The following is a 65335-nucleotide window of genomic DNA, read 5'->3' on the forward strand; positions in this document are numbered from 1 at the left end:
GTGCTCACCACTACTTGTTGAGTAAACGAAAGACCTTAGGCAAGCTCCTTCACTTTTTCTGAGAGTCGGTTTCCTCATCAATAAAATGGGGATAATAAAGTCCCTGCCTCAAAGAGGTTGGGAAGATTAAACAGGATGCTGAATGGGCCTAATCCAGCCTGCGTGTACCACATGCTCAAGCAATGTTAGTGAGAATAGTCACAATAATATGCCATAGCAAAGCATGTGTCGTACTAATGAGTGATTAATGTTATTAATAAATAATACTAGCAATCCTCCAAAGGCAGCCCACCCCACTCAGAATAAAAGCCACAGTCCTCACTGTGTCTGGCTCGTTCACGTGCCCCCTGGCCACTCTCCAGCCTCAGCCCCTGCTCTCTGCCCAGCTGCACGTGCTCCCGCACTGTTCCTCAGACGCCCATGTGTGTTTCCATCTCAGGGCCCTTGGCTTTGCTTCCCCTAGTGCCTGGAAGGTTCTTCCTTCAGATACCTGCATCTTTCACTCCCTCACTTTATGTAGTTCTTTGCTGTAGGGGCACAGCACAGAAGGCCTTCCCTGAATGCCCTGCTTCAGCGAGCATTCACATGACTCCCTGTTTCATTTCTCTATGTGTAGCACTTTCTGATGGACCTGGTATACTTGTTTCTTCTCTATCAGCCAGAATGTGTGCTCCATAAAAAGCCTTTGCCTCGTTCATGGCCACATGCTCAGCGCTGGGGTAGTCCCAGCATGTAGTTGGAACTCCATAAATATTTCTGAGATGAATGGTCCCGTAGAGCAACCCCACACCTGTCGAACACGGTTTTTCATGACCTGTCTGGCTTCCTGCGATGGCCCTAGGAGGGGGCCAAACCAAGGATTATTTCACAGATAAGGCAGATGAATCCCAGAGAGGTGAAGCAATTGGCCTAAGCTCATGGGACTAATTACTTGGGAAGCTGGGATTCCCAGGTAATTAGTAATTAGAGTCACAGACCAGACCAGGCTCTGAGTCCCATGCAGGCATGAGCAGCCCTTGAGGATTCACTGCTTCTCGGTCACACTATTGCGTCGTCTGCAGTGGACAGGGGCACCAACCCAGAGCCAGTTCTAACTCTCCCCTACCCCCTTGATGAGCATGTCCAGTAGGTTTTGGGCCTCTTTTCTCTTGGGATGTTCAAGACAAGTACCCTTGTATCCTCCTCCCGAGAGGAGGAGGGGTGGGGTGTCTTCTCCTGGGAGCCCTGCAGAGGGCGCGATGGAGACAGGAAGCCCGATTGTGATTCTGACCCCTCCTGTGGGACTAACCCCAGCCGAGGTGGGGGTGGGAGGACAGTCTAGGGGTCTGGGCAGCCTGTATGGCTTCAGGGTCCTCTTTCTGCTCCTCCCTGCCCTGTGCTCAGACATCTCCTTGACCAGAGCCCGGGGTTTCCTTGGAGGACACCCCTGGAAGGCTGTCTCTAAATCTAGTGAGGTGAGGGAGCTTTGGGAGTCTCCGTCTTCCTGGCCCCATCACAGAGCTGGTACCCGAAGCTGCCGTGCTCTGCCACCTCCAGCCGATGTCCCCTCAGAAGTGTCGGTGGGCTCTGCAGAGAAGGGAGATGGGGGCTCTGCGGAGCCAGAAGGAAGGTGATGCCGGGTTCCCTGCCTCTGCCTGGAGAGCCCTCCCGCAAACGCTCGTCAGGAGTGACTCTTCCTTGAAGTCCCAGCTTTTCCAGCGAGTGTCCTCCTCTGGGCTCGGGCGGCCCATCACCTGCCCATGGCAGCATGCTCCACTCCTGGCCATCTCCCCCGCTGGCCCGTGGGCGCTTGTGGGGAGGAGCGATGGTGTCTTACTCCTGCTGGGTCCCGGCGGAGCACAAGGCCCGCGGTGATCAGGTGCTCACTTCCGAACGTCTGAATGAATACATGTGGGGAGCTGTGCTTTGTAATCGGATTGGAAGCAGGTCTGGTACAGAACGGGACAAGAATTATTGTGCTTAGGGTATCACCTACAGTCACTTCTTCCTAGAGTTGCCCTGTAGTCAATGAGGTTAAGTCCGAAACCGGCCTCTTACACAGGGATCTATCTGGACCCTGACCCCAAGTTTATAGTTTGTATTCTTTGAGTTGCACCTTTTTAATTTTTTTAACTGTCCTCAATTGTTTATTAGGTAATAACTCTACAAACATTACTTACATCAGCAGTAACGCTGGAGCTGGAGAGTATCGCGTCTTCTCCAGGCCGCTCAGCGAGAACCAGTAGTGCGGTGGAACTTGGCTCTTGCAGCCTGCAGGACCCCCCCCCCCCCCCCCCCGCATCTCCCTGTGCTTGTGGACTGGTTTGGTGATCCACTGAGTGTCAGGATTTCTTCTGAGAGCTTTATGGAATGGATCAATAGGATAACCTCAAAGAATTTGTATGTGGACTCTTCACCAACCCAGTAAGGATTCAAGACTCTGTGAGCCGCATAGTGGTGTCCAGCTCACTCCTCTGCAACAGACCGAAGGCTTCAGGCAAACTTCAGCTGGTTAGCACCACAGTGGACAGGCTTGCCTTCTAATTGGACCTTCTTCCTCATGCCCCAATTATAGAAAATTCAGGTTCCACAAAACCCGAATTCATTGTTGCATTCCATACCTATTTATTGGTACTTGTGTCCAGCACTGTGTTAAGCCCTGGGAACAGGAATGAACGAGACACTCCCTCCCCACCCCCCACCCCCGCCCCCAGGAGCGCTTCTCAGCACAGTGTGGAAAGTCAGGCAGTAAGCAGGTGGTCACAAGGCAGCGTGGTAAGTGCTAGATTGGGAGCTGGAGTAGAGAGGCCTCACAGCAGACAACTGTTTTGGCTGTCTACCCAAGTTCCCTTCCAGAGTTCTTCCTTCCCTCCTACAAGGTCGGTCTTTGTGGGGTCAGCGCCTGCCTGACACAGCAGGGGCTGCAAAGGCCGACTGGTGCTCTACTAAAGCAAAGGCAGCAACAGGTGAGCACAGAGATCCAAGCCCAGGCCGCTGGGGGCTTCTGCCTGAGGCTCTGCACCTGGACCTGGTGTCCCAGCACAGAAGGCTCGGGGGTTCGATGGGGATGCTCACAGCACTGCCCTAGCCAGGCAAGTTCTGTGGTTCAAGCTACCCAGTGTCCCTTCTTCCCCCTTCATTTCTAAGCCTGCTTCTCTGGGCTTCCTTTGCATCCCTTAAACGGGATGCCAATAAATTTATAGTTTGTCCGCAGTATGTTTCTCTTTGCAACCAAGAGCTCTTGATTGGTCCAAACTCCTCAATCTTGGCAGAAGGCAAGTTTTCCAAACGTGGGGCATTTATGCTAATACCTGAAGGGATGAGTAAGAATAAGCTAGATGGACGGAGAGGTGTAAAGAGTTAAGGAGAGCCATGTTCCAGGAAGAGGAAAACAGCCTATGAGAGGCCCACAGACAGGAGACGGAAGGGGGGAAAATGTAAAGGGGCCAACAGCAGCTAACTCCACTATTAAATTAAGGAATTTGAATTTTCTTCGGAGGAAAACTTGGGGCCACTGAAGGGCAGAGGAAGGACCAGAGCTTTAGAACCACTGATGTGAAGAAGGGACTGGAAGGAGAGCAACATGAACTGGAGGATGACCCTTAAGTCATTGCAATAGCTCTGGCATGAGACAGTGGGGCCTGGACTAGGGTGGTACAATGGGGATGGGGTTGAAGTCAAGGGCTTCAGATAGTAATCATGGAAGATGGACAGAATGTGTGGACCAGTTGGGAAGGAGGGCTGGGGGGTGGGGAGCAGGAAACAGTAACATGCATGAGGCAGGCTAGAGCCAAGCCTTAAGAAGCCTGAAGGTAAGAAATAACCAGCTGTTGAATGCTTTTGATAGGTTGGTGAAGACTGAGAAAGGCCCCTTGGATTTATCTGATTGGCAGCTCAGGATGGAAGCAGCTCTTCCTGAGTTGGAAAAGCTACTGAGAAGGTAGAGCAAGAATTCACATGTATCAAAGGCCTTCTTACCTACGAGGCTCTCTTGCTAGGGACATTTATATTGCCTTTAGTGATCATGGCCTTAGCCCCATTTTCAAAAGAAATCAACTCAGAGGAATGAGGCAGAGTATCTTGCCTAGCTCACACTGCTCAGTAGTAGTAGTAGGGATGAATGCTCTCTTAACTCTTGGATTCCTTCCGCTACTTCCTTCTATGGCCAGATCCTGCCATGTAGGATAAATTTGTGATTTGGTTCAATAAATATGCTTACTGTGTGTAAGTCCTGTTCTAAAAGGTGCTGGGTAAACAGCAGTGAACAGAACACTTCAATCTCACATGCTGGAGGGAGTCAGATATAAACATGCAGTAAGTCTCACCGGCGGATGTGGCAGTGTGTAAAAGGGTAAGAGGCAGAGCAAGGATGTGTTGTTAAGTTTTTCAAGAGGGCAGACAGACGGTGGGGCCCTTACTAATTAACCTGACTTTTCAACCCAGACTCGGGGAGGGGGGCAGTCCTCTAGCTATGGGGGGTGAGGGAGGAATGCATGGCATGTCCCGGGAGGCAGGAGCAGAATGAGCAAAGGCAAAAGTTGCAGGAAATTTCATCAGATTAACAGGGTGTTGGATAAGGCCAGGAGCGCCGACTAGATCAGCTGTAGGGCAGTGTAGACCAAGGCTGGTGTTTTGACTTAGAAATCTACCTAGGCAAATGTAAAGTTTGTTGCTACGCATCTAAATTCATGAGACCTCTGAATCTTCAAAATCTAAGAGAGTAATTCTTCATAAATTTGTGGCTGCTACGTAAAAGTCACACACAACTCTATCAAGTATCACAATGTTTATTGATAGATACAAGTATATAAAATCAGGGCATGAACATGACTTGATAAATTAAGTAGACTTAATTTCAATACTATAATAAGAGGGACCAATTCAAATTCTCACCATTTGTTTCACACCCACAAAACCACTTCAAGGGCATTAACGATCTCTCAAAACTGATCAGTTTTGTGCAAGTAAACCATGTTTCTTTTAAAAAGACTTGTGCACTTGCCCAGGCTCAAGGATATTAAAATCTAGCACATAAAGCCCATTACTAGAGGTAGAAATACAGGCAATATACTATTACGGCAACAACCATCAATTACAGTTAAGAATTTTTCTGTAACAACCAAATGGATAATCAAATATTGCAACAACTCAAGTATTACTGAGCAAAGTGCATTTCTACAGTATTCAGTGTTGCTATTCAGTTTTCTAACTTAAAACAGCCTATGATAACTGGCAGCAAAGAAGGTCCTTGCAATAGACTGCCTCTGCTTGAGAACTTAGGATGTAATTATTGCATGCTGCTAATATACTATCTAAACATTAAAGATACTCCTAAAATATTTGATGGTAGACTATGATTAAGACATTACACTACAAAAAAAACCTTATGCAGAAGGAAATCCTAACTGACGTGCTTCTGCTTTAAATATTGTGAAAACATTACAGCGGAATGAATTTTCGCAGTGGTTAGGTCAGATGCAGTTACGTCATAGCAACAGTATGTTTTGCACAATTTAAGGCTTTGGCTGGTTCTTTAGTCAGCTTCTTCCTCGGACTCTTCTTCTTCAGCAGTTTCTAGCCAGGTTAGCCACTGATTCACCTGTGAATGTCATTCCACAGAATTAAGCCGCACTTACAGAAGATACAAAAACTCTACCCAATAGTCTTGATTTAGGATTGAGCTGGCAAACCCACCGAAGGAGACAAGTTTTAGGTAGCAGATCCCTTTCATGACTGCAGCAGCCTTCAGACCATACTGCTGATACTGTCGGCTACAAGTTATTGTAAAAGGTGTGGGCAGTTGGATTTGGGAAGCAGTTTTACAGCCAGGGAGCCCGGGCGTCGGTCCGTGACACTACTCCGTTACCGCTCAGGCTCATTTCTGAGCGGGACGGGCTCCTCCCGAACCTAAGACAGGTTTAGCAGGAATGGGGAAAGAGGGGAGAATGGTTCCTAATGTAGACTTGCAGCCCTGCTCCGAAACTGCCCAAGCAGATTCCCCAAGGACAGGGCTAATGGTAAATGCTTCATGGATGTTCCTCACAAAAAGACACTAGAGACCAGTATTTCTCAAACCCTGGTCCCCTGGGAAACCACAGACCCACTAAATCGAACTCTGAAACCTGCTTTTAAACCACTGTGTGTGATATATGTACTGTGGTTTTAAAATCCCCAGAAGTATGAAGTTCTTCCCCTAGGGCTAGAAGTCCACTCTGTAAGATCTAAAATTAAGGTGTGAAAAATCAGAAGCAATCTCTCCTTTTTTAAAAAAAAAGCTTAAATCCAATCTTACGCCATCATTCAACCTTTGTAAGCAGCTTTCTACAAAATGCTAGCCATCAATAACCCCTTACCTATCACTAGACTGAAGCCTTTCATCACTTCACGGCTTTACGTCCCTGTGCTAACTGCCTACTTTACCGCAGCTTCTAACAGTGCAGGAGGAGAGGTACAGATAACACCAAGCATCTAAGGAAGAACCTTTAAAACAAATACAGGACACAAAATACCAAGTAAATTGAAAAAAGCAGACTAAAATTCCTCTAACTAAAGATTTACCTGGAACAAAGCCTTGCCTTTCCCAGGAAACTCTTGGGTTATATCTTCTTTCCAAGCCAAGAAAGCTTCTTCTTCAATAATTTCCATGTCATAAAAGTGAACAAAAAAGCGGAGTAACATGCCTACAAGACAACATGCAATCCCATGATCCAGTGCGCTGCTGGCAGATGCCGCGCCCGCTCACCCGCCCTCCTCCCGCTCACCTTTGGGGAAGTTGCTGTTGTAGCAGTGCACCTGAAGAGCATACAGGGCACTGACTTGCAGGTCAACGTGGTCATGAAGGAACTTCTGCATTACCGGCTTGAAAGAAAGCAGCAGTTGTTTCTCCTGCTCTAACTGTTCTTTGGAAGGAGCAGAGGAAGAATCTGTCTCATCACTGGGTGGGTTTACTTCACTAGAAATATACTGTAAGAAGCTGCAAAGAAAGATCTTGTTAGAATCCAAAAGCAACATTTTCCAGCTCAAGAAAGATAATTCTTAGTCCTTGCTTTAGACCTTTTTCTAATATAAAGCATGAACTCTGGACTTTATCTTACCTAGTCATTAAGATGTTCACAAATCCTTTATCTACATGAAGTTTGGGGGAGATGTTATCTTTAATCCATTTATATATCGTTTGAGGGGATGGATCCAACTTTATCTGCTTCAACAGTTCCTTCTCCAATTTGAGAAGTGGGAATAAGAAACTCAGTCCCTTTCCTTCCAAAATCTCCAACATGCGGTCCTTATTCTGATCAATTTCTGAAGAGACAAAAACCATCTCCATCATCAGGCTGTTCATTTTAGCCAGTTGGCCTGTCTAGAGAACAGCTTCACAAATTATTTCCCAAATGTATGAGACTAATGTAGAAGAATAAAGAACCCAGCAAAGGATCAAATGAAGTTAGTAAATCAATCACTTGTTATAAAAGGTGATGCTTATCACTATCTGGACAGGATCATCACACAGTGTGATGATTTACATAAATCCACTCAAGGTACTAAGCCTCTCTAGACTTACTATTCAAAACAAAATAACAAAGTCCCCAGCATTCTCTTACCTGGGAGCATTTTCTGCATATTGACCTTGCTTTGTTGAAAAAGTTCTGTTAACCATTCTCGATCTTGTAATTTAGCTAACTGCTGAAGACAAAGTAAGAAGAGAGGAAAATGGGTGCCACTTTCCAGTGGTTGAGCTAGTTCTGAAATGCTCACCAGCTCTGAAATGATGGCACGAGCTGCAAACTGTGCTAAATATGATTTCACCAAGGGGATGTCAACCTCCAGTTTGGGGCACTGGTCCAATACATTCAGGAAAGCCTTTGAAGGAATAGGTAACAGTTTATTAGCTCTCAAAATAGGAATGCAAAAAAAAAAAACAAAAAAACCCCTCACAGAATCAGACAAGTGTTGTACCTGCATGAAGTTGTCACTTGTGGCTATCCCTTCCTGTTTGAGCAAACTGATCAGAGAACTTGCTTTTTCTTTATCTTCATCACTTCTATCTAGTGACAGGATAATTACTTTGCTTAACATTTCAGGAAGAAAGTGTTTAGGAGCCCTCATTTCTCTTACGCCACTGACAGCTTCATTTGCATTCCCACTATTTAGATACTCAGTCACAACAGTTTCCTGAAAAGAACACAATCCAAGTATCTTTAGTGTTTTCCCATCTCAGATAGACTCCGTGAATTAGACTGTGATTATTTGAAACTTACAGTTAGTTTAAGTAGTTCTTCCTTTGATGGTGGTGGCTTTTTACTGGTCTTAGCAGGCTTTTCCTGGATAAGTGGTGGATTAGTTTTGAGACCAAGCTGAGGTGTCTAAAAAAAACCAAAAACACAAAAACCAGGTACGAATGTTTAACTAAAAAACAAAACAAAAAACAACTCATCAAGTTAAAAGACAGACACTAAAAAAATCTTCCAAAGTACTCTAACAAGAGAAAATGTTGTCATACTACAGTCATACCTGTCCCAGAGGCGGTGTTTGAGTGCGTGGTGGTTGTGCACTAGGAGGAATCATAGTTATCTGGGGCTGAAGCTTTGGCACTTGATTTTTATTCATTAGGAACGACTGAGCAGGCCTCAGGCTAATCTAGGATTGAAAACAAATCAAAACAAAATCGACACCATGCAGTTGGCAAACATTAGATCCAACATCCTACAATTACTAAATCAGCATACAAACATCCTAGAACCTAAGGCAGAAATTTGAGAACTGATGGCTGAAAAAGTTGCTCCATGTTAACATAACTTCAGGCAAGAAAACTAAAGATCTGACCCACACAAAAATAAGATACTGTTACAAATTTTGTATTTGTACTAGAATTCTCCTAGGAGATGCATCACTGAAATGTTAAAAACCAGAAAATCAGTTTATTTACAGGAAAATCACAATCAAAATCTTGACAACCATTTTCTTTGCTCTAACTGAAGACTTTAAGAGACTTGCCCTCATATCTCATAATCTTCGCTCACAGGACGCTGGACATCCAAAGAAAGAAAAAGGAAGTACAGAAAAGAAAGAAGAAGGTGAAGAGCTCCAGCATTAAGTCCTCTTAATAACGCGTCTTATTTATAATCATCGGGCAGTAGATTTCTAAATTGACAAACTTTGGCATAGAAGTAACATAGGCGAATGTACCTCATCTGCATTAAGCTGTCCTTTCTTAGAAAACCGAGGTGGCATATCCTTCGACTGTCCTTGCAGCTGGGATAAGAGTCCCTGACTCTGGTTATGGTAGAGCTGGCTTAGCCCCTATTTTAGAAAGGGAGAAAGAAAGTCTAGATAAAAAGGGGTCCACAAATTATGGTAATCAAGTACCAAAGGGATGAGCCAAGCCACAAGGAAAGTTTAAACTGAATTTGCCCAGAGGAAGTAAAAGATGAAACAAGGGAAGAATAAAAATCTAGACTAACTGTCAAATAAAGTGCTGTGATTTTATTAATATTAAGGATAAGCATCTTACCCAGTTTTAAGTTAACTGTCAGATATAAATTTGGTTTAGAAAAACACACATGACCCTAAAATATTTGTTTTAAAAAAGCAAAAAGTAATTCACATTCCTGCATTTGATACTTGTTACTTAAGAATTCTCAATGTTTTCATACCTGGCTTTTCATGAACTTGCCTCCCATCTCTCCAAACTGCGACTGTGTGGGAGGCATGATGTGTCCCCCATGGCCATTGAACAGTTGATTCGAGCGATGACGCCCCATGGTGGGTGAAAATCTATCCTGGATAACTCCTGGACCAGTACCAATTCCGCTACCTTAAAATACACACACGAACAAAGAATTCTTTACAACTCTGCTACTATTAAAATGTTGAATTTTTTTTAAATTGGTAACAGTTTCAGTCAAATCACCTGGCATTTGTCCAAACATATCAGCAAGTCCTCCAAGTGGGTCCCTATCCATTTTCATCCTAGGTGGCATGAACGGTCCCTCCAGAAAGAAGTCACTTCTCATCCCTTGAGCCATAGGAGCAGGAATAAACACTCCTAGATCCTTTAAAAATAAAGTGTATAAACATCTGATTCTAGATACTACCTTACATAAAACTAAAATCGTCATACTGAGAAAAACTACTTCTAGGCTACTAGAGTGCTAATTATGTAATTTCTACATATAATTTCTTTCCATGTTATACAAGAAACTAAAAACATTAAGCTCCACCAGTAAGAGGAGTCTCAAATGTTAACAAGATCTTCGCAGTTTGATAAACTTAAAAAACACTCGATTAAAAAACAAAAAAACCACCAGCATCTTACTTTTACTGCATCTTGACGGATTTGATTGATCGTCTTTGGTCCATTGTCAAGAAAAGCCTTGCGAGGAACCCAATGGTGTTCTCGCAACTCTACGGTATCCTGTAATTTAAAAACAGTTTTAGTAACTTTTAATATTCCCAAAGAGAAGAAATCAGCTTATCAGCATATTTAAATCAGTTTCACCTGCAGCAGGAAACGAATCCTCGCTGGCAATTCCTTACTTAACATCAAGGAGCACATTCGGGCAAAGTACTGATCCATTAAGGACTAGTAAAATAAAAAAATACCTAATTAGAAACAATTGCTATGGCAAATATATACAGTTATTTAAATCTTTTAAGACTTCCTGGTTTATAATCAAGAATAGGACAATCACCTAAAACAAGTCATTTAAATAAAATTAAGACAAGCTACTCATACCATTTTTGTCAGCAATACACATACCTTGGCTCGTTCGTGGTCTAATCTAGGTCCCACTGTCCTCATTATCTGACAGAGGCACTCCAAATCCTCTCCCATATCTTTGAGTTGGACTCTCTTCTTCTTTTCCAAAAGCTACCAAAGAAGTAAATGCTACAGGTTGACAAAATCTTACTTGGTTTATAGTTCTAACACTTGTCCTTATGTTTGCAGTGATGGAGAGCACCCTCATATACAGCACTAAGTACAGTACTATTCGGTGTGTATAGAAGAAATCCTTCCAAATTACGCAATTTTAACAGAGACAGGTAATTCTACCCACACTTTACAAAATGCACTGTGTACTTTAAGTACCTATTTATAACATTTAAGTAAGTTTTGCTAGCCCTTTGAATTATTTAATGAGCCTACCAACATTTTCTGATGGCATGAAGCAATTATAATGGAACTTTCCCCCAAATAAAGATGTACCCAGTGACTGATCTAAACCTAATTCCCATACTTACTGTTTTGATGCACTTATGAAGGATAGATTCATGAATAAGATCAAGCTTTCCAAGTTCTCCAATGAATTTGATGTTCCCCAACATCTTGATCTTAGCAATGGCTCTCTGTTCCTCCTCCTCGGGGAGGAGGGGATTTTCACGCTTATCATAGACTGAAAATACACAGCAGAAAAAAGTCAACGTTCAAAATAAAGTTGAAAATACACAGACTACGTAAGTATCAAATATAAACTCTCACCATCAACATTTCTGGTTCGATTTTCAAATTCATCTTGTAATTTGGAAATTAGGAGGCGTCTGAATGTCTACAGGAAACAAAGACATTTGGCAGATTTTGTTAATGAAATCTTTCAAATCAATTTTAAAGTAAGTAAGCAAACACCAGTACTTACTGTGCTTTGCTTCTGCCCTGGCTGACCCTCTGCTGCTGGGCCATCAAAGTTTGGTGCATCTTCTGCCAATCGCAGACATAGCTGAGCATACAGGGAGCTATACTTTGGCTCTTCTAGGGCTTTGTCCACAATCTGCAGAAAATGGCATTTTTTTAAACTGAATATGACAACTTTTTGAAAGAACCCTTGCTTTAACTTAATACTTCCTTGCAAGTCTTAAGGATCTTAAATCTTTTGATAACCTTCTGACAAAATCTTGGCCTTATATACATGTAAAATGATTAGCACACAGCCTGGGAGAATACAAGCGCTTAAATATTAGCTTGAAGATAGTACAGATCTCATACGAGTCATCCCCCACCACCAAGGGCTGAAAGTATCTTGGATATTGAAACTATAAACGGACACTGGAATCTCACTATCAACTAGTCTATGATTCATTTCCAACACCAAAATAGGCTTTCCACAGAAAGAACAACATAAAACCCCAAAACCTGACTAGCCTGTGCTAGGCCCCTAACTCTGCAAGCGTAGTATGAACATGTATTTTTTTTAGTATGAACAATTTAAAATGCACCTTTTATGACAGAGGACAACCATACTTGCGGTAAGCACTGTGTAATGTGTCCAATTATCAAATCACTATATTATACACCTGAAACTAATGTAACATTGTATGTCAAACTATACTTCAATATAAAAATAAACACCCACCTCCAAAGTCTGATGCTGCTGAAAGTTAGTGGTTCTTTTTAAAAATCACCATCACAATTCAAAGATACACGTATCTAGCTCACACCTGAGTTTTAAGCATCAATACAAGTGTGCGGAAAAAACCTTGGGTTTAACTACTTTACTCTTTCAGTTAAGCTAACTTTTAACTTACCAGCAGTATGACCCCTTTAAGGATGAGTTTAGACTCTACACCCACATTGAGGAGCTCAAGGCATAGCTTGTCAAACTTTTCAGGAGTAAGCTTATTTAGTATGCTGGGGAGAAAGGAATCACACTAAGTGTCAGGCAACACACAAAGAATCAGAGTTGAAAAACTACTTTTAAATTATGTAAGATTTTTTCTTCCATCACTGAGTATCTAAGACCTATCCTCCTACCCATCTAGCCAAGAATATGTTAAAATAAACCTCTCACTATTATTTAGATCCTGTCTGTACCTGCTTAGGAATCCCCAGCTGTTTGACTATCTCTCTCACTACCTCAAAACCCAGAGAACAAGAATCTCCTTACTAAAATCCAGGAACTAAGACCATTATGTTCCATGCTTCAGTGGGTTACACACCAGGCATGGGAAACATCAGGACAAAAGGCTTGTGGATTTTAATCCCATGACTACAAGCAACTCTTAAGCCTCAAAATACCTATATGTTTCCATCTTCAATTTAAGATAAAACTGCCAACACTGGTATTTATTAAAATATACACTTTGGACATGAACATTGCCTTCTAGATAATATAGCACATACACAAGAAAAACATAGACAACCCATTCTTCCCCGCCTCCTTTTAGTAAAAGGGCAAAACCGATCTGTAAACTTACCCTCTTACTTTCCTGAAGATTGCATCATGTCGTTCTTTTTCATTTGCGGAGTTGTTTGCTGCGGAGTTGTCATCTCGTCTAGTGCTTCGTGCAGGAATCCATTTCTGAGCGTTTTGCCCTGGGGTTTTCCCCAGGAACTCGCTAGTGAAAATGGAAGATTTATAATTAATACAATTTAAAACCTAGCACTGACACATATCAAATGTCATACTGATCAGACATCTTTCTGAACAGGAAGTTTACATTTTTTTCAACTTCCCTTACAACTAAGCAACCCACAATCAGTGCTTCTCAAACTGCAACAGAACCACCTGAAGGGCTTGTTTCAACAGACTGCTGGGTCCACCCCCAGTTTCTGTTTTAGTGGAGCTGGGGAAGGGCCAGATAATTTGCATTTTTAATAATCTCTCAGATGATGCCAATGCTGCTGCTCCAAGAGCCACACCTTAAGAACATCTTCTAATGTCCTATGACTATGTCACATGCATACTGCTTTACTACCAATAAGTATGGATAACTGCTGATAATAATTGCTGATTTCAGAAATAGCAATAATGAAAATAATCCAAAGAGTTAAGAGGATAAAATAGCAGTCTGAGAGCCCTAATTCAGATGATTTAGCAAACGAACAATCAAGAGCTGATATTCTCAATTAAGGCTATGTAGCAGAAACCATGCCCAGTATGATTAGGAATCCTGGTATCTATTGCTGTACTCTTAAGCATGAGAACGACTGTTAATCTAAATCTGCTTTCTAAAGCTCACTGTTACTACACACTTACTATACCTGTTGCCAGCAGTCTTGGGATAGTGCTGAGGTGCACCCCTACTTCCTCCTCCGCCCGAAGAAGCACTATTTAAAAGAAAAACTTTTTAAAAAAACTGTATGCCAATTATCTAAGAGGGCTAACGGGTTTCTAATTATTCTGTATTTCAGAAATTACACCACAGATGAAGACCGAACTTGAGCCTAATGGAAAGGACATTTACCCTCCATATGGCAAACAGAAAATAATGAAAATTTAAGAACTTAAAAAAAAAAAAAGTAAATGGCCTATTATATGTTAAACTTGCAACACATTAAATCAGAATTACTTGGTGTGGTAATTTTTTTAATCTTATGATTAGCCTCTTCCTAACAACGGCCAAAAATAAATCCGCACATACCTGAAACGAGAAGCACCCCCTTCTGCGATCGCACTCTCCACTTTGGCGGCTTGACAACGAAGAATCTTCAAAAGAATAATATTAATGGATGGGGTGGGGAGGGAAGAGGATGGGAGAAATGAAAAACCTAGAATGAGAAAGAGTACCAAAATTAGACACTACTAACATAGGAATCTATAAACCTTCCTTCAATTATAATTTATTTTAGATCCTGCCACTGCAGTTGATTGAACTTTCACTGCATTGCAGATCTCCTTAGACTAAAATAGAATGTACTCAAACACAAATGGACAGTAAAATTTTGTTTAGCCACCTGGAAATTCCCTTTATGTTCAAAGATGCAAAGAGCCTTCAAAGAAGCAGGATAACATCCCGACTGCTAATCAATCTTTTGTAAGAGCCACATTCTACTTTGAGAACTGAGCACTGAGATCAGTAACAGAAAATCTTAACTCCATCAACACGAGCACATGATGTGGAAAACGTCCTAAGCTCTCGCTGCCTCGACGAAGAGCCCAGCGGACTAGATAAGGAATAACTAAAGACTGTCGAGCAGTTTTCTTCACTGTCCATTCTTTCAACTCCCCTGCACGGAGAGCATCCGGGAAGATGCGAGAGGGACACGGGTGTACAGTGGCTGGCACTCGGCAGGAGGAAGACACGGGCAACAACATGGCAGCAGGAACCTCCGCCCCGTTTTCCCCCTTCCTGGGAACAAAAGAGCAGTGGATTCCTCCCACCCAGGCTGGAGCTAGGAAGTGCTTCCGACAGCCTCGCCGCGAAGCCGCTGGGGGAAGCCTCGGTGGGGACGAGCGGAGGCCGCCCCCGCCGGCCCAGCGCCCGGCTCTTTGTTCTCCAGGCAGGAAGGCGTCCTCCTTCCCACCCGCCGCCTCCGAGCGGACCCCCCTCCCTCCCCATAAATCCCCGAGGGACTGACAGCCGCCTCTCCGTCCCCTTCCCAGCTGACCAAAGAACGCAAATTCTTGTTTTCTCTCCCCTTTCCCGTCCCAGGCGGGGACCGCTCCCCGCCGGCACCGGGGCCTCAACATACCACCTCCCCGCCGGGAGGCCGGGCTCCGGGACTCCTGCGCCTTGGCTGGTCCCGCGCCAACGGCCGGGCCCTCCCCGCCGGCCGGCACGTCGCTCCCCGCGGCGGCGCGCGGCCCGGCCACGCTCTCTCCCAATCCGACCACACCAGCGCCTCGGTCCGCCCGGACCCCGGCCACCGACAGCCACGATGACGGCCGGGGGCCGCCACGGCTGCCGGTTTCCTTCCACTCCCTCAGCAACGGGGAAGGAGAACAAACGTGAAGAATTTCTAGGTGCCCGTAGAGCGCAAAAAACCTAACAAGGGTCGCCCCGCCCGTCCCCGCCTGCGGCCGCCATTTTGTACCGCTCGAGAAGAAGCGGCCAGGGGACGGCGGCCATTTTAGAGCGCTCTTACTCGGCGGCGGCGGCGGCGGCAGCTCCACTCACCTTCACCGAGAACTCAGCAGCTGCCGCCGCAGCTGCCTCCTCAGGATCCGGCCGTCGGGGACAGGGAAGGGAGGGGAAAGGGGAACGGAAAACAAAAAAGGGGGAGGGAAGGGGGAGGAAGGAATCGGGAACGGCTTGGAAACGCTCAGCTCAGAGGAGTCGCTGCTGCAGCCACCACCCGGTACTCGCCGCCACCTCCATAGAGCTCCGACTCGCTGCTGGCGCTGAGGCGTGTCTGAAGCCGAACTTATCACTCTGGGGCAGCCGAACCCACCAGAGCCGCCCCGAATGGTTCCTTCGCCGCCCAATCAGAAGCCCGACTGCTGTCTGCCACCAATCCGCGCAGAGCGGCGGGGAGGAGCCACAGGGCCAAGCTCGGTTGCGCCGCAGCCTCGCCGCAGTGCGCAAAGCCATATTCGCGAAGGCTCTGAAGCCAAGTTAGTGGCGTAAGGGCAGCTGAGCGCGGTCGAGATGCGGGACACTTGCGTAAAGTCGGAGAGCCTTTCTGAGTCTGCGTTGGTGTGGCTGTCTCATCTTCCTCCTGTCTCTTTGTTCCCTGACTCTACCCCATGCTGGAGTTGTACAGCCCCCTTTCCCTCTACCTCGTTTTCTCAGCGGGAATGGGGGGGGGGGGGGCGGGAGTGCTGGGGACTCGCCTTTCCCGTACTCTACCGGATTCCTGTCCGTGGCGTGTCGGAGCATTGATCTTCCTGGCGCCCCCGAAGCGCCGTGATTGCCCCTCGCAGGCCGGGCCTCCCCGGGACGGGCCTGTAGGGTTGAGGCCTGGCGCCCCCGGGGCGCAGTGCCTGGAATAACTATCGGTCTCCAGGTGTTCAGCGTCGGCGGCTTTAGGTGGGGGAGCCGGGAGGATAGTGTTCAGGAAACAAGACGGTGCACCCAGATGCGTACAGAAGGCGTCATTCAGCTCCCTATTTATTCCACCCCCTGCAAAGTGAATGAGAAAGGGATAAAAGGAAGGGGTTTATTGTCTTTGTACCTCACACGAGAAGCTGCTTTTCCCGAAGGAATGTCCGGCCAGCGGTCACGGAGGAATACCCAGACCATACCAGACTTCTTTGGAAGAAGTGTTTGCGGAGCGCGGGCGTTTGGAGGATTTTTAATTGCTAGCTCCTGGTTTTTGTTTTTTGGGTTTTGTTGATTTGTTTTTAAGCATGTTGAAGACTGAGCTGTGTATTTCCATTTTATGTAAGGTCTACCATAACAAATAGGATTAGGGTTTTCAAAGCCAGCAGGATGAACTATTTCTACTTCTCAGGTAATATATTAAAGGAGGGCTACCGTAAAATGAAGTGTTCCATCGTTTGCGACATTTTAGCTACATAAAAATGGAGTCCTGGCTATACAAAAATGGAGTCATGTTTCCATACACTTGGCAGAAATTTCCCCATCTTTATTTTGAACATGCAGTTCTTGATACAATGTGTATCAAAAGCAAGAAACTGTTTTAACATGCGGATCTTTTAAAGAGTGTCCAATAAAGGGCAGGGTTTTCAAAGACCAGACTTAGGTTTGACATGTCAAAACAGCTCTTGGTGTTGAAAGCACCTAGTCGGTAATACAGTCTTCATGAAAGTTGCAGTTTGTCCTAGGACGTTTAAACATGATAATAGAGTGGTGGGGTGCGGCTCTGAAGATTTCTAACACAATTCCAGCATCTTTAGATCTTTGCCATGTATGAGGCTGATCATTACCCCTCATTATATTACTACAGTTACTGCTATTAAGTCAAATTCACTTGAACTTAAACAAGTGGAAATATCTCATTCTTGGAGTTAGTTACATGTGGAAAATAAAAGACATTTTGGGGAAACATTTTGAAAATTGTGTTTCAAATATAAGAGGTTTCACTTTGTAATTTCAGGACCTTTGTCACTTCAAGATAACACCAGAACAATATTTCTTTATAATATTATTACAGGGCTTTACAGTTTGCAAAAATGCTTTCATATATATGATACTTTATTTTTAAATAACTGGTTAACATTCTTCATAACTGATAATACATTAATCTGATGGAATAATGTTCAAAAACAGTAGTCCCGATTTCAAAGAGAATATTTACCGAGCCATAAAACCCGGGATGGTCTTTTGAGGAGACTGGAACTCAATAATTAAAAAAAAAAAAAAAAAAAAAAGTTTTACTTAATCTTTACTAATTGTGAACCCCTCTGCTATGGACTTTCACAATTAGTAAAGATTAAGTAAAACTTTTTTTTTTTAATTATTGAGTTCCAGTCTCCTCAAAAGACCATCCCGGGTTTTATGTGTGTGTGTAAGAAACTGGGGCTGGGAGAAAGTAACCCAATGTAAAAAGGTGAAAATACGGATGAAACATAATCTTTCAATTATCTTTCAATCAGTAGGAGAGATATTCACAGTTTTGAAATGTTTCCATCACATCATGGATGTATGAAAATTCAAGTCATTATCTGGAATTTAGCTTTTAGTTTATAGAAAATTGAATTTTAAATACACCCACTTCAATCTGCTAGTTTTAACATTTCCATTTTATGTCAGTTTTCTATAAGATTGCAAAACTCTTCGAGTCCTGACTGACTTAACTCATATATTGTTGCATTCTTTTAACTAATCATGTCAAATGCTGGTTATTATTCTAACATACAACTCCTGAAACGTCTGCTACCCTCTCTGTGCTTAAGGATTCCCCCTAATCATACATCTGCAGCTCACATCTCTAAGTTCAGTTCTGAATTTCTAACAGCCTATTATTAATCTGAGATGCAAACTTGCAGCCATATTTTGTTTGGGCCACACAGTAATTTTAAACATTTGAATTAGTTGACACTTAAATTTTAGGAGATTTTACACAGAAATCTAGATTTACATCTTTTCATGAAAAATCTTAAAATATGGCAATACTGGGCCTGAAGTTCCAACAGGGCCACATTTAAGTATAGTTGAGTAGCGACTGCCTCATTTAAATGTTTTCTCTTCATTTCACCACAGTTAAATCTGACTTGATCCACTCATTTATGTTCCTGTCTGGCCTCTACAGCCATATTGCTTATTTGTTCAAACTCAAACAATTCAGTATGTAACTGATAATCTTCCTATCATGAAGAAAAGGAGTCAGACTGGTTAGTTCAACTACATTCTCTACCTCTTACTGTGTAATGTTGGGCAAATTATTTAACTGCTCTCTCCTTAGTTTCTAAATCTGTAAAATGGGAATAACAGTATTTATAGAGTTGTACAGATTAAATGAGATAATGTACGTAAAGCACAATAGCATAGTCCCATAATAATTAATGTGTTACCATATCATCAGTAATATTGATTAACCAACTGTTTGACAACTGCTTTAGTTTTGCTAAGGATTCCACTATTATTCTCTATTAGAAACTTGACTCTACATTCTCTCTTTCCTTTTGATCAGGAACATAAATTTCACCCTTCCTCAAAATTGCTTTTATTTTCTACATGTAGCTAATGAATATTCAATTAATTACTAAGTCCTTGTGTTACTTCCCTCTAAATCATCTTTTCCCTACATTCTTCTTCCCTACAATGTCATTGCATGCATGCTAATCTAGGCCTTAGTATATTTTTCTCCTAAATTATTGAAAAATTCCAGTTGGTCTCCTATAATCTTTTCCCTTTACTCTGTATACGCATATTAGTCCTCCTTAAGACACTTTTTTTCACAACATATTAACCATGCTCAAGAATTTTGGTGCTTCACTATTTTCTACATCAGTCGACCTCAACCTTGGCTGCACAGTAGAATGACCTGAGGGCTTTTTTTTTAATTTTTATTTTTATTTATTTTTTAAAAGATTTTAAAGTGATCTCTACAACCAATGTGGGGTATTGAACTCACGACACGGAGAGCAAGTCACACACTCTACTGACTGAGCCGGCCAGGCACCCTCCTGAGGACCTTTTAAAATGTCCAGGGTGCATAAATCTGAATCTCTCAGAGTGGGACCCAGGCATCAACCACTTTTAAAGCTTCTCCATGTGATTCCAATGTACAGTTAGGGTTTGAGAACTACAGTAGCAGGTCAGAGTTTTATAGGAAATGACAACTTTTACAGCTGAAGAAAACCCCAGAGAAAAGGAAACTGGGTTCCAGAAAAGATAAAGGACTTTCCCCAAGTAGGGAAACAGGCATTAGAACCCAGGGATCCCAGTTCATAATGCTTTTGCCCAGCTTTCAAGCCCTTCTTTTTCTGGCCCTACCCTACCTCTTCCGTTGGCCTTATTTTTTACCACTCCCAGACACCCATCTTCTCTTACACGGCAAGTTAAGCTGGTATTGCTGCCTCAAAAAATTCACTCTACTGATTCTCCATTGTTTCCAATTTTGAGGCCATCCTCATATATCCCCTCTACCAATTCATTTCTGAAGCACAGATATGAGTATATAATTGCCGTGCTCAGAAATCTCAGGTTTCTCATAACAGAGTAACATCCGAACTCCTTAGTTTGGTATAAAAGGCCCTTTGCAAACTGTTTTTTTTTTTTATAATAATTTTTTATTATGTTATGTTAGTCACCATACAGTATATCCTTAGTTTTTTTTGGTTTTTTTTTTTAAAGATTTTATTTATTTATTTGACAGAGATAGAGACAGCCAGCGAGAGAGGGAACACAAGCAGGGGGAGTGGGAGAGGAAGAAGCAGGCCCCTAGTGGAGGATCCTGATGTGGGGCTCAATCCTGCGACGCTGGGATCACGCCCCGAGCTGAAGGCAGACGCTTAACGACTGCGCCACCCAGGCGCCCCCTGCACCACCCAGGCGCCCCCATCCTTAGTTTTTGATGTAATGTTCCATGATTCATTATTTGCGTATAACACTCAGCGCACAATGCAATATGTGCCCTCCTTAATACCCATCACCGGCCTATCCCAATCCCTCCCCTCTGAAGCCCTCAGTTTGTTTGCCAGAGTCCACAGGCTCCCATGGTTCATTCCCCCTTCTGTAAACTAGTTTTAGACTACTTCCCTGTTCCCTCCTCCATTCCTAGTTACCCATAATCTAGTTCTATGATACTCAAATTTTGCTTCATTATTACACCTGTGTTCTATACCATATGACTAAAATTTGGAGGTCTGTTGGGGTGCCTGGGTGGCTCAGTCGGTTAAGCGTGTGCCTTTGGCTCAGGTCATGATCTCAGGGACCTGGGATTGAGCCCTGCATAGGGCTCCCTGCTCGGTGGGGAGTCTGCTTCTCCCTGTCCTCCCCACTCAAGTGCTCTCTCTCACTATCTCTTTCTCAAATAAATAAAATCTTTAAAATAAAATAAAATTTGGAGGTCTTTGTCTACTTGGCAGAAAAAAATAAAGCTAATAAGTTAGCATACTAGACATGGAGTTTGGGCTTAATCTGTCTTTAAGGAGCTCACAATCCAGACAAAACATACACCAATTACATACGAGGACAGGGAAAGACAGAATCAGTGCTAAACTGAGCCTCCAAGAAAAAGTGCTATAAAGTTTCATGAGGCTGTGGCCATCCTTCCTTTAGTGCCAGAATGATGATTTGGGACTGTCTTATGGGCAAAGAAAGTTCCTGAGCTGATCAGAACTCTGATGAATTTTAGTTTAAAGCTAATCCGTTTTAATGGGAGTGCTGTTTTAGGGAAATCAACCTTGTGCCTGGAGTAGAATGGATTGAAAGGCAAACCTGGAGATAGGGAAATCAGAAGGCTATGTACTGTATTATTTTTATGGGGCTTATTTTTATCTCCATTTCAAAATCAAAAGGTCCTTGAGATCAGGAACATTTCTTTTGCATTGCCAGTAGAGTTCTTTGCACACAGCAGGAGCTGAGAAAATATTCATGCATAGTATCCTGTTGACATTTATTCATTTTTCTCTTGGCTTTGGTGACTTTACATTTTCCAGGATTTCCTCCTACCTCAATGTCTCCTTCACCAATTCAGCTGTCTTTTCTGGCTTTTCCTCCTCTGCTTGACCTCTGAATATTAAAGTACCCAAGGATTTATTCTGGACCTTCTTCTCTTCCCTCTGAATACTCCCCCCCCATCCTATGACTTTAAATACCATTTACATGATGACGATTTCCACATTCATAATTCCATCTCTGATTCATCCCTCCCCCCATGCAAACTATAGATATATATTGAATTGCCTACTGAAATTTCCCCTTGGGTCTCTAAAAGGCATTTCAAATTTAACATGTTCAGAATAGTTTTGCCTCCATTGTTCACCATCTGCCGGTTGCTAAGGCCAAAGCCCGATGCATTATTCTTAATTCCGGTCTCTCTTCTCCCATATCCAATGCATCAAAGTTCTACTGGCACTCTCTCCAAAATATATCTTAAATTGGTCCACTTCTCTTGTCTCCATTGCTGTCACTTTAACCTAACCCCATTATCTCCAGCTTGGATTACGGCAGCAGCCCCCTAACTGCTCTCTCCACTCCATCTCTTGCTCTCTAATATAGTCTCGACCCAGAAGCCAGTCAGCTTTTAAAAATGAAAATCAGATAACACCGCTTCCATGTTTAAAACCCTCTGATCATGGATCTACATTATATTCACAGAGAAATCCACACTTCTCATTGGGGCTTACATAGCTTTACATGACCCAGCCCTCGAATACCGTTCTGGCTTCATCTCCTGCTATGCTCCTCCTTGTCCTCTCTACTTCAGTCACACTGGTCTTTTTTTCTATTCTTCACACACTTCAAGTTCCTGCAAAGCTTTCTTTTCCTCAAACATGCAAAGGCTACAGCTACTTCTTTTTCAAGTGCCACTGTCCAAAAAGCTCTTATTCCAGTTTTCCCCATGGCTGGCTCTTTTTCATAATTTAGGACTCAGCTTTATCATCTTGTGGTCACCTCTTTAGAAAAGCCTTCCCTCCTGATTTCCTATATAATATTTCCTTTTCCAGCCACTTTATCATCATTATGTCACTTATTTTTTCATAGTCCTAATCACTGTATGAAATGATTTTACATTCTTTCTCGTATATTGTCTGCTTACTGCATTAGTATGTAACCTGAATGACAGCAGGAACCCTGTCATTTTCACTGTTATATCCCTTAGATACAGTGCTTTTAGAACAGTTTCTGGCATATAGTAAACATCAGTGAATATTTACTGAATGTAAGAATATATACTCTCTCATTCGAGTTTCAGCACAAACCATGTGGGTAGGTAGGACACTGTCACTTCCCCCATTTTAAAGATAGGGACATAGAAAGCTAGGTGACTTGTCCAGTGTAGCTCAGTGAGATTGTGGCAGGGTCTCATACTTTACCAAGTGCACCAAGCTTTCTCTTTTCTATAGCAACATTACTAACTACAATGGGGATATTCCTTTTTTTTCTTGGTTACTTATTTATTTAAAGATTTTATTTATTTATTTATTAGAGAGAGGGAGAGGTAGAGAGAGAGCACAAGCAGGGGGAGTGGCAGGCAGAGGGAGAAGCAGGCTCTCCACTGAGCAAGGAGCCTGACGCAGGACTCAAACCCAGGACCCTGGGATCATGACCTGAGCCAAAGACAGATGCTTAACTGACTGAGCCACCCAGACGTCCCTTTTTTGGTCGCTTTTTCCATGCAACGTGTAAGATGCTTGCATTAGTTTCCTGTGGCTGCTATAACAACTATCCCAAAGTGGGTGGTTGAAAACAACATAAATTAACTTCCTCACACTTCTGGAGGCCTGAAGTCCAAAATCAAGGTGTTGGCAAGACTGTACTCCCTACAGAGGTTCTAGAGAATCCATTTTTTGCCTTTTCCAGCTTCTGGTGGTTGATGACATTCCTTGGCTTATGGCTACATCTCCCTCTGCTCTGTCTTCACATTGCCTTCTCTGTGTGTCACAAAACTTTCTCTGACTTTCTCTTGTGATACATGTGACTGTACTCAGATAATTGAGAATAAATTCTTCTCAAGATCCTTAACTTAGGGGCGCCTGGGTGGCTCAGCCAGTTAAACGTCTGCCTTTGGCTCAGGTCATGATCCCAGGGTCCTGGGATCGAGTTCTGCATTGGGCTCCTTGCTTGGTGGGGAGCGTTCTTCTCCCTCTGCCTGCTGCTCCCCCTGCTTGTGCTCTCTCTCACTCTTCAAATAAATAAATAAAATCTTAAAAAGAAGTTCCCTAACTTAATTTCATTTTTTGCCACATAAGGTAATATTCACAGGTTTCAGGGATTAGGACCTGGACATATCTTCTGGGGGGTGGTCACTTTAGCCCACTAAATTGTTCATAGCATTTTAGTGCTGAACTAAATTCTTGGAACTCTAACGATAATAGTTAATTTTAAGTGTCCACTTGCCAAAGCCATGGTGCCCAGATACTTGGTCAAACATTCTGGATATTTCTGTGAAGGTGTTTTTTGGATGAAATTAACATTTCAATTCGTAGACTTTGAGTAAAGCAGATTACCTGCCATAATGCAGGTGGGCCTCATCCAATCAGTTGAAAGCCTTAGTAGAAAAAGGAGTGACCTCTCCCAAACAAGGAATTCTGCCAAAAGACTGTCTTTGGACTCAAACTGCAACTCCTCCCAGGGTCTCCAGCTTGCCCCATTAGATTTTGGACTCATCAAGGCTCAACAATCACCTGAGCCAATTCCTTAAAATAAATCTCTCTCTATATATAAATACAAATCCTACTGGTTCTGTTTTTCTGGAGAACCCTGACTGATACAGCAGCTATTTGGAAAACTACTGCGACCAGGTAGAGTTGTCTTCTTAGAGAAGCCGAAATTAATCTCATTTTCTTACTTTCTCTGGAAGGTTGATGGTTAACTTAAAAAGCTGGTCATTTAAAAATAACACCTGGTCTTAAGTAATTTTTGAAGTGGAACTACAGATTTGCAAGACATTTAAACACACAATTACTAGAGTGTGAGTTTTAAATGCCAGAGGATGGGTTATTCATGTTGTTGCTCTGAGAACTGGTATGTATATTTATATGCACTGGAGTGGAATACATCTACTAACTTGTTTGAAAAGTTAAGTAAGTTACTTAAGAGTACTGAGAATTACAGAATTTTCTTAGAGATATGCTATATGAATACATGTTTCTCTTTATAAATCTGAGTTTCTCTGATGAAAGCAGCACCAATCATGATAAGTACCAGGTACAAGGATGATGACAATAAGCATAAGGATAATAATAATAGCTGTGCTATTATATTTCATAGCTGTGCAGCACTTAGAATTTCTGAGTAGTCCAAAGCACTTTCTCATGTCAGAATCTTTGAGCGGAGATGGTAAGGGATGGGTAGTAGTATTACGATTCTACAGATGATGCAACCAAGGCGCTCCAGGATCTATACTTAGGGTCTTGCCCCTGAAGTTGCCCAAGGCAGGGTCTAGAAACCAGGATATCCAGTTCCCTGGCCAAGTGCTCTTCCTTCTTTTAAAGTTGTTTGCCTCATATGTCTCCTGGGTTGGGAATTCAGGGTCCCTGATCCTCCTCCAGATTCGGGCAGTAAACCAGAGCTCTACTTGCTGTATGTTTAAGTAGCCTATATTTCTAGTAATTTTGCCACAGACTGTAGTATAACCCTGAAGGACCACTTCAATGATGGAGTGAAAATTTCAAAGATTTATGAATATTGTTGAGAATTCCAGCACATCTGGACCTGGAGTACTCTAGTACTCATCGTGGCCTCTAATTTTAGACTAAAAATATTAGTGAAAACGGGAAAGATCTGAGAAAATGAGAAATGGGAAAGTTTTGTGATGCCAGGTGAAGGAGTTTTTATAGTTTAACCAGCTGTGTGCTTTGTGTGTGTGTGTGTGTGTGTGTGTGTGTGTGTGTATGTGCGCACGTGTGCACACGTATGTTTTGAAATTTAAAATTTGGCAATGAAATTGAAATGTAAAAGAGTGTTCATTTTTACCCATCAAATTATAAATTCATTAAATGTGATCGCTCTGGTTCACATAAAAACTGCTCAAAGTATAGTAGCCATTCTATCAATACTTTTGGTAGGAGAGTTTTTGTGCTCCTAAAGATAATATTAATGACTTACTAAAAATAACTTATACTTTCAGTGATTGAATAATGATTTGCTCTATAGAAAAAGAATAGAGAGCCCATTATAAAAGGGAAATAAATTTGAAGATAGTGCAGCAGACCTATGCATAACAAAGTGAATCTTGGTTGCTACTGCACCAAATACTTACCCTTCGTTGGCTATAAATACACTGTTCTCTGGTTGATAGTTATATTTTATTGTGGCTGATTAGATAAAGGGTGGAGAGAGAGAACATTTGTGAACCAAGGAACTCAAAACAGAAAGCGAAGTATCATGGTGAACCGATGCTGATCCAGTTACATCATGCTGTCTCAGAGACTACTCTGTCCCGCAGCACTGCACATCTTCGTTTTTACATCCCTGCGGCTGAACTCAGCCTGTGCATGACTCCTCCCCTCCCTTAAAAGAGAGAGTAACTTTTGGAGTCCACAAATCAACAAAAATCTCGGTTTTGGATGCAGAATAATAAACCAGAAAAAAAGGATTGTCCTTATTTTTAGGTAATCCACTATAGCCTTTTTTAGATCCTTTTCTCCCCCTTCAACCACCATTTAAATTAGAACTTGGCATTTTGTTTTAGAAAGGATTCTTACTCTCTTCTAGACAGAACATTTTAAAAGTTTGTCTGCTTTCTGCATTCATTCACTGTGATTGCAAGGCAGAGATAAAATCCAGCGGATCTGGGAAACTGGTAAGAAAGAGACTTAAATAAATACATTTATTCAATGGTCAATTCACTCATACCTCTCTGATTCAGCTTACCTTTCCACATCTCACTAGAGCCAAAGGGCAAACACATATATACAGACACATCACCAAATCAAAACCAGAGGGGTAAAAAAAGGACCAGAGTCATTTCAAGGTCCAAAGTAATGATTTTTGAGAGCTTGGAGAACTGATGATTTGGGAAAGAGAAAGTATTGTTTATTTTTAATTATAGGAAAATAGGAAAAGATGTAATTTTGACAATCCCTGGTAAATTTAAGAGAGAAACAAGGGAGATCATGATATATGATTACAAAATGCACTTCTAAGCTCTCAAAGGAAACAAAATATAAGATAATATTAGAAGTCAAAGGGTAAACATTGTTTCTTACATTTAAGAGTCAGTGGAGAAAACCTTGAGGGCCTATTTAAATAAACACCTACCTCTTTGCCATCACGATCATCTGTAGGACCAAATGCAGCTCACCCAGAAGCAAATGCAGCATTAATTTCTGCTTCATCTCTGTGTTCCGCCTAGCAGTGTCTGGCACATGGCTGTCATTCAATAAACATTTGCTGAATTGTTAGTGTGGCCGAAGTACCACAGATCTCTTCCCAACACCACCATAGGTCAACTCATAATAATAATTAACCATACTGTGCTTATTAAGTTACAAAGTTATGTTCTAAATATTTTGCATGTGTACACTAATCCTAGGAGGTAGTGGATACTATTCTCTCTTTCACAGAGAAGGAAACTGAGGCACAGAGAAATGAATATGTGGCAGAATGAGAATTTGAGATTAGGTAGCATGGGTTCTAGATCCCAAAAGCTATTCCACCACGTACACTGCCTCTGGTCAATCAGGAGCGCCCCAGGGTAACTCCATGCTAAATTAAAGCAAAGTTGGATACTTGCCTGACCCAAGAACCAAGAGGAAGAAGTGTGCCACTATGGGGAATTACCATAGATAGGAGCTGGCTGATAGTAAGTGTGGGAATGGGAAAGGCCTCTGCTGGCTGATGGGGAGGGACAGACAAACTCACTCATACCACAGCTTGGTTAGTGGATAGTGAAATAGATTTCAGATCTTCATAAGGTCTTTCAGACCACTTGTCTGGCCACCTTTATGTTGTACAGAAATTGGAAAAGGAGAGAGGGTGGGGGGGGCGGCGGAGAGGGAAAGAGAAAGAGGGATTAGAAGCCAAGAACAAAATCTGGCATGAGGGAAAGGGGAGATTGAGCCGGAAGGTTAAAACTCAGAAGTTGATAAATTCATTGTAGTGGTAGAATGCTCAAATAAGGGAGTTTCAAAGCTTCCTCTTACCTCCACCCCTCAAATTCTGCTTCTAAAAACCCCTGTTCCTTTTGATCAGAGAAACAATATAAATACTAACAAGTAATAATGAACATGGTTTTTAAAAAATCAATCTCTCTCAAACCAATCTTATGACAGGAAGACTAGACGGAGAAGGAATATATGAAATTAAGCTTGACTCGGAGTTTTTAATTTTATGCGGCATAACAATCTAAGGGATACACTTAGTTAGAAATGGTCCTGGGTAGACAAGAGCAGTACATGATTTTTTTTTTCTTCACTGACTAAAGGGGCTTGCAACAATCCTTGGTCAGATTGCTGCATGTAAATCCACAGGATCTACAAGTAGAAGCGCAGATCAACCAGGGCAGTCTGAACAGGTGAAGAGTAGTAATGGCAACAGTTACTTCAAAAATGGCCTGGTAACCCATTCATATGCAGTTTTCCCCAGGGCTTACAAGTCTGAGACCTCAAGGAAGAAAGGGGACGAAGGAGGTGAGTGGCACTCACAAGTAGGCTATGGAACAGATACCATGAATCTGGTCATCAATTAACCTGTGTTAGAACACAAGGTTATACTTTCTAAGTCGGAATTTTCCTTTTTGTAGTTTCTTTGCTGAACTTCCTTTTGGAATCTATTATGTTTTAATAAAACTCATTTTGGAAAAAAAACAAACCTCAAGGGCACTAACAAGGAAATTACCTACTATGTGCCCGGCATGGTGCTAAGAGTGCTGGGGTATGATAATGAAGACGGAAGCGGTCTCTGCCGTCATGTAGCTAAAAGTCTTTTGGGGAAGAAAGACACTGAAAAAGAAATTCAAATGTGATGTGTTATGAAAGAGGAAGTACGACTTGCTAGGAGCATTAGTGGAGAGAGCAATTAGACATAAGCAGAAGAGAAATTCTCAATGGAAAGGAATCGAAAGCCAAAATAAAAACAAAGAACTCTCAAGAACAAGTGGGAATAGATGGAGATCCATGAAGTTAAGATTTTATTCTTTTGACATCAAGTGGATTGAATATTTTAATTAGGTAAGGACCCTATTTTTTTTTTTTTTCCTTTTTGGGCCTTTGTCCAGAGAGAGTGGGAGCACTCTGAAAGATTTGGTCTGAATCCAGGCTCTTTCATTATTTTTATGGATTAATTAAAATTGTTATACACAACGGGGTTACAGAATGTGGGAGACAGGGCTATTGTCCAGAAGAGCTCATAGCCTAGAGAGACAATGTATAAAAATGAAAGAAATACAAGCAGTTTGTCAGGAGACTATAATGAGTAAACCTTATAGAAGGTGGAGGAAGAAATTGCTATGGGCAGGAACGCTAACGGATAACGTCATGATGGAGATGTCCTATTTCAGAACTTACTGGTGAGTTATGACACTCCAAGACAGGGCTTAGTGGACTAGCCTGGGGCTTAAAATTAGACCAAAATTTATCAACTTTAACACTACTGACATTTTGGGTCAGATAATTCTTTGTTATAGGAGGCTGTCCTGTGTATTGTAGGATTTTTAACAGCAATCCTGGCCTCTACCAATCACATCCAGCAGCAACATTCCCCAGTTTTGAGAATCAAAAATGTCTGGTAGCATTATCAAACCTCCCCAGGAGGCGAGTCAGCCTCCAGTTGAGAAGCGCTACATTGGACCCTGACACCATGTTGAGCCTTGCTCATGGCATATGCGGGTTTGGCAACATAGGGGAGATTCAGCAGCCAACGATGGGTTGATCTACAGTCATGATGAGATAAATAACTGACAACAAGATTACACATTCTGGTGTCTAGGAGGAGCGTCTTGGACTCCGGAATGCCAGGCAAAAACTTCCTTTTCAGTATGAGACATTATGGGTCCAACTGTCCTTGAGACTAAACATCCGACGATCAGGACTAGACAGCTATTTCTGGGCCAACTGAATAGGGAAGGTAATTTCGTACTAAGTCTCACTCAAAGGGAAGATAAAATTCTACTCAAACAAGTATCTATCAGGGACCTACAGTACACCTGCGTCAACATATAGAGGATGAACAGGTCAAGCCATGAAGAGCTGGGGTAGGTATGAAACCCCTTCTTCTAGGTTTGGGCTTATTCATGGGTATTAGGGAGCTGGGCTAGATAACTCTTTTAAATCCAAAGTTACAGATATAAGGGAAGACATTTTAATATATATTTAATATCATGTATATTATTAAATATATATTTCTTAGCATCTACTATGTGCCAAGTACTTTAAAAACATTATCTCACTTAGTTGGTCCTTAGGATAACTTCGGATTACTATCTTCATAGTATAGCCAAGGTTTAGAGGAGTTGTTAAAAACTTGCCCGAGGTTATACAGCTAGTATGCAGATAAGCCAAAATTCAAACCCAAATTTGTCTGACCCCCAAAACTTTGATTTCCAATCAGTATGATGTCTTCTAAGGTGTGACAAGAAAGAAATGATGCGAAGGAAATTTCAGTTTCAGTAAGGGGTAGGGGTAGGGGAAATGAGTAGGCTCTGGCTGAAAGAGGAATTGTGTAAGGATGAATCTTTACTCATACATACAAAGGTTCTTAGCAAATATTTAATGAAAGTTTGTAAAATACTATTGTATTTAATTAAGAGATCATGTTTGAAGGAGGCACTGATGAATGCTGGGTATCTAAAATACAAATAAAATCTTATCCCTGTTCTTAAAGAATTCTCAATCTAATATAGCAGATACAACTTACAATTCTACAGAATAATAATAATCCTTGATGTCAACAAAATGCTATGGGAGCTGTGGGTTGATGCTCAACCTCTTTCTAATCTGAAAAAACTGGATATCTAGTATGTGACATTTCCCAGACTCCTTTCCAGTTAGGATTCTAGATGTGATTCAGTTCAATGGATCTTGTGAGAAATGAATTCAGAACTGTGCCATGTGAGGAGAAAGGAAGGATACATGGCATCTAATTTGCTCGTGTGGACTTGGCAGAGGTGATGTATGTGATTTGGGAGAAAGCAGTTTCCTGTAACGGCAGCAGCAGCGAAAGTAATGCAGTTCTGTGGTGAACAATAATAGCAGCAGCTTCCTATAGCAACGGCTGTGGGAACATTTCTAATCGTGGTAGAAATAGAAAGGCTGTAAGGGCTAGTTTATTCCAAGGAGTTGGACCTAGAAGTTGCTCCTCTACTTCTTTCAACGATTTTATAAGCACTCAGTTCCTCATTTTAAATCTCTTTTTGCCTAAACTAGATGATTTTGTGTTATGCAATTGAACACTGATGCAGTAATAAGAAAAGTTGTTAATGAATGATTTTCCAGGAAATGGGAATGTGAGATGCCTTATCTGACTTGGATGTATCTGAAGGCAGCAAGGATCTGGTTACTAGTGTTGGAGACTGGTAGTCCAAGATACACAGAAGAGAAACAGTTATTTAAATTATCACCTATGGACTAATAAACTAGTAAAATATAAGCCAAAGACCATTTCTGCCATCACATGGAAAGAGTCTCCCTGAGAATGAAGACAACAGAGGAAGGCAGAGTAAAGTGATGGCAGGGGATAGATTCTTAATAGACATTTGAGTCCCTGGATCCAGGTCTATCTGTAGACTTTCCAGTTACATTAGAAAATATGTTCTATTTTTGCTTTAAAAAATTATCATCTGGGAACCCTGAGTGGCTCAGCCAGTAAAGGGTCTGACTCTTGATTTCAGCTCAGGTCGTGTTCTCCGGGTCGTGAGGTGGAGCCCTGTGTTGGGCTTGAGCTGGGCATGGAGCCTGCTTAAGATTCTCTCTCTCTCACTCTCTCCCTCTGCCCCTTCCACTGCTTTTTCTAAAAAAACAAAACAAAACAAAACAAAACAAACCCAAAATTATCATCTGGTGTTACCTAGAATGAGCTGCCTATCAAAAGTAAGACTTTGGTGGACCAACTGGGTGCTAAGTCAGAGTATTATGAAACGCACAAGGAATACTGGGTAGGGATTACTTCTAATTGTGCTACAAAAACCTAAAGAAAATTAGAGGCTCAAGATTTCACATTTTTAACTCAGGACATGTTTAAAAAACCAGGGGTTTTCTATGATTGCCCTTAAAACACCCTTTATCACTTTTTTAAAAAAAGATTTTATTTATTTGACAGAGAGAGAGAGCACAAGCAGGCAGAGCAGCAGGCAGAGGGAGAGGGAGAAGCAGGCTCCTGGCTGAGCAGGGAGCCCAATGTGGGGCTTGATCCCAGGACCCTGAGATCACGACCCAAGCCAAAGGCAGATGTTTAACCGACTGAGCCACCCAGGCATATATCCTTAATCTCTTAGAGCCACAGGTCTAACACACCAAAAATTAGAAACAGAATCTTCTTTAATAAAATGCTGAATTATGATAGAGGTAGAATTAACAGCTTCACTTGATCTCTGGTGTGGAAGTTTGGGTACCGAGAGTAAGAGAGTTGTATTCCAAACAAAAACGGTACCCTGTGCTGCCAAACTCCACCAAGTGTCTCTTGCCTGCAGAAGTAGCTCCCTTCTTGCCCTGGTCTTATCTTCCTTGAAAACCCTAGAGACCTTATAGTAAACAATTTCCAAGAAGACCCCAGTGATTTGCACCTCTTAGTATTAAATGCCCCTGTGTAGTCCCCTCTCACAATGAATAGGGCTGACCTTTATAACCTACAGGATATCAAGGAAATGATGGTGCGTGGCTTCCAAGGCCAGGCCATAAAAGATAGAAGTATGTTATCTATGAAAAGGTTTGTGAAAAAAGAAACATTGAAGAGGGTTGTTATTTGTATTGGATTATCCACCCCTAATTATGACCCCAAAAGGACCTACAGCACACCCTCTCTTCACTCTATAGCATGAACAAATAGATTGATGAGTACAGCACAAGCATCCCTGAACGTTACTGTAATAGCTCTCCTCTGGGGATAAAGGTTCCAAGTGTTGCCATTCAAATGGGTTTTCTAATTTCAATGATGGTGAGGGATCCTGAGGTCAGGTAGCAGAACGTAACTGCTACAGGCACAGTGGGCACAATTACCAATAAAAAGTTGTACCAGAGTAGTAATTGAAAGGTTTTTATCTACAGAGATCTTTGGTGGTGGTTACCTTAATTTATAGAGTTTCCAGTATTAAAATAGAAGGGTAGCTCACCAAAGTCATACATATTTGTGTAATTGAACAATCTCTAGGTTGGGAAAACAGAGGCTAGAAGTACCACTAAGAGTAATGCAATAGCTTTCACCCATTTCCTAGTTCTGGAAAATTCACAAACCCAGAGGCCCTTGAATACAGAGTATGCTAGGTACCTATGAGAAAGGAACTTGTGATAACATCAAAAGTATGATGTGTGAATGTCTCAGCCTTTCCCCGAAGGGACATACAGTTATTTCCTAGAATAAGACTCTGCATCAGTAGGGGAGAAAGGGGGAAGACATGGACAATGGTGTTAAGCCCTGGTGACCCAGAACACTACGCACACAAGACTCACTGGTCTTACTGTATGTCCCCATCATCCAGCAGCAGCTCGCCTCTAGAACTCTTGAGGGGTCTTCTGAAGACTCAGTTCCAGTGTCAGCAGGAAGGGAACAATTTGCAAAGTTAGGGTGTTGTCCTACAGCAGGGATTAGCAAATTAGAGTCTGAGGGCTAACCCTGGCCCACATCCTGTTTTTGTACAATCTTTAAGAATGGCTTTTACACTTTTTTACATTTTATTTATTTTTTTGAGAGAGGGACACAGAGCAGGAGGGAGAGGCACAGGGAGAAGCAGACTCCCCACTGAGCAGGGAGCCCAACATGTGGCTTCATCCCAGGACCTTGGGGTCATGACCTGAGCCAAATGCAGACGGCTGACTGAGCCACCCAGGTACCCTGGCCTTCACATTTTTTAAGGGCTGTAAACAAAAACAAAGAATATGTGACACATACCATATGTGATCCTTAAACCCTAGAATATTTACTATCTGGCCCTTTACAGGAGAAAGTTTGCCAACTCCCGTTCTATAGTATTGTGTGTTGTGAACTAGCAACTAACAGAGAGTGCTGTTTCTCCCTTATCTACAGCACAGGAACTGGGGAACCCAGGAGTGAGAAAGACACCTCCCACTCATACCTATTGACTTAACCATAAAATATTTTGCTTTCTAGTCCCATAATTTTGAGGTTTGACCATTTAAAGGTCTCAGCATCCAAGGGAGGAATATATTCCCCAGAAAACTCAACAATGGTTCCACTTAACTGCAAGTTTATACTACTAGTTTATTATTTTGGGCTCTTCTTGACATTAGAACAATGGGGGGAAAAGATGTTATAGTGTAGACGGGGACAATTTATCCTTGAATACCAAGGGAAAGTATGATTGCTGCTACATAATAGGAGCAAGGATGAGAATGTTCTGAAACCTGGGAGATGCTTTGGGTCACCTCCTAGTATTGCTATGTACGGTGGAAAATAGGAAACTATAGCAATCGAATTCAAGCAGAAGTACCAAGGACTCATTTCTGAAGAATGAAAATTACATCATGTGAAAACCTCAACCAGCTGTAGAGGCTGGCAAATTGAATATGAAATAATGATGGATGTTGTCAAAAAAAATTAAAAAGCCTCAAGACCAGTTATAGAAATGTTGGGGCGCCTGGGTGGCACAGCGGTTAAGCGTCTGCCTTCGGCTCAGGGCGTGATCCCGGCGTTATGGGATCGAGCCCCACATCAGGCTCCTCCACTATGAGCCTGCTTCTTCCTCTCCCACTCCCCCTGCTTGTGCTCCCTCTCTCGCTGGCTGTCTCTATCCTGTCGAATAAATAAATAAAATCTTTAAAAAAAAAAAAAAGACCAGTTATAGAAATGAGGATATAGTAGCTAGCCATCTCCTTTGTTCTGTTTCAGATACATCTGTATACGGTAATTATACCCATTGACTTTTGTCCTACTTGATATATAGTTTAATTAATGGTATTGTACTGATGTTAATTTATTAATTTGTGCAATTTTAATTTGGTGATATAAGATATTAACATTACAACAAGCTAGCTGAAGGGCATCTACTATTTTGCAGCTTCTCTGTAAGTCAAAATTTATTTCAAAATAAAAATCTAAAAAGCACAATTATCATAAAAACATAAAATGTGTATTAAAATTTAGAAATACATATAATAAAAAGTGATGAAATTTTAGATGCAACCTGGCAATAAAAAATAAGATGCACTTACTTAATGTTTAATCTTTTTTAAAAAATACAAATGGCATTAAATATTTCTTCTAAATTACACTAGTCATACCAGGATTTTCTTCTATTATTTCTTCAGTTAATGCTGCCTTAAAATTCTCTCTCATCTCTTCTTTGGAACTATGAGAGAAATATTGGAATCTCTGGATTTTTCTTTCATCTTAAACCACCTCTCCTTAGATATCTTTGTTCTTTCAGAATAATTTTTCACCTTATTCTTCCAGTTTTGCTAATTTACTCTTCATCAGAGTCCACTTGCAGCTTAGATCATGCTTTAATTTTTTAATTTTAACAATCTTTAACTTGTCTTTTTTTCATGAAATTTAGACACAATATTTTCTCATAGTCTCTCATATTCCTCCGGGGATATTCTGCAGAAGGAGTAACATTTTGAAGTACATGTAAGGTGCTTATTAGAACAATGCCTGATACCACACCTATTATGCAGTAAATAATTATTTCCAAGATCCTCCTCTGCTTTCTCTAATAACTATTTGCTTGAGTGTTAGTTCTTTTGTTAATTGGTGTCAACCTTTCATAGTATTGGTTTTCCTTGGATATTTGGTGGTTCTCTGTCTTGGTATTCCCTGTTCTCTGTGCATGATGCTGTTTGCTTATCATAGTTTGCTCTGATGATTGTGAGGGAGGGCACAGAAAATAATATTCTGGGTGTGAAATGAGGCTTCCTTTGCTGGATATAGCCTCCTGGGGTACCGCCTGGCTCATGTGCCACAAGTATCTAGAGTCACTGAGCTAGCTTAGGGGCAAATACCATTCCAGAGTACCCTTAACTTTGAAGAAGGAATGGAGGGAGAAACCAACGCAACCAGAGGTTTCAAATTCCATTCCCTTATGGTTGCTCTAGGACACTGTGCCCTTCCCCTACACCCCAACTCCCTGTTATCCATTGCCTCTGAAGTCTGACTCTTGCTCTGATTTCATATGCCCTCTCACATTCAGGGAGTCCTCAAAATTCCAAATCTGCTGGCAATCCTGGGCTCCAAAAATCTTCAATAATCTTGATTGGGTTTTTTTATTTGTTTTTATAATTCTGTGCCTTGGTCACCTGGCAAATTAAGATTCATACATTAAGACTCAAAGTACTTTTTCTTCTTCAATTCATAATTCTTTAACCATATTTCTTCTCTGAACTTACATAGCTTCTTGTATATACTTTTATTGTTATTTACAAATGTCTGTGTCCTTTCCTACTAAAATGAGTAAGTCAACAAATAAAAGATATGCTCTCCAAAGGTCTATCAATGATCCTAGTGTCCCCACCAGATTCTTTTCCTTATATGGTCTTGTCGAGAGGTGACTTACACTTCATGTGCTTTTTAGATGACGAACATTCTGATATTACTAAAATTTGAAATGTATGGTACCACAGACAGAGAATGAAAAAAGCTTAACTTGTCCTACGTATGAAGAAAATGATTAGGATGAACAATCCTAGGAAAAACAATTAGGATGGAAATGGCTTATTCTATCTTAGAGAACAGATAATTTTAACACTTTAGAATGATTCATTTCTAGACAAGTTTATGCTAACCCTATGTTATTACTATTATTCAGTGGAGTAATAGAACACTGTGGGCTTTGTCTGGCAGATGTGATCTGGAATCTCAGGTTTGCTACTTACTAGCTTTATCAAACTGGATAAACAACTCCAACACTCTGAGCCTGTGGGAGGGCCATCTTCCAAAATGGCTCACAGTGCTCTCTGCCTCCGGATATTCATGCCTTTGTGTAATATTCTCTTTTTTTGGGTGGGGAATATCTTCCCTATGCTCTACTTTTCATCCCTGTGACTTAGTTACAATTGGAAGTTTGTACCTCTTAATCTCCTTCACCTATTTTTCTCATCCGCCTAAAACTCCTCTTGGGCAACCACTGGTTTGTTCTCTGTGTTCATGAGCCTGTTTCTGTTGTAATACTCTCTCCTCTTGAATGTGGCCTGGATCTAGCAACTTGTTTTTGTTTGGTTTTTAAAAATCAATAGAAATTCATTTTTTAACAGTTCTTTCGGAGGCTGGGAAATCCAAGATCAAGGTGCTAACAGATTGGATGTCTGGTGAGAGCTTGTGTCCTGTTCACTTAGTGACTTGCTTTCAACGGAGAGAAGATAAGAAAAGTGACAGGATAATACTTCCAAAATTAGGTCGTAAAATTTTGTGACTTCTGTCTCACTGGCTGGCACTCTCTCACTTGACCACTTTGATGAAGCCCGCTGGCATGTTGTAAGCAGCCCTATAGAAAGGTCCGTGTGTCAAGGAGCTGAGGGCAGCCTCCCACTCAGTCCAACAGCCGGGGAGAAACTGAACCTCGCCAACATGAGTGAGTTTGAAAGTGGATTCTTCCCCAACAGACCCCTGGCCAGTAACTTCACAGCAGCCTGTGGAAGACCCCGAAGCAAAGTCTGAAGCTAAGCTGTACCTAGATTCCTGACTTACAGAAACTGTGAGGTAATAATTTGTTATGCAGTAGATAATGCATCTCTAAAAATGGAGTTGATAGCCTACCTCACAGTTATCATAATTGAATGAAATAATGTATATAAAGCATTTGGCATCTAATATATACTTTTTGGGGTGAGTGGGGTGGGACGATGGGGTAACCAGGTGATGGGTATTCAGGAGGGCACGTGTTGTGATGAGCACTGATATGCAATGAATGAATCATCGAACACATCAAAAACTAATGATGTACTATATGTTGGCTAATTGAACATAATAAAAAAAAGAAGAAAAGATAAAAAAGAAAAGAAAAAGGAGTTTTATAGTTGAAGATCTCTGGAAAATAGTGCCTACAATATATCCCACCCTCTTGAAGTTATACAGTGCATGTAAGAACCAAAATCCTGCTATAAAAATAGCAGCATTTAAATCCTTAAAGAAAAGAATACATACTTTTTCAAAAAGTTTTTTATTTTTTTACCACCATTAAGTTTTGGGTTATTTACTGTGCAGTAATAGTAACCAAAATGTTACTCATACTTTTATGATAAATATTTCACAAAATATGTATGAAATACTTAGAAGAGTGTCTAGCATATATTAACATTTAGTAAGTATTAGTACTTATTCTCCAGGTTAGATACTATTATAGCACTAGAATTCAAACTTTCTGCTTATGTTTCCCTTATAAAATTTGAAAAACTATCATCTTAAACTTTTTTTCCCATTCCTGCCATTTATTTTTTTTAATTTAAATTCAATTAATTAACATATAACATATTACTGGTTTCAGAGGTACAGGTGAGTGATTTATCACTTATATAATACCCAGTGCTCATTACATCAACATGCCCTCCTTAATGTCTATCACCCAGTTACACCATCCCCCCACCACCCTCCCCTCCAGCAACCATCAGTTTGTTTCCCATGATTAAGAGTCTGTTATGGTTTGTCTCCCTCTCTAGTTTCATCTTGTTTTATTTTTTTCCTCTCTTCCTCTATGATCCTCTGTTTTGTTTCTTAAATTCCACATATCAGTGAGATCATATGATAATTGTCTTCTCTGGTTGACTTATTTCGCTAATACTCTCTAGTTCCATCCACGTCATTGCAAATGGCAAGATTTCATTTTTTTTGATGGTTGAGTAACATTCCATAGTGTGTGTGTGTGTGTGTGTGTGTGTGTGTGTGTGTGTATACCACACCTTCTTTATCCATTCATCTGTCAATGGACATAGGGGCTCTTTCCATAGTTTGGCTATCGTGGACACTGCTGCTAAACATTAGGGTGCAGGTGCCCCTTCGGATCACTACATTTGTATCTTTGGGGTAAATCCCTAGTAGTGCAATTGCTGGGTTGTAGGGTAGCTCTATTTTCAACTTTTTGAGGAATCTCCATACTGTTTTCCAGAGTGGCTGTACCAGCTTGCATTCCCACCAACAGTATAAGCGGGTTCCCCTTCCTTCACATCCTTGCCAACATCCAACTTGTTAACTTTAGCCATTCTGACTGGTGTGATAATATATACATTTTTAAAAAGGTAACTATTAACTCAAGTCCAATATGATTGTATCTCTACCAGGTAGTGTCTTGTTGTAACACTGCTGACATTACAATAATGATTTTTAATAATGTTACAGAATTTTGCAGTGATTTTACATATGTATCTTATTTCTCAGAGCAGGAACATGATTACAACTGAGGCATAAGAAATATATATGGTTTCAATCCTGGGTTTCTGCCAGAGTTCCTAAATCTCTTGGAATTACCTGATAGGAAACTCTTTTGTCCTTCATTAGGATCCTTTTTGAGTTTATGTTAAAGAAGCGACTTAGGTAGGACCCGTAGATATCCTCAGAATGGGGCTAGTCCCCAGAAAGACCTAGTGGTTGACCTCTGGGAAGGGAGAAGTGGGGGAGAAGGCTACAGATTAAATCTCTGTAAAAACTCGTGAACAACAAGTTGAGCTTCTGGGTTGGTAAACACGTGAAGATGTGGGGAGAATGGGCAGCCCGAGAGAGCGTGGAAGCTCCTTGCTCCATCCTATTTACCTTGCCCTGTGCATCTCTTCCATCTGGCTGTTCCTTACCTACATCCTTCTATAATAAACTGGTAAAGGTAAGTAAATGTTTCTCTGAGTTCTGTGAGCAGCTCTAGCAAATTAATTGAACTGGAGGAGAGGGTTGTGGGAACATCTGATCTTAGCCAGCTGCTAGGGTGACAACCTGGACTCACTATTGGTGTCTGAAGGGCAGTCTTGTAGGATTGAACTCTTAACTGTGGGATCTGACACTATCTCCATGAGTAATGTCAGAACTGAATTAAATTGTAGGACATCTGGGGTGCTTGGCTGGCTCAGTTGGTGGAACATGCGACTCTTGATCTCGGGGTCATAGGTTTGAGCCCCTCATTGGGTATAGAGATTACTTAAAAATACAATCTTTAGGGGCACCTGGGTGGCTCGTGTCATGCATGATCCCTGGGTCCTGGGATCAAGCCCTGTGTCAGGCTCCCTGCTCAGCAGGGAGCCTGCTTCTCCCTTGCCCTCTGCTCCCCACTCGTGCTCTAATAAGTAAAGTCTTAAAATATACATATATATATATATATATATACACACACACATATATATATGTATTTTAAATCTTTAAAAAAATAATAATTGTAGGACATCTGGTCAGTGTCTGCTAAGAATTGGAAAATTGCTTAGTGTTGTTGAAAAAACCACATACTGGAAAAAGAGATTTCTTTTATAGAAGAAGAAACAGCATCAGAAAACTCAAGAGACTTGTCCAAGTTTCCACAAGTAGAAAGTGTCAGAGCTGAGATTTAAACCTAATCTTTTCTCTCCATTACCATGCTGACGTTCAACACTTACTCAATGAACAATTATTAGGTATCAGGCATTATTCTAGGCCCTGAGAATACAGAGGCAGATAAGAAAGTCAATGTCTCTGCCCTCAAAGAGCTTATATTCCTTTTTATACTATAAAATTGGAAATAATATTTGTTAATTAAATCTTTCCTGTTTATTCTGGATTGATTTTTAACATATTATGACTTAGAAATGCAATGTTTACTTTACCATCAACTTTGTCCTAATCTGGGTAAATCTCACTAGCAGTGATATAATACAAAGCAGAGCCATGGTTGTTTTAGTATTTGACTGGCTAAATATTAGCTAAATGCTCCATGCATACACCAAACAATTCTTCAGTAATTTTCATAACAGGGTTTATGAAAATAAAGCTTGAACTTCAGGACTTTCTTTTCTTTTTTTGTAAAACCAAGAAATGAGAAGATTTAAAATGCAGAAAAAAAATTCTTTCATAGTAGCTAGTACACCTTCATTAAGCTTTAAGACACATTTCTATTTATAACCTTAATACAGCCGTATTTTTACTTTATGAAAATCAAGTCTCCCAGTAAAAATGGTATTTCACCACACTAATCTTTAAATTCCATCACTAAAAATGTAGTTATACACACCAATTTTTAACCTCTTGGAACATTCGGCAGAATAGATTTTAGTTACTGGAATGAATAGCTGCTCAGAAAAACAGCACTGCTTCAACTGTGATACAATTTGATAGTCAGTATTCTTGTCTTCCAGTAAGATTTCATGAACATAAACACTGGACTCCTTGTGGCTTCATCGATCAAGAGAACGCTTCTGAGCAGCTTCTGAGCAAACATTTCTTAACAGGTTGATCACAGATCTGGGGTCATCACTCCTCATAATGGCACTGCCAGACACAATCATGTTGACTCCTGCCTCTGCACGTTAATGGATAGTGTCAGGACCTACTCCGCCATTGACTTCTATGTCCAAGGATGGGAACTGGGTCCTCAACCAATGAATCTTTGGCATCATATCTTCTATGAATTTCTGCCCTCCAAACCCCGGTTCCACTGTCATAACCAAGACCATACCTATCTGATTAGCCCATGGTGCCAAATACTCAACTGTAATTCCCCGTTTGATGGCAAGGCCAACCTTCATCCCATTCTCCCAAATGTCTTTAATTAAAGCCCCTGGGTTATTGGTAGCTTCAAGATGAAAGGTGTATTGATTGGCTCCCACTACAGCCATTGGTTTTACCCACTGTTCCAGCCTGGATACCATTATGTGCCTATCAAAGAAAGGTCCTGGCCTAGCTGCTTTCAGAGGCTTTCAACCACAGGGTGCCCAAAGGTGATGTTGGGAACAAAATGCTCATCCATTACCGAAGGCGCAAATAATCGGCCCCAGAGTCCAGCAACTGGAGGCACTCAGCCCCTAAATTGGCTAAATCGCTGTTAAGGATTGATGGGCCAATCTTGCAGCCAGACGCCATGGTGCTGGCTCCCAAGAGCAAGCTACCCGTGAGTCCCCCGGTAAGACGAAAGTGTTGCCCTGATTGGCTGCCCCGGCCTTTCTTTCATAAGCTCTATTCATCTCTCGTTTTGGCAGAGTTTAGTTGATAAACGTCTTTTTATCTTGAGTACAAAATTAAGCAAAATAGGTACAATTTATTGGTGTTGCACTATTTAACGAGTGCTGGACTTATTAGATGCTTGCTGGAACACTGACAATCTCCTAACTGGTAGTCAATTTATTGTAAAATTAGTAAGACTCAGAACTTCAAGCTCACAACAGACTAGAGCTTTATCTATATTGTATCTGGCTTGACACTGAAGCCTTGAGAGTACCTTGTTTTCTAGAACAAGTACACAGTTTGTCAGAGAAAAATTTGTTTCTGAAGACTTCTGGAAAAGGGATGTTGGCTTAGTTCCCGATGACAGCTGTCTGGTCAGTTTACGATGCTTTGATAGACCATATTTATATTTAAAAGCTGGAATGGGTACTTGAAAGGCAAATTGCTGTTACGGTAGATGTGTTCTAGAGTGATCTTCACTGCTGCCTCCTTAAACAGGTGCTTGATAAGGGGAAAAAGATTGTGAATCAATGCTGCTGAGTGAATCTGGGAGCTTCCAAAAGTATTTGAGGCTTTGACGATATACCATGACTTCCTAATTGTTATAAAAGATGATGTCTAAACTGAGGGCTACAGAGGGGAGGGGGGTGGGGGAATGGGATAGGCCGGTGATGGGTAGTAAGGAGGGCACATATTGCATGGTGCACTGGGTGTTATACACAACTAATGAATCATCGAGCCTTACATCGAAAACCGGGGATGTACTGTATGGTGACTAACATAATAAAAAATCATTATAAAAAAAAAAATGATGTCTAACCTTTTCATTTATATAGAATAAAAAAAAAACATTTTGCATTTTAAAGGCCCTTCTCTAGACCCAAAGTACTTTGTGTTAGCAATTAATTCTTCCATAGCTGTATCATGGTCATAAAACCTACCACAGAATTGCCTAACACCTATGAAGTGCTCTGGAAATTGCCATCAAGAGTAATTTTTTAAAAAATATTTTCTTTTTAAATAATCTCTATATCCAATGTGGGACTCAAACTCAAAACCCAAGATCAAGAGTTGCATGCTCCATCACTGAGCCAGCCTGGTGCCCCAAGAATGACTTTTTTTTTTTTTTTTTTTTTTAAGAAAGAGAGGGAGAGAGAGCATGCATATGCAAGAGTTGGGGGGGGCAGGGGGAGAGGGAAAGAGAGAATCTTAAGCAGGCTCCACACCCAGTGCAGAACCCAATGCGGGGCTCCATCTCACCACCCTTAGATCATGAGCTGAGCCAAAATCAAGAGTTGAATGCTTAACTGACTGAGTCATCCAGGTGTCCCCCAAGAGTGATTTTTAAAATATTGTTTTTGGGGGCACCTGGCTGGCTCAGACGGAAGAGCATGTGACTCTTGATCTTAGGGTTGTGAGCTCGAGCCCGGCATTGGGTGTAGAGATTACTTAAGTAAATAAAACTTAAAAAAATAAAATATTGCTTTTGTAGCATGGTGAAAAGCCTTGGAACAAAATCTTACTCTGTCATCCCAAACCAACTCAGTGCTCTATCACGGAGACTAGAGTTTCCCTTACTTACTTTAGGCAGGGAGGTAAAGGGCTACTTCTTTATAAGAAATCTTGAAATCACCTGGTGGAGGGAGTTCAAAATTAAGTTAGAAAGTAATTCCAACAGTGAAATACCAAAGGGTGAGTCCCTTTTTCTCTACCAAAAATTCTGGCAGTCTCTTCCTTGAGGGTCAGGGGAAAGATGACAGCAAAAAGGACAAGGTAGCATGAAGAGCTACTAGATGAGGCTTGGAGACCCAACATGATCTCTTCACTCAATAAAAACATAGTTAAGGCCAAATCTGCACATTTTTATACATCATGGACCTTTGTTTAATGGACTACACTTACTTACCACAATAGATAATCACCACTACATTTTACATGCTCCCAAATTTAGATAGTTGCCAAATTTGTACCACAAAGCCTAGCATGGAGCTATATGGGATGAAAAGAAGTCCAACATATGTTCCCTGGTCTTAAGAATGGAGATGGAGAATCTTTCAACAAATATGTACATTTTCTAAAGGGGTCTCTAAAGTTCTGGGTTTCCTCCTAAGTGTATGAAGGGCCCAGTATCACCTAACTTTGAGCTCTTCAAAAGATAGGGTCATATAGAGTGGATATGGTCTGCACTAATGATTAATAGCTCTTCCCTCAGTGCCCTCTGACATATTTACAAAAACCCCGGAATAGTTACAAAAACCGCCAACCCCTTCTCCTGTTTGAGAACAATGGCTTCCCATTGTACTTGAAGTAAAATCCAGACTCCTTATATTGGCCTCTAATACCCTAAGAAATCGGATTCATTCCTACATCTGTGACTTTGTCATGCTCGTGGTGCTCTTTATTCCATACATTCTCATCTTTCTATTCTTCACACATACCAAGCTCTTTCTGTATCAGGGTGTTTGCATTTGCTTTCTCTCCATCTGGAATATTCTCCCAATCCTTCATTTGAAAGGCTCCTTATCTCTCAGGCTTCAGCTCAAATGTCACTTTCTTGAAGACCTTCTCAGATTAACTCAGTTAACACTCTCCTACATTACTCTGACATTGACCTGTTTTATCTTCTTCACAGCACGTAAGATTGTCTTTTCCACTAGAATGTAAATTCTTTGAGAGTAAATGACATCTTTACTCCCTTTATTTGTGTTACTATAGATTTAGCCCAAGTTTTGATATTTCTTTCAGCATGTCTACAGAATTTTAGGAAGATAGAGTCAAAGGTAGGCACTTAGGTCACCACCTTAAACCTGAAATCTCAGCTTGTTTGGGGGAAAGGTTTGTTTTGCTCAAAGAGATTTGTCAAGAAAGCCATGCTAACTGCTATGTGACACATTTTACCTGGTCAACAACTAATTCTTCCAAGAAGTTAGAACAGTCCCTTAGGGAACTTTAAAACTTCGACAGAAAGTAACTTTTAAGAAAGAGAACTACTCATACTATTTCTGGCTAGATTAGTGCCCCAATAAAGAATATGACTTATTAAACTTCAAAAAAAAATCACACTGTATTTACCAGGGTCTTCAACAAATTAAAGGAAAAATAAACAAGTTTGTTCTCAAGGTTAATTCCTAATTTGGATCATGTATCTGATTCACAACTAGCCCAACATTAGCTAGTAAGTAAAATACATTTATCAAGTTGTCTCACTATAAGAAATGGCATCTGATAATACTTAATAACATCAATATATGCACTGATTTTGTTTCTGGTCTATAAAATATTACCCGTGGCAGAATTCTGAATGGTAAAACTATGGTAGATGACTAAATAACCAGAGATCAGGCTATCTGTTTGGGATGGCACTCATCTCATCATTGTGGTTAAGTTAACCAATAAATTCTAGCTTTATATTGCTTTCCCTTTAGACTACTATGTTATGACGATTTTGCCAATGGTAATAGAAAATCCAATGTAAACTATCATAAACAATAAAGAGCATTTAGTGGCCCATGTAACAAAAAAATTACAGGCAGGATAGTGATCAAGTATGGTTGTCAGGGCTCTGGTTTAATTTCTTACTAAGTTTTTGGCTCTGCCCACTTCTGTGTGTTGGCTTTATCCTCAGGCTAGAGAGATGCAGCAATTCCAGGTCTCCCAAGTACACAGGACCTTTATTTCTTAAGTGAGGAAACATCTTCTCTCAAAGACCCTGTAATCAACAATCTGCCCTTGCTCTTCTCCAGCCTATGCTGGGTCACGTGATACTCTAGATCAATTCCTGTGGTCAGAGTAATACTATGCCTTAATAAACTTAGATCCAGGTTTCTAACAATATTTTTAAGTGCAAGGGTATTACACTCACCAATGTTTTTTCAAATGGTAGACCATGCCCCAAGAATGCATCATGAAATGAATTTTCAGGTCCTAATCATCATTTAAAAAATTAAATAGATTTGAGATTGCATTGTACATATAAAGAGTTAGTACTATATTATGAAACTTTGGTGCTCACATATACACATCTGGATTACAGTGCAAAATCTGTTTCTTATTGTGAATCGGAGTCAAAAAATGTTTGAAAGCTACCATCTTAGGCAAGGTAGGTTCACTCCCCAAACTGGAGTGGAGTCAGCTATTGCTTAAGTACATGGATTATGTAAAGGAAAAATGGATACCTGAAAGAAAACTGATACAGTTTGGGAGAGGAAAATAGGTGCTGGGGATAGAGTCAACAATTTCTACTGTAGCCTGCCTGACACTTTATCATTTAATCTATACTGGATTCCAATACAGTCATAACCAAGTATATTTTAATTCTTCCAATGTTTTCTCAAAGTACACCTCCCTTCTAAAAAAAGCACTTCATTCCTTCCCCAGTTAAGTATCCATGGTGGGGCAATTTATAAATTTTATCATTTGGTTGGTAGAAAGCATTATGGTAAAAGACTCATTGAAAAGCTTGGCTTCTAGGAAAAAAACCGCATATTCCAAATAACTGAGCAAATCTTTATCAATCACCCTAATCTCTATTTAGATTTAAATTTGGATCTTATTTGACAAGAACTTTAGAACTCATTTTAGTTTATCTCAAGAAACTAAGGACTACAGAGGAGGATGAACTTAGATTCTAAGGCCATTAATTAGTTGCAGAACACAAGTCTCTTGACACCTGCTTCAGAATTCTTTCCACTGTACTAATTAACAGCGCAGTTATACCAACTTTAAAAAATGAAAGTAAGTACTGAACATAAGTAAATTCCAGAGGCATCTAAATTTACACTGTTGATGGATTCTTTCAAGAGTTGTAGGTAAATTATATTTTTGGAAGTAAAACTGCATCTTTAAGGAAACATGGGAGCTTATTTACAAAATGCCACTTCTGAAGTCTTTGAGGCAAAGATTAGTTATTGCTTTGTATGTTTAAGCCAGGCTAAGAACTTTAAAGCTAATTTTTATAGTGCTACAGTATAAATTGTATTTCACCATAATACTTTACCTTTTAAGGTAGAGAGTTCAATTCACTGAGCACTTTTCGTATGATTAGAAACTAAGTTCTATGAATGATCCTAAAGAAGTCCTAGATACAAGAAGTGTGGTACTAGGATAAAATCCTCATTAAGAAACCAAGGCAATTTCAATTACTTTAATTTTCATTACTATTAATTTTTAAGTAAACTCTATGCCCAATGTGGGGCTCAAACTCATGACCCCAAGATCGAGAGTCACATGCTCTACCGACTAAGCCAGCTAGGCGCCCCACAATTTCAGTTACTTTATTGTTTAAAAATATGGAATGCTTCACGAATTTGTGTGTCATCCTTGCGCAGGGGTCACGCTAATCTTCTCTGTATCGTTCCAATTTTTAGTGTATGTGCTGCCGAAGCAAGCACACTCTTTTACTTTAGATTCAAAGTGGAAAAGTCCTTTTGGGTTAGATACATTAGGTGAACTGTTTCATGCACAGGCAGAAAGGGTAGCTATCATTTGAGAATGCCATAAAGAGTATTTTTTTAGTCCCCAAATCTCTTCCTTTAAAAGCTGTTTCCTCTTTTGGGTGAAAGGGTTTGTAAGACGCTTCCCTCTGGCTCCAGAAAGAGCCTCTAGTATCTGGAGTCTTACGGAGTACTGACAGAAGAGTAACCAAAGGGCTGTGGAGTACAAAAGAAAGGGAGTCTGACAGTGCTCAAGACTTTGCTTGCTTTGCTTTTATTTAAGAAAGGCAAAGTCTGAAGGGTAGGTAGGGTTTAAACATAAAGGAAAAGAATCTTCTGTTTTGGGATTCAGTCATGGTACCATGCCCATATCATGGCCAAAACAGTAGGTTAGGGTAATACAGATGTTGTTGTCTGGAACTAGATTTGCCTACTATCCAGCAGGTCTCAGGCCCACCTTCAGGTGCTAAAAGTCCACTCTCACTAGCCATACATGGTATTAGTCTGAGAGGTTACAGAACAGATGAGAAGATGGCATCAAGAACCAAGTTGGGTAGTCTTGGCAATAAAGAGGTCTATTATCAGATAGCAGGGTCCCAGTCAACAGATTTGGGTTTAATGCAAGGATCTAGACTCTCAGAGAAGGAGGTTACAGGTAAAGAATTGGAAAGGAAGAGAGGTCTTCTATCTCAAGAGATGATAGCCTGGACAAATAACTTAAGGGCTCAGGTTCAGTAATCAAATGAGTCTCATTATCAGACTTGAGGTATCAGCCAGCCATGGACATTATGGCATTATATATGCCTCTCAAATTAGGGTAGATTTAATTCTAGGATTAGTTGACAAAAAGTACTGTATGTATAAGCAATTATGATGAATCTTTTTTGAGAATTAATTTTCCTTGGTGGCAATTTAATCCCTATTTTTATATAGTTTTATGTTAAAGTAAGCAGTCATATTTTGAAATAGACAGCTAATTTTAGGTGAATCTAGAGAAGAAAATACAAGCTTTCAAAGAAATGTCCAGATTTCAGTAGGGAGTTTTAGCTATACTCCTAAGTCACTGTTTGATGCTCTTAATACAGGTTTGAAAGGCAATGACCACAAAAAGTACCATCTATGGGAATGAACTGTTCTTTGTTAAGTAAGCTCTACACCCAATGTGGGGCTTGAACTCATGGACCCTGAGATCGAGAGTTGCAAGCTCTACTGACTGAACCAGTCAGGGACCCTAACATTTTAAATTACATTCTGTTACTTCATGTGTGACCTTAGGCAAATTCAAAAATTACTTAATCCCATTGGCCTGCTGTAAAGATTATACAAGCATCTAGTAAGATAAAATAAGTGATTAATAATGTGACAAAACCTGGCCTAGAAAGGTTTAATCTTGCTGCCTTAGATTAGGTCAGGTCCTATGGACTGGAGGGCTGTTAAGCCTCCCGAGAACAAAAACCCAGACTAGAAGTGAATGTGGAAGTAAACTTTAAATGTGACATGGTTGGATATGGAAGAGAACTAATATATATTGTATAGCTTTTCCTATCACCTACTGTTAGGAACTTTGGATACATACTCATTTAATCTTATTAATAACCCTCAAAGAAGGCATAATTTTATAGATGAGAAAACAGGTGCAGGAAGGCTCAAACTGCCCAATGTTAAATAGCTAATTAAGCAGTGGAGCAAGTCCCCCAGTGTAGTCATGCTACCACATTCTGCCGTAGTGAGGGGAGGTCCTTCTACTCCCCAAAATGGGAACTAGGTTTGAATAAGTGATATTAAATAAATAATGGCTATCTATATAGGAGTAACACAAAAGATCTGACAGTGAGCTGGTGACCTGTGATGTGGGATGTGATGCAGTAAGAGATCCTAGGGACAGAAAAGTCAGACCTCCTTCATAGAATTCTCAGGGTAAATTGATAAGGGTTTCAAGTCTAATCATCTTCAATACAGTAAAACCTCATTAGTCTACAGTATATGGAGTTTACAATACTCTACATAAGAACTGAGAAACAATGAGAATATCTGATAACATTCTTCATACTTCCCTCTCCCCCCAATAGTTCAGCTTGGGTCAAAGCTGTGACATTATTTAGTGACTTCCGCCTAATCACCACACTGAATTCTAGGTAAAAGAATAATTGAGCCCAGGGGCTCCTGGGTGGCGCAGTCGTTAAGCGCATCTGCCTTCAGCTCAGGGCATGATCCCGGCGTTATGGGATTGAGCCCCATATCGGGCTCCTCCGCTGGGAGACTGCTTCTTCCTCTCCCACTCCCCCTGCTTGTGTTCCCTCTCTCGCTGGCTGTCTCTCTCTGTCAAATAAATAAATAATTAAATCTTAAAAAAAAAAAAAAAAAAGAATAATTGAGCCCAAACCACAAAGGGTAACAACATTCTCTCTACACATGAAGATACACAAATATAAATTACCATATCCTATTCCATTTTTTGTTGATTCACCAAAATTTTTTTCCTTTACCGGGAATTTTATTTTAGTAAGGCCTTTTAGCAGGCAATGGAGACACAGAGCCGAAGAGACCTTATAAGAGCTTAGTCCAGTAACACTGGGAATCATGAGGCCACCACACAGTTCACAGTTGAGACATGCACAAAAATAGGGCCAAAACAGAAAGACACAGAGAATCAAAGTACCAAAGGTAAATTAGGTCAAACTACTGAAAAGCAAATAGGAGTTTGTCAGGAAGCAAGGGGAAGGAATATTTTTTGAGACCTGAAAGCATGAAACAGTGTGATGTGTTTAGGAAATGGGAAGGTGTTCCATGTGATTGGAGAGCTGCGGGGTGGGAGGACTGGAAAGATTCCTAAAGAGATACATCATGCTAAGGAACTGGGGTTTTATCTTGTGGATCAACACTTCTCACAGTTATGACCATGGAACTCTTTGAAATTACAATGTGAAGAAGAAATACCAATACTACATGCTTAAAACTTCTGATTCTTTAGCTTTCTTAAAATCTAAATATAAAAAATATGGATCATTTTATTTAAAACCCCAAAATACCAGAGATGAAATTATCTTTTATTTTCATCTTATATTTGGTTATCAAGAGACATGCAAAACCCTCTAATTCTAATGAGAACAGTGTTTTTGTGTCTTTTTATCACATATCCGCTTAATATTAGGTGTGATGTTGCTAAGTCGAATCCGCATATGAGGCGCAGCATCCAGTCTTTTCCTGTATTTCGTTTTTGTGGCGGCATAATATGAAAATCCTGTTTCGCACAGGTGCATTGTAGCAAAAGGAAGCAGTACACGAACCGCTCGCCTTGCAATGCTTGGGTACTCCTGAATTAGGCTACTCCAAAAATCATTTAGTGAAAGTTCACTGAAATTTTGTTTCACTTGAGAATCAGACGTTAAATCAATCAGGCTCTCATAGTCCCGTGCTACTAATGAGGCTGGCTTAACGGTTACTGTAAATGGATTTCTAACCCAAGTGTTATTGTCATTTGTTACAGGAAAATATTTTAACAGAGTAGAGCGCAAACCCCTTAGGTGCTGCACAATGGCACTACAAATGTCTTTATCAACTGTAGAATTAATTTCAGTCAAAAAGTCACTGAGTGTAGGAAAACAATCAAAGTTTTCTTCTTCTACAGATGAAGCCCAAAATTCCAATTTTCTTAACAATGATGACATTTTATCAAATACTGTAAAAACTGTTACATTTTTTCCTTGCATTGATAGATTAACCTCATTTAATTTAGTAAAAATATCTGCAAGATATGCAAGTCTTAGCAGCCAAGATGAATTTGTTAAACAATCAGACAGTCGAAAAGCAGAATCCATAAAAACCAACAGTTCACGACGAAGCTCAAAAAGTCTTACGAGCACTTTACCTCGGGAAAGCCACCTCACCTCTGTGTTCAGAAGAAGCGCTGTGTGCTGGGCACCCATTTCCTCACATAAAATTTTTAGTAGCCTGGATTGATGTGGTCGAGCTTTAATATAATTGATGATTTGTACTGCCTGATCCAGCACATTTTTCAGAGATGTAGGCATTACTTTAACTGCTAGTGCATGTCTATATAATAGGCAGTGACTACTGGTGCTTTCGGGAGCCACGTATTTTATCAAGGTGACAGCCTCAGCAATTTTCCCGTCCATTGCCCTAGAAGCATCACTACAAACATCAACACATTTTTCCCATTCAATTTCATGTTTCTGCATAAAACTGTTGATGCAGTTGAAAATTTCTTCACCAGTAGCATTACTTTGCAAAGATTCACATAAGAGTAGGTCTTCCTCAATAGATTTATTAAACCTATAACGAACAAACACAAGCAGCACAGCAAGTCCTGAAACGTCAGCTGATTCATCTAGCTGCAGAGAAAACCCATCACAGATTTTCAGTCTACAAACAAGCTCTTCTTCAATGTCAGCAGCGAGATCCTTAATTCGACGTGCGACAGTACTATTTGATAGTTGTACCGCATCTATTTTTTTACTATATTGTTCATCAAACATTCGCATCACAACATCTTTTGCACAAGGCTTGATAAGCAACTCTCCAATAGTATGAGCCTCTCCACTCAGGGCTATATGGTAACTTACATTGTATGATGCCTCTGTAGCACTTTCATTATCTGTATTGACAATTTTAGGTGTTGGAGGCTTGTTATTTTCAGGTGAATCAAGATGTTGCTTGAAAAAGCTTATGTCTTTGTCTTTATAGGCAGCATGTTTAGTTTCCAAATGTCTTCGAAGCTTACTAGGGGCCAGAGAACTATTTGATAAAATTTTCTTACATAACACACACTGAGCATGAGGTGCATCTCTATTTCCAAAGTAAGTAAATCCAAAAGACAAATAACTTTCATCATATTTTCTTCTTTTTGGTTTCTTACTAAATGTTGTTATTTTGTTGGAATTGGACATAAATCTGACCCTGGAAAGCTCACCTTCTGATTTTTTAGAAACCGAAGGCTGCAACTGTTCATCCTCACTTTGTAATATTCCAACCTTTTGATCATTCGATTCAGACACAATTTGATAACAAAAAGATTCTACTTCTTGTTTAAGACTTCCTTGTTTCAGCAACAGATCCATAGGCAATGTGTTTGTGGTACAAAACATGGTTAATTTAGAATAAACATCGAGTATCACAAACGTGCTGAAATTATACGACAGGATACACAGAAGATGAGCAATCATCAAAGAGATGCTAGAGAGCAACACATCGGTTAACTTGTAAATGCTGCCTATGCATCAATGCGCAGATGGAACATCACACGTTCGTGTATCAGGTGATTTCTCATGCGACTTCCTGGTGCTCTCAGGTATGGCACACCTTTTCTTAAACGTAGATTATCACATAAAAATAAAGCTATAGAAATGAGTTTAGTAGTCTTAAACTTATATTTTAAAATAAACTATAAAGAAAACTATTGTTAGCACTGATCTTTTTCTCAGAACACTTATTAACATGGAGAATATTAATGTTCTATAAAACACAATTTGGGAACCATCAGGCTAAGAAATAATGAAGAGTTGATAAGTGTTTTTTTAAGGAAGGGACCTTGAGGAATATGTCCCATGGCAGGGGTTGGCAAACTTTTTCTGTGAAGAACAATACAGTAAATATTTTTGACTTTACGGGCCATATGGCCTCTGTTGAAACTATTCAACTCTGTAGTTGTAGCATGGTAGCAGACATAGAGAATACAAAAAGAATGGACACAGCTGTGTTCCAGTAAATCTCTATTTACAAAAACATGGGCCATAATTTACCAACCCCTTCTCATGGCATATAGTATCTTCAATCTTGTTTAGCTTTCTGATGCCTACTGCCATTAGATACATTCACTGTTGATATTATTATACATCTGAAGCCTCCCACAGGACTACTATTTTGATAAGCTATATTAAAGACACACCAACACATTCCAAAGTTTTGAAAGACACAGAATTCTGCATCCTAAATACTATGCTAACACTGAATAAAATGTAGACCAAAAGTTAGTTCCTATTTCTCTGGAATTAAAATCACACAAATATTTATATCATCCAAATTAAGACCCACTGAAAGTAATTATTTTACTGATTACTCTGCATTCCATTATACTACAGGTAAAGACTTAACCAGGACCTAAAAAACATAAACTCTCATTTTGATAGGTTTATTCTTCATATAGTTTTAAAAATCATAATTAAAAGGAAGGGTAATGCAAATCCTAAGACCTTTAAAAAAGACTTTTAACTTTGCAAGTTAAGGCATACATATTTAGTGTCTACCCAAATATATCTGCTTTTGACTTAAACCTAGAGTAAGCTTTGAATTCTCATGTTACATCCTAAAGCAAAATGGTTTTCCTATTAATAGCTAGATGGTAAGATACCTGAAATGAGGAGTACTCCCTTCTGCAATCACACTCTCCACCTTCGCAGCTTGAAATGCACTCTTCAAAAGAATAAAATTAAGGGATGGGGTGGAAAGGGAGTAACCAAAAGCCTAGAATGAGAAAAATTAAAATTAGATACTGCAAAAGCAGAACTAACTATAAACCCCTAAGATGACTGTTCATTACAATTTATTTTAGATCCAGGCAGTGCAAGTGATTCTTCACTGCAATGCAGTGGACTGAAATAGAAGATGCCTAGCATAGTAAAAATGCTAATATTTTCATCTCACTTAATACCCTTGTTATTTCATTGTTTTGAGACACTCTCCCAACTACTGACTTCATAGAAACACATGTAAAACTTTCAAAAACTAAACCTAACTTTTAAAAGTGGCCACATTTTAATGTCTCTAAAAGTAAGCATTAAAAGTAACCTAAGATCCAATTATACAGGGAGGTGTTATATGAAATATGCATTTTTGCTATAACCATTTTTGTCCCCTCAACCAATTTCCTAAGTTCGGTTACTAATGTTTATTGAATGATGCTTGTAACTGCTAGATCCTTCATATAGATGATCTCATTTAATCCTCAAAACAAACGTGAGAGTCAGGGACTATTAATAACAGAACTTAAGAAATGAACTAATAGACACAGAGAAGTTAAGTCGTTTGCTAACTTAACACATCTTGTAAGTGAAGAACTAAGAACAGAACCCAAAAAGTTGGGGCTGCAGAGCCCACGCTCCTAGCCATTCCTTGCGTGTTCCCGAATACCCTAAATTTCCCAAGCACCAACGGGCTGCACAGACAGAAATGGATTACAACTGCCAGAAAGTCGAGGGTCTCAACCTGGAAGCAGCAGAAAGCCCTACTCCATTATTGGGAGCAAAAAAGCAGTAGATTTTCGTTTCCACAATCCCGATTTTAATTTAGCGACAGAGAACTTCGTGGAGCTGCGGGTTAGGATTAGGATCCCTCTCCCTGGCTACCCGAGGAGGACACAATGGAGTAGAAGCTTTGTTTTCCTGCAATAAGGCCTCATCCCCACCTCTTCTAGAGGTGCTTCCCCGAATCTCTCGAGGACAAAGAGTCTGGACTCCATGAAGAGTCAAGTTTCTATTCCATTACCCGAAAAGGCTGGCGGGGGTGGGGGGGGGGTGGGGAGAAACCCTGTTCTTTTGTCTCTTCTCTGGGTTATACTGACAGGTAACACCATCCCTTCACCCCACCTCCGGGCGGTTCCAGCTGTGAACAATACCCTCAGGGGCAGGAGGGCCGGCTTAAGAGTGCAGTCCAGTCAAAAAGCCTAGGCAAAGGGGGTGCGGCTGCCCCTTCCAGCACCTACATGCTTCTTTAAACGGTCACTTCGATGTGCTGCCTGGTCCAGCGCTCCCTCCCTGTCACAGGTGCGCGCTGCCAGCAGACCGCCACATCCGGGGGCTCGCCCACCCTCGCCTCCAAAATTCTCTCGCGTCCCCGGGCAGTGTCCTCAGCACCCGACACTATCTCTCTACGTCACCTCCATCAGTGATGGAGACCGGTCTTCGCTGCGGCTGGGCTGCACAGCAGCGCCGCGGTCCCCAGCTGAGCCTGCGGCCGCCATTTTAAACAACTCAAGGCAGCGGCCATTTCAGAGCGCACCGCTCAGCCGCCGTGGCGGCTCTGGTCCTCACCTTCACCGAGGCCTGAACAGGGTCAAGAGCCAGTCGTCGCGGACTGGAAGGGGAAGGGAGGGAGGGGGGAATGAAAACAAAATAGAGGAAAGAAGGATTCGGGGACAGGGTGATGCTCTCAGCTCTGGGACATCGCCTATGCCACCTCCATAGAGATCCGGTTCGCGGCTGGCGCGGTAGCTCCTCTGAAGATAAATTTAGCACTCTGGAGCAGCCGAACTTACAGTCTCCACCAGCGGCTCGTTGCCGCCCAATCAGCTCCAGAGCTGCTCTCCGCCACCAATCCGCGCTGAGCAGCGGGGCGGGACCAAAGGAAAGGACCAAGCTCGGTTGATGCACGGCCCAGCGGCCGCCGCGGTGCTGGGTTCCCGCGAGCAGGGAGTCCCAGCTGGTGCTAGACGTGAAGCGATTGTTTTCAAACTTCCCTGGGTTCCTGTGAGCCCGGATGCTTGTGTAGAATGCAGGTTCCTGGGTACTGCCAGACAGTTTATCGTCCTGTGGGGCTGGACTGGACCCCAGAAATCTGCATGCTCGTAGCACTGGCCTTCTGCCCGGGCGGCGGTGATTTGTGTGGATTCGCAGTTACTCCAAGGAGCACGCAGAGCCTGGGCTCCGGCTGCTTTCGCAACCTCTTTGTTTCCCGAGCCGCACCCCAGGCTCAGGTTACGCAACCGCCTTCTCTTTGCCTCGTTTTCCCTCTGGAGTAGGGCGGGAGACGCCCTCTCCTTTCCTCGCCCTTCCCGACGCTGCTGTGTCGGGGGCGCTCAGGGAGCCGGCCGAGAGCTGAGACTCCCGCCAGAGCTCTCGGGTGACCCCAGATGCGGTCGTGGCCGCCGCGCAGGCGTGTGTAGGGATAACGGTGTCTCCGTTGTGTCACGGGGAGGGTCCGCTTGCTGTCTTGGCACCTCTCACAAGAGGGTGCCTCCGGCCGCCTGCTGCAGGCCAGCCCTCTGGACTGCACGGTTTGCTAGCTGCAGCATTCGGGTGCTTTAAGCCTGATGCTCTCCCACGCCCCTCCCCTCTTAGGAAAAACAGCACAGCAGAGGTGGTGGGCTGTGTATTTCCCTCTTGGCGATCCGTCGTGGAGACCAGGAGTCGGGTTTTCCAAACTGGCCCCTTAAATTATATACACGTCTAGGGGTAATTTGTTAGAGTAAGAGTAGCATCAAACAGTAGGTCCCATCGTTTGTAATATTTTAACCTTTCGAGGCCCCGTGGAGATAGCTAAATGAACGTTGGGTCATGTTTTCAGGCACTGCACCCAGTGACAAAATCTCCAGCTTGTGGTCAAAAGCAAAGGGCAGCTTCTGTTTTTCTCAAATACGCTTCTTCCATATGTGAACAAATCTCTTAGGCGTAAAAAGAAGCCTACCCCTTACCATCTTCAGGAGGACGGCATAAGTGATTTTCTTGGACTGATAATAGAAGATACCATTTGGTCCTAAATATTTTTAAGCCAATTCAACGTCTTCAGATTTTTGCCCTATAGTAGTCTATCCATATGTCTTCATTATTTAAAAAAAAAATTATTCCTGTGATTTTTAACTTTTTGAGGGACCTCCGCACTGTTTTCCGAAGTGGCTGTACCAACTTGCATTCCCACCAACAGTGTAAGAGGGATCCCCTTTCTCCACATCCTCTTCAACGTTTGTTGTTTCTTGCTTTGTCAATTTTTGCTATTCTCACTGGCATAAGGTGGCATCTCAGTGTGGTTTTGATTTGAATTTCCCTGATAGCTAATGATTTTGAACATTTTTTCATGTGTCTGTTAGCCATTTGTATGTCTTCATTGTTCATATCTTCTGCCCATTTTTGGATTTGATTATTTGTTTCTTGTGTGTTGAGTTTGAGAAGTTCTTTGTAGATCTTGGATACCAGTCTTTTATCTGTAGTGTCATTTGCAAATACCTTCTCCCATTCCGTGAGCTGCCTCTTAGTTTTTTTGACTGTTTCCTTTGCTGTGCAGAAGCTTTTTATCTCTGGATAAAGAAGATGTGGTCCATATATACAATGGAATATTACTCAGCCATCAGAAAGAACAATTACCCAACATTTGCAGCAACATGGACGGGACTGGAGGAGATAATGCTAAGCGAAATAAGTCAAGCAGAGAAAGACAATTATCATATGGTTTCACTCATTTATGGAACATAAGAAATAGCAGGAAGATCGGTAGGAGAAGGAAGGGAAGAATGAAGGGGGGGTTAAACAGAAGGGGGAATGAACCACGAGAGACTATGGACTCTGGGAAACAAACTGAGGGCTTCAGAGGGGAGGGAGGTGGGGGATTAGGATAGGCCGGTGATGGGTATTAGAAGGGCACATATTGCATGGAGCCCTGGGTGTTATACGCACACAATGAATCATGGAACACTACATCAAAAACTAAGGATGTACTGTATGGTGACTAACATAATAAAAAATTTAAAAAAAATATTCCCGTGAAATCAAATAATCAAAATTTCAAGTTTCATTTGGACGTTGTGGTCAAAGGTGGGAATCATTTTTGGGAAGGGGGGGTGCAAGTCTACTTGAAGAGCAAAGAATTTCCTTTTAGCATTGCAGGAGTTGTCTAGCTTGATAATGACATTGGAATAATATCCCATATTTTCATATGTTTTATATTTCAGAATAAACGTTTACATATAAGTTCTCCATTTAATCTTCACACATCTGGTTTGCATCTTCACGAACTAAGAAAACCTGAAACATTCAGTTGATGGGAAAAATAGCATTTACACAAGTTCAAGTAAAGTCTAGGACTTAACCTAGGTCTTCAACATCTGGAGGGTCTGATAATTAAGGACTTGAAACGTAAGAATTTTTTCTGTAATTGCTTAGTCAATAAAGTATCATGTAATGTTGGTCGATGAGACATATTAGAATATATATAGACTATGTAGAACTCAGACCAGGGGCGCCTGGGTGGCACAGCGCTTAAGCGTCTGCCTTCGGCTCAAGGTGTGATCCCGGCGTTATGGGATTGAGCCCTACATCAGGCTCTTCCGCTATGAGCCTGCTTCTTCCTCTCCCACTCCCCCTGCTTGTGTTCCCTCTCTCGCTGGCTGTCTCTCTCTCTATCGAATAAATAAATAAAATCTTAAAAAAAAAAAAAAGAACTCAGACCAATAATGATAATAGCTAACATTTACTGAGTGCATAGTACAAGCCAGGAGCTGTTCTATACACTTTTTAAGGTATTAACTCATTTACTCTTCACACACATCAACCCTATCAGATGATTGTTCCTGTTTTACAGATAAGGAAATTGAGCAGATTGATAATAACTTGCTCAAGTTCCCAAACCTAATTGGTAGCAGAACTTAGGTTAGGTGCAATGCTGGTTGCGGGAACTACAGCCCTGTGGATCTAAATGGTGTGTGTGTGTGTACATGCACTTGCAAACGCGTATTAGAAAACTATTGTGAATAAGACTACAGAAAAATATTAGGTAAGTAGGTAGAGCCTTGTTAAAAAGGAACTCTGTTTGTTATGTGGGGCTCAAGTAAAATCATCACTGGAAGCAGTGACAAGAATTTCAACTGATATCCCAAATTTGCAGCCTCAGTTGCTGTAAGTGGTCTGAGATAGCAATTCTGTTTGCTTTGGTTGCATGAGTTAATTTACTTCGCAGTTAGGTTTACCAGAGCATGTGATGAGACAGGAAGCTCTGGAGCCAGTATTGTAGGTCAGAGTGTCCCACCCCCTGCCCTTACATTCCTCCATCTTTCAGTCTGTGTGGGCTGTCCCAGGCAGGGAAGACGGCAGCCAGCTGAGGCAAACCCTGAGTGAGCTGACAGCTGGGGGCCATCTGCTGATCTTGCACCTGCCCCTGAGCAGGGCAGCAAGTCCTTCTTTTTTTTTTTTTTTTAAAGATTTTATTTATTTATTCGACAGGATAGAGACAGCCAGCGAGAGAGGGAACACAAGCAGGGGGAGTGGGAGAGGAAGAAGCAGGCTCATAGCGGAGGAGCCTGATGTGGGGCTCGATTCCATCACGCTGGGATCACGCCCTGAGCCGAAGGCAGACGCTTAACCGCTGTGCCACCCAGGCGCCCCAGCAAGTCCTTCTTGAAAAAGGATCTGAGTGGCACATCTCCACATCTGGCATTGTGTGTAACCTTTAGTATAAAGGTGGTAAAATAGTACAGTTTTCATTATTTTTGCGAAGGTTATCAGTATTGCGGTGCTGTGTATTTTGATTTAAGACGTATGAAACATGTAAGAGAATTTGTGATCATGTGTAGGAGATTGATTTATTGGTATTAGATTTATTTGGGTGCTTATAAAGATTTCACTGGCTAGCTATTAAGTATATTTCTAATTGTAGTTTAAAATGGCTAAGAAAACTTGACTACTTGAATATGCAAATTATGTTAAATATTTAGGAAGTATTTAGTCTGTTACGCTTGTGAATTAATTAAATCAGAGAGAATAAATGAAAATGATTGTCCATATTTTTATGCTAAGATGAGATTTATAAATAGACTAACAACATTTATAAATTGAGCTTAAAGGCTTAAGAAATGAGTTTTTAAAATTTTAACATATTTTGCATATTAATAACAAATCATGCCAATTATCAATGTTTATTGTAGCTTTTATTCTCTCCTAGGACTTTCACTATTCCTTCTATGTTCAATGATTCTCAAAATATAACGCTTACATAACTGACTTCCCACTTGATCTTCAGTTCCTGATTTTCAAGTCTGTAGACCTTCTCTTTGAATACATACCAATAGATCAGATTAAGCATATTTAAAACTTTATTAGTTCTCTCTAATACTTGTACTTTCCCAATGACCTCATTAATGTTAAAGATTTTATTATTCTTTTAATATTCCAAGCAAACTTGGAGTCAATAGTAGTCACTCTTGACTCACCTTCATATTCCATACAGACTGGCATCGAATTGTTACTTTCTTTGAATGTTGCTTAGGTCCATCCCCTTCCCCCCGTCGTTCTTCCATGTTCTCTACACCAAGCTCCAGAAATGTTCCTTCTAAATTATTACTACAGTCTTGCTGGCTTCTAGTCTTTCTCCATTCTATTGGTTTTGTATACCAAAATTCCATATTTTAGTATCTTCAGTGACTCACTAATTCTCTTCTATTATGGTTTAGAATCATAAAATTTTAGAGCTGAAGAAAATCTTTAGAAAATAAGACAATGCAATCAATCCCCCTTTCCCTCAGCTTTATAAGAGAGAAGAATCAATCCCAGATCTATTACATGACTTTGATAATTGGTGACAAAACTGGAATAAGATCTCCAGTTGTACGGGGCATGACTTAGAGGTCAGATTTTTACCTCTACCTTTTACCTCTACCTTTACCCTTTTACCTCTCATTGTACTGGACACAAAACTGTTCGTTTGGCAGAGGCACTATAAATACTGTAAATTAAGCCCTTTTTAATTCTCTGTTAAAAATCCTCTTTCTGTTGCAAATGATAGAAATTCAACCCATAAGCAAAAAAGTTAATTTTTTGGCTCACATTACTAAAAAGTCCATTGGTACAGGTATGGATGGGCTCAAATGAGGTTGTCAGGACTCTGTTGGATTCTATCTCTTGACAGGCCCTCTCTGAATGGCAGGTGTAATAGCCTCTGGCATCCCAAAACTTATGATGAAAGATAGGGTCTTCCCTAATAACACTGGGAGAAAGGGTCCCAGAAAGTTTTCATTCTGTTTGGGCTATGCCTGTGAACCGAACACTATTGAGGGAAGGAGTACTCTAAGTGGTCAACTTGGGATATTTATCTCCTTGAGTTTTGAGAACATGAGTTTACTCTGATTCACCACCAGAATCTCAAGGAATGATTGAGAAGTAGTCCCTAGAAGGAAGAGATTCTGGAAAAGTAGCTACCCACTAAATTTACTCTCTTTGCCCCTCGTATCTAATCAGCTGCCAGGAAGTCCTCCACTGTTATATCTCTTTGTCCAGCCTTGTCTCTCCAATTCCACTGCCATCAATTTAGTTCGGGATCGTATTATTAATCTCCTAACCAATCCGTTGGCTACCATCAGTCTATCAAATTTATCTTGCACACAGATAAGCACTCTACTTACTTACGTGAAAGTCATTCCCTTACTCAAAGCTATCCCTGTTGCTGGGGTGATAGACTCATTGGCTTGGCATTCGAGATTCTCATATAGTACTAAAAGGATTAAAAATGATAACAGCAATTCTCTAGCCCCTTCTTCAGATGCAACCATTTGTAACATTTTATGCCATTCTCTTTTGGTATTTGCCTCCATATTTCTCAATGAATATGTGTATAAATATTGCTATTTGCTCACACATGGCCCATCATCGTTCTGACTCTGAATCTACTTAACCTAAAATCACTAAAGCCCTCAGTTCATTGGTTCAATCCTTCAGTGTCCCAACCCCAAAATCCTGAGGGAAGAACCTGGTCCCAAGTTATGTTTTTTCATCAAGTCACCTGCCACTGGCCAGCCTGTGGGTGGGCTGCCCTTAAGTTGAAATCTTACTCTAAACTGTTGCCAGGGATGGAACAAGACGGGTGGGTGCTCTAGGCTAGCTCTAATAATTTGGCATCTGATTGTAGCAGACGTCACAAACTGATGCACTCAACTCAATTACAACTCCCTTCCTGCAAGTCTTATTTCTTGAGGCTGGAAACCTAGACACTATATTTTCCAGAAGTCCTTACAGCTTGGACTGAAACCTAGTTTTTCCTCGATCATGAAACCTAGTTTCCATAAAACAGATGTACTTTAATGAGATATGCAAGTTAAAAGTGAACATTCTGAGGTGGAGGCTGTATTTCTACCACTTCTGTTATTTATACTGGCAGATACTGGTTTTTCTGAGCCAGCTCTAGCAGAGGCCCCAGTGTTCAGTCCCTAAATTTCATAGGTGATGAGAGACAGGAAGCAGGGTATCCATTTTGCTGATTCAGATTCTGTCAGAGTCAATAGCTATGGAGATGGCTTCCTGATTTCCCAACTCCGTAAGCGTGGCAGAAGCCTGGTGCCCATGTTGGACCATTTCTGTAATGGTGTTCTGGACGTTGTTCCTGAAAGCATAGCTTCAACTCTGTTCTCCTAGCCCTTCCATTGATTTTATAAATCTCTCATTCCTCCTGGAAAATCATTTCCTGTTTAAGTTAGCTATAGTGAAATCTGTTATTTACAACTGAATTCTGAGTGACGCACCTTTCAAAAGTAGTTTTTAACTATTTGTTCAACCCTTATTTGATGGGGTTGATGAGATACCTCACTTTCAATCAATTAAAATCACAAACAAGTCCCTAAGCAGTGTCAATATTTTGAAGCAATTTGGCAATATACCTCATGTTTCTTAATGGTTTCTATTCTCTTTTCACTTTTGCAATTTGTCTGAACCAGACATGCTCTTTGAAGACATGCTAAAAGGTTTGGAATTTGTATTCTATAATTGATCCCTGGTTCCTGGCCAACAGCACTATCCATGAACTATTTGGTTTCAGATTTAGTCTGCCCGATCAATTTAATCTAATCATTTTTTCATAAATGCAAGACACAAAAGCATATGACAGACTTAGCTAGACTTGCGGGTGGGGGTGCTGTGAGGCATAGTGGGTATAGGTCCTAGAGGAAGATTGGTTTCATATGGCACTTCCACTGTCTGCTCCTTGCACAGTCTTGGGCACATCTCGATTTCCTCATCTGAGAAATAGGTTTAAAAACAATAACATACAAGCAAATAATTGCTGGGTTTAAACGAAATCATACATGGAAAGCATTTGATAATATATGTAAGAAGCATTAAATACCCGTTAGATAATACTACTGTTTTTAGTTTCCTCTTTCTTGCACTATATTTCAAGCTGGGGCAAATTTCTATTCCTCCACCTGTGTAAGAATATGCCTGTGAAAACCTTTGCTGTTTCTATAGTTACTAATTACTCCAGTGATTTTTCAGTACCCCTTATAGAATAATGATTCGGGCAACTGCCCAACCACCCACCTTTCAGTCTGGCTCTGGCTGTGGTTAAGGAAGCATTGCGTGAGCAGCAGAAGCTGAAGGAGGAGGCAGTTCCCTCAGACAAGGAGTATGGTAGATACTGCAGTGAGTAACATCTAACACAATTAAGTCCCTTTGTCTCTTTCAATTGTGACATACCTTTCACATACATGCCACCTTAGGGATGTCACGCCTTTTGTAGACGCTGTCGTGGAGACCTGTTGGTCTAGAAAGGACACATTATTCAGCCCAAATTGAGAGGATTGAATATGGCAAACCACATGTCTTCTCACATTCTGGAATTGAGGGAGTGAGGCAGGAAAGATACTTGTATTGAGAACTCAGGTTTTGTCCATTAATAATGGTTTACCGGGAACTTCATACCTTACAGAGCACGTTTACAATCTCTCTTATTTGAGCCTCAAGACAACCCATGTAGTTGAGCAGGAAGATATTCTTACTCCCGTTTTACAAATGAGGAATCGGAAGTTTAGAGAAGTTGATGGAGTTGTGCAAGGTCATACATATGGTTATTGGCAGAGGCAGTGCTTGGATCAATCCTTTTCTTTAGAAAGTTTTCAGAATTAAGATAATGCAGTTATAGAGGACTCCTGCAAAGTTATTGATCTCAGGCTAAATAATATGATCAGAGCTGTCATTTGGAAAAACACTATGTTCTTCTAGGGTTGTCCTCTTACAGAAGGTGAAAGCTGATCTTACTCTCTTACTTTCTTTGGAAGGTTGATGTTAAACTGTTAAAAACCATCCCTTTAAAAAGAATGCCAGACATAAGCAATTTTTAAAGCCAAAGTGAAGGTTTGCAAGTCATGTAAACACTCAATTACTTGGGGAGAGACTGAAATGCCAGGGGATGGGGTTATTTATGGTGCTGTGCTAAGAGCCAGTATATATATTTATTCATACATGAGTGGAATCCTAGCTCTGAATCATTTCCTGACTTGTTTGAAAATCTAGGCAAGTCATTTCTTATGTCTGTATTTTGGAATTATAGCCTTGCTTCCAAGGTGTGCTCTGTGAATAAATGAACCTCTATTTGTAAATCTCGTTTAAATTTCTCTGACAAAAGGCATATCAGTGTTGACAGCTGTGAAGGGTAAGGACACTGATAATAACAAGGATGATATCATTGTTTTGCATTTATGCAGTACCATGCTCTGAGAAGCTCTGAGTGCTTCCCATGTCGCATGTATTTTTTTAAAAACTGTAATTACAAACATTTCATAAGAAATTATTCTTTTTTAAAAAGATTTTATTTTTTTAATTTTTTAATTTTATATTTTTAAAGATTTTATTTGTTTATTTGACAGAGAGAGAGAGACAGGCAGCAAGAGAGGGAACACAGGCAGGGGGAGTGGGAGAGGAAGAAGCAGGCTCCCAGCGGAGGACCCTGATGCGGGGCTCGATCCCAGAACGCCAGGATCACGCCCTGAGCTGAAGGCAGACGCTTAATGACTGAGCCACCCAGGCGCCCCTAAAGATTTTTATTTTTAAGTAATCTCTACAACCAGCATGGGGCTCGAACTTTCAACCCTGAGATCAAGAGTTGCGTGCTCCACTGACAGCCAGCCAGACGCCCAGAAGTTATTCTTATTATAATTTTTAAGTGCAGAATTCAACAACAAAAAAATACAAGTATGATCTTATTTTATCTCCTCCCAGCCCCCTGTTTCCCTCACACACCAAAGGTAATCACAGTTAAAAGTTTGTTGTATACGCAGATACATATGTATACATACAGATGTCTATAACTGTTTGACATACGTATTTTATAAATCACTCTGCAACATGTTTTGGCCTTATCAATATGCCTTGAAGACACTTTCATGTCAGCGTATAAAACTCTATTTCTTTAAATTTTAAGAGTTGCAGAGTATTCTAATTTATTTGATTGCTCCCTTATGGAAAGATTTTTAGTTGTTTCTAATCCTTCGGCATTGCAAACAATGC

At 40.9% G+C, this 65335-nt stretch overlaps 2 protein-coding genes, 2 non-coding genes and 1 pseudogene across 7 annotated transcripts; all 5 read right to left on the bottom strand.

Annotated features, from left to right (window-relative positions):
* Window positions 1-4750: 4750 nt before the first annotated feature.
* EIF4G2 (eukaryotic translation initiation factor 4 gamma 2) lies at window positions 4751-55649 on the bottom strand. 3 transcript variants are annotated; one of them, XM_057317264.1, is made up of 25 exons: window positions 55394-55649; window positions 53716-53828; window positions 26968-27078; window positions 16464-16752; window positions 14332-14458; window positions 13952-14017; window positions 13165-13305; window positions 12496-12598; window positions 11610-11741; window positions 11456-11522; window positions 11218-11369; window positions 10736-10846; window positions 10475-10558; window positions 10292-10390; window positions 9887-10028; window positions 9630-9790; window positions 9163-9276; window positions 8488-8613; window positions 8235-8339; window positions 7933-8148; window positions 7578-7836; window positions 7074-7278; window positions 6741-6952; window positions 6538-6659; window positions 4751-5578 (listed from the first exon to the last, which is right to left on the bottom strand). In XM_057317264.1, exons 4-25 carry the CDS (start codon window positions 16507-16509, stop codon window positions 5513-5515), a joined length of 2856 nt encoding a protein of 951 aa, XP_057173247.1. In that variant the 5' UTR covers window positions 16510-16752; window positions 26968-27078; window positions 53716-53828; window positions 55394-55649; the 3' UTR covers window positions 4751-5512. The 3 variants fall into 3 exon arrangements, with proteins under 3 accessions (XP_057173247.1, XP_044236744.1, XP_057173248.1); XM_044380809.3 differs by lacking the exon at window positions 26968-27078 and having other exon boundaries at window positions 55394-55599; XM_057317265.1 differs by lacking the exons at window positions 9163-9276; window positions 26968-27078; window positions 55394-55649 and having other exon boundaries at window positions 53716-53817.
* Window positions 8967-9110, bottom strand: LOC113248992 (small nucleolar RNA SNORD97). The gene has a single exon (XR_003313667.1). It is a non-coding gene; the product is annotated as a small nucleolar RNA SNORD97 (small nucleolar RNA).
* Window positions 31946-50248, bottom strand: LOC130544638 (ribulose-phosphate 3-epimerase-like; annotated as a pseudogene).
* On the bottom strand, window positions 47199-47306 carry LOC113248991 (U6 spliceosomal RNA). The gene has a single exon (XR_003313666.1). It is a non-coding gene; the product is annotated as a U6 spliceosomal RNA (small nuclear RNA).
* ZBED5 (zinc finger BED-type containing 5) lies at window positions 50375-56000 on the bottom strand. 2 transcript variants are annotated; one of them, XM_044380811.3, is made up of 3 exons: window positions 55394-56000; window positions 53716-53828; window positions 50375-52703 (listed from the first exon to the last, which is right to left on the bottom strand). In XM_044380811.3, the coding sequence occupies exon 3, from the start codon at window positions 52529-52531 to the stop codon at window positions 50447-50449; it is 2085 nt and encodes a 694-aa protein (XP_044236746.1). In that variant the 5' UTR covers window positions 52532-52703; window positions 53716-53828; window positions 55394-56000; the 3' UTR covers window positions 50375-50446. The 2 variants fall into 2 exon arrangements, with proteins under 2 accessions (XP_044236746.1, XP_044236748.1); XM_044380813.3 differs by having other exon boundaries at window positions 50375-52672; window positions 55394-55586.
* Window positions 56001-65335: the final 9335 nt, after the last annotated feature.

This window comes from Ursus arctos, unplaced genomic scaffold (assembly GCF_023065955.2).
Source record: "Ursus arctos isolate Adak ecotype North America unplaced genomic scaffold, UrsArc2.0 scaffold_23, whole genome shotgun sequence".
Lineage (NCBI taxonomy): Eukaryota > Metazoa > Chordata > Mammalia > Carnivora > Ursidae > Ursus > Ursus arctos.

Excerpts from the sequence above, each read along its gene's own strand:
- EIF4G2 (XM_057317264.1), bottom strand. The coding sequence starts at position 16,509 with ATGCTCCGACACGCCACGGACAGGAATCCGGTAGAGTACGGGAAAG. Across the intron at positions 8,340-8,487 it reads AAACACCGCCTCTGGGACAG|ACACCTCAGCTTGGTCTCAA; the intron begins GTATGACTGTAG and ends GGTTTTTTTTAG. Across the intron at positions 5,579-6,537 it reads AAGGCAAGGCTTTGTTCCAG|GTGAATCAGTGGCTAACCTG; the intron begins GTAAATCTTTAG and ends TGACATTCACAG.
- ZBED5 (XM_044380811.3), bottom strand. The coding sequence starts at position 52,531 with ATGATTGCTCATCTTCTGTGTATCCTGTCGTATAATTTCAGCACGTTT.